Source organism: Aquarana catesbeiana, linkage group LG10, assembly GCF_042186555.1.
Source record: "Aquarana catesbeiana isolate 2022-GZ linkage group LG10, ASM4218655v1, whole genome shotgun sequence".
Classification (NCBI taxonomy): Eukaryota; Metazoa; Chordata; class Amphibia; order Anura; family Ranidae; genus Aquarana; species Aquarana catesbeiana.
The window spans coordinates 225982452-226054540 of record NC_133333.1 but is presented as its reverse complement, the minus strand read 5'-3'; positions in this window follow the sequence as shown (position 1 = coordinate 226054540).

Below are 72089 nucleotides of genomic sequence, written 5' to 3'. Positions count from 1 at the left end.
CACTTTAAATGTTTTAAATGTTACGACAGTATTTTTTTTAACTGATATTTGAACATTTTGTACAGTATTTGCTATCCCTCTTTGACTTATGGAAGAAGAAAAAAGAGAAGAGTCAGGTCTTACTTCTTTTTTTTTTGTTGCAATTTTGCCTCATTTGCGCACAGCAACAATAGAAAACCCATTTATACCCTGTTCACAGCAGGGAATGCTCTGTCCCTTGTAGCATGTCGTCCATTGCTGAAAGCAAGTCACTGATTTGTGTGTATAGATTGCAGCTTAAGCTTTTGATCTCTGTAAACAACATAAAGCAATGAGTGTGACAGACCGTCCAGCACCCACCTTGCCTGCCTCCGTCAGTATACAGCTTCCTCCATTCTGGAAACAGGAACCAGGTATTATAGCTGGATATTACACCCAAGATCTAGACCAGGGGTCTCAAACTGCCGGCCCTCCAGCTGTTGCGAAACTACAAGTCCCATCATGCCTCTGCCTGTGGGAGTCATGCTTGTAACTGTTAGCCTTGCAATGCCTCATGGGACTTGTAGTTTCGCAACAGCTGGAGGGCCACCAGTTTGAGACCCCTGAGCTAGACACTAGCTTAGGTGCAAACTCTCATTATTGTAAATTCCCACAAAATTTATAGCACGCAAGATCAGGTAGAGCCTAATAACATTACCCTAACAATGCAAACTGTAAATAGGAATATAAATAACATAACTAAGGAATAGCCAACATAAACATCAATCTAATTAAACTACTAGTCACGTACACAAGCCTAGGTGACTCAGTGCCCACCCAGACAATGCTTTGATTAATCAAAGATCCCACCCCAGCTCAGACTGTCCGGCACCAGTCTACAACAATCTGTGAGGCAAAGCCCATACAATGTTCCAGCAGTCTGAAAAAGTGGAATGAATTTATCTTCATAGATTTCTCGAGGGATATTTTTGATAATATTTCTGTCCCAAGTGAAGCTTCTCCAACCCAGACTGCAGGAGGGCCACCATATTTCCTCTGACCATTAACCTGTACAAGATTATTATCACACCTTTCCGTCCACTGCAGAAGGGAAACATTATTGTCCTTATTCAGAGAATAAATCCAAGCCTCGCTCTTGGCGTTCACCATGTTGTTGTCCATCATTAGAGAATGATCTGCTCTCTTCATGAGATCAGAGGCTGAACTGTGCATTTTACCATGCTCTGACCAGAAGAAGCAGACAAAATCCTCAGTCTCCTCCATGGGCATAATCAGTGGGTAGGAGGCTTGCCCCTAGCCCCCTCCAAAAGCTTCTGTCCCAGTTTGGTCTGTCACAAGAGGTAACTGGAAAACTTGTGAAAAATTAAAAAAAAATGTTCATCATATTATTTGGACCTGACCATAATAAATAAATGACATACAAAGTCACTATACATTCCCTTTAATATACTGTTGACTTCTTATTTCCCAGGAACTCTGGCAGTGCCGCAGACATTACAAATCTAATGGTGTCACGTCCCTCCTGTAGACTCTCTGTGTTAAACAGTATAGACATTGCCGGGAATCCAGCTGTAAAAGAGGGGTTCTTCCTTTTAGCATTGTAGGGGGGGGGGAGTCACACATTTATATGTATAAATCTCCCCACCCAAAACATCCAGACATGTAAGAAGCCAACCATTGTCTCAACTCACCAATACCACCCAAAAATGACTTTTTTCAGTTTCAAACTGGCTTAAGCAAAAGCTAATAATAAAAAAATTGGAATATCCTACAGATAATAACATATCCTTACTCACACACTGTAAAACAACATTACTGCTGCCTGATATATAGGGCTGCCTGAAAGCCAGACACAGAACATATTTGGCTAATGAGCAATAATATTCAGTTCTTCAGCATTCTGCCGATGTGAATCATCCGACCTTTGCGTTATATAACTGGACATCGTGCCAAGGCAGCTCCTCTGAATATACCTTTATTTCTCCCTCTCTCAGCTATTAGCGATGCACATCTGGGATCATACATGGAAAAGCAGGTGTAAGGGTCCAGCAAATATTTGAAGAGTGGTTTTTAATACATGGGCAAACATCCAGATCCTCAAAGCCAGACCCTCCAAAATGACCTACTCCATAAGGTAGGTCACCCCCTGCCCCTGAACTTATCTTTACCTTTCTGATCAAAATCATCTGACATCTAAAAAGGTAAAGAGAAGTTCAGGACTCTGGAGATGAATGTTTTGTTCCTAAGGACTTTTTCTTATAGTATACCTATATAGAAGAGTATCGAATGCAATGTATTTTTTATGGTGGCATACTGCTTGACCTCTGGGGGAAGAACTACAATACAATTGGCACATGGCCTCCAGTGACAAGGTGCTCTTTGATTGGCTTACACAGTTGTCATTTTGATGGTAGGAGCACATCACTTGTCACACTGGGGGGTTATTTACTAAAGCAGGAGAGTGTAAAATCTGGTGCAACTCTGCATAGAAACAATCAGCTCCAGGGTTTATTGTCAAAGCGTAATTGAACAAGCTGAAGTTAGAAACTGATTGGCTAGTTAGTACAGCTGCACCAGATTCTGAGTGTACCAGTTTTAGTAAATCTCTCCAATTTCTCATTACTAGTTATGGTGCAGCCTCGGATAAGAATAGGCTTGTAGGCGGGAGGGAGATCGGATGGAAGGTACCCAGTAGGGACGGATAACAGACACAGTGGTCCAAAGTTGCAAGAAATGTATTGTCAAGAAGGTTCCAACAAACAGTAACAGGGTCTATGCAGAGACTTAGAACTGGAGGCAGCACTTACAGATGAAGATGAAGATACAGTACTTGGGGAGAGCGAACAACAACTGCCTACATACATTCCCCAAAGAAGAAGGTACGGACGATGTATGGGAAGGGGTCGGTTGTTTTTGAGAGTGTTAAGTGTGAAAGAGAAGAGTGTTGGAGTGGTGTTGGGTGCAGGAATTTAGGGGACAGAGATTGGGTATCTTAGGTCTATTGGAGAGATTATTGAGTTAGGGGCAAGGTGCCATATATTGCACCAGTATCTATTAGAATAGATCCACTACAAGGGATTTAACCTTTCCTCAGAGATTTTAGAGGCTTTACGAAAAGAAGTATCACTTTTTGTCTACAGTATTCCATTTCTAATGAGACAAAGTACATATAATATTTTGTCTCATCTTCCTAGATGACATGTAAGGCTAGCTGCAATGTTGGACAGGGTGCCCCATCCCCTTGGTGCATGGCCACCCGAATATGAAGCTAGCAAAGAGAAAGCTGCTTCACTAGCAATTGCATATCTACGGCTAATACGTCTCGCCTCCCTATGAATTCTTCTTGCCGGTGCTTGGCTTGGGTGAGGGTTGGGAGCCAAAGACAGGCATACCTCCTAACTGTCCCTGATTTTGAGGGACTGTCCCCGATCTGGAACAATGTCCCTCTGTCCCTCTTCCCCCTCATTTGTCCCCCATTTTGGTCTGATCTATATAGTTCTATATAAAATGCACTTTTTATCTTTAAAAAACTATTCCCCAGTGCTAAACCTTTCATTCAATTTCTAAATTGCAACATTTGTATATTTCAAAAGCCAATATAAAGAATTAGTAGTGGTAAAAAAGCACTTGGAGGTTTAACAAATTTTTTTTTTGTATATTTCACCTTTAAAGGGGAGTGGCAGGGGGTGGATCCTATACCTACATACTTTTGTGAATAGGTGTCCCTCATTCCCATCTCAAAATGTTTGGAGGTATGGACAGGTGCTTGCTAACAAAGTCTTCTTTCTAGCTGCGGTGTCAGCAGATAACAGTGCAACTAGCATTACAGAGCACCTAGGAAGATGGAACAAAGTACTACATGTACTTTCTCACATAGGGTTTTTTACTAAAGCTGGAGAGTGCAAAATCAGTCTTACTTCTGCATAGAAACCAATCAGCTTCCAGGTTTTATTGCCAAAGCTTAATTGAACAAGCTGAAGTTAGAAGCTGGTTGGTTTCTCTGCAGAAGTAAGATTGATTTGATTTTGCACCCTCCAACTTTAGTAAATAAACCCCATAGGGAGCTGAATACTGTAAAAAAAGTGTATCTAAAGCCAAAACTTTTCCTGATCTTTTCAGAGTGAGGGAATTCTTCCCTTAGAAAGTGGTCACTAGAACACGTGTCCCTATTGGAAGACTTTTCCTCTATTCTTGTTCCAATGACAGCCTACACTTTTGGATTTAACTATCACCTTCAGCCAATAGAGAGGGCAATTCTCCCTATCAACACAGACAGAGACAGGGGTTCTTTGTTACCCCGAATCCTTGGTGGTATTTGTTATTGACTTTGCTATTTAAATAAGGATTCTGCAATTTGACCTCTTTAAAATCGTCGGTGTTGGCTTCTTTATCGAATGGTTGTTGAAGGTGAATGAATTAGAAATGTATCATCGCATAGTGGTCATGCGGATACAGGATAGATTGTGTGTGCCACGTCTAATATAAAGTAGTTTGGGAAAACATGAAAGTGTGGGCAGGCACCAAGACTTTATAGGCACAATAAGAATACTTATATCATTAAAAATATTATTTTTATTTCAAAAATATTGTACTAAAAACGGGGGAAGACAAAAATTGGATAAAAACTGAGTGTGATATACATGGTTTACAGAATATGCACTCCATACACAATAAGTAGGTTAGTATAGAAAGACAACGGAACTACAGGATCAGTAAGAGACAAATACAACTTATTGATCTATATAGTTACAGTACATATCGTTGAGTCAAACGCTATGTGATGGTGGTAGTCAAATTCTGTATAAACTCATAAGCTCGACATGTTACGCGCCTTAGCGCTTCTTCAGGAGCATGCAATACGAAAACTGTAATGAATAATATACTATTATCAGAATTTCCAAAATATTTTTGTATATGTATAATATAAACATTTCTATGTGAGTCAAAAGATAATATATGGAGGCTGTTTGGGAACACTAGGGGAACATCAGTTCTGCAAAACCTCAGGCGGAGAAAGGGCAATGTGGGGACGAATGTAACATAGTACAGGTCTATAGTATGAAATAAGGAGGGTAGATAAATGTAATATAACCTAATACTAGGTAAGGTGAAAGGGGGAAGGGGGAGGGGAAAAGGAGAAGAGGGAAAAGGGGGGGGAAAAAAAAAAAAAAGAGGGAAAGGGGGAGGGTGAAGGGAAAGGGGGGTAATAAGGGAGGGAGAGTGACAGTGGAAAGGAAGGGAAAGGAAAGCAGAAGGGGGGGAGGGGGGGGGAAAGGGGGGAGGGGGGGGGGAGGAGGAGGGGAGGAGGGGAGGGAAAGCGGGGAAAAGGGGAAAAAGAGGGGAACGGAGAGAGAGGGGGGGAGGGGGGGGAAAGAGGAAACAGGGGAGGGGAGAGGAAGAAAAAACAAGGAGGGGGGGAGGTATTTTAATTTATATAATATTAATATTAACAGATGAACTGTGAAAAGTATATATAGTAAATAATATATGTATATATATATCTAGTAAACAATATATATATATGATTCCCAGTGCACCATAGTGGAAATCACATATCTATTAGAGGATAACTTATTGGGGTAGAATAACACTTACCCTAGTCAATGTAGAGACTATAATTTAAGAAAGGGGGAAGGTGGAAAACAAAACCTCAGCCGTCTCCTTAGTAGATAAAGGTAATTCCCAGCATTTTATTGGGTAGAGCAGGGGAAGAAAGGTTGTCGGTCAAAGACTGACTTATAGGTTTCATCAAGGTGTATGAACATAATAGTTCCTTAGGATGCTGTGCGGTTCAGCCCCCAGTCTTGCTGAGTCTGTTAGGTAGGTAAAAAAGTGATCATATGAGATAAAGTCTGAGTGGGATAAAATCAGAGGGGGAGGCTACAGGTATACACTTACCTAATTGTAGAACATGTAGATGCAGCAGTTGGTGGTGGAGCGTTAAACCGCCATCTCACCACGGTTAGTGATTTGTGCAGAGAGTATAGTGAGAGACGCCATGACGGCGTCTCTTGTACACCCGCCCCGCCTGTAGTCACCAATCGGCGTAGCCGACGTGACGTCATTCAGGCCGGCCGCTGGCGCGTACTGCGCATGTCCCAGTTCCCGGCGCAGATCAGATAAACTGACAGAGCGTCGGGGAGAGAGACGGCAGTCGCGTCCAGGTATCCAGGCAACCAGAGGGGGCCGGGCCTGCCGCGCCGACTCCTCATCCCCCAGTGGACAAAACATCCAACAGCGCAAGGAGGGGAAGGGGGAAGAGAGAGGCGGTGACGTCCCAAACATCCCAGCCACTTAGGGATGCAGGGAGGTCCAACGCCAAAGCCCCTCCCCTCCAAGACGGCCGATGGGTGTCCGTCCACAGGGAGGAAAGGGGGAGAGAAGGACAGCGCAAGCACGCCCGCGCCATCATGGCAGTCACGGAATACCAGATGCGCCAACATCTACAGACTGAAAACAGTGCAGATGTGGCGCTGGGCGGCCGCACATTGCCCCTGATGGCCCCACCTGAGTAATGCAGAAGGGGGATAGGCCCATGATGATAAAACAGCCTCCATAGTGTATCTGTAAAAAATAGAAATATACAAATGAGCAAATACTATAAAAGAAGGGGTTTATATTCACATAGGTATGGATGTAGAAATCGGCATCAAAGGATGATAACAACAATTGAGTTAGAGGGAAAAGAGAGCGAAAGGTTGAGGGCAAAAACAAAGTATACAGTATATAACAGTACATTATATTTTAATTTGGTTCTTTTGGACAGTGTATAATTTGGTGTGTAGTAACCTGATATGTATACAGGGGCATATAGGGAATTCTAGGTTAGCCAGAGCCAGTAAGTCGGGCTCTAAGGTAGTCTAATTTCGATAAATAGATGGAGACAATTTAGTATACATATATCTTTTCTATATATTGAATTGAGTATACTAGAATTTAGAGAAATGGTTTGTATGACTGGGCCTCATTAATCCCAGGGGGGAGGGTAGCCCCCAGGCGCTCGATCCATAGTGTTTCTTGTTGGCATACTTTTTTGTCCCACTCTCCACCCCTGGGATCCGGTGGAATGACTGTTAATGCAATGAATGAAACAAGGGAGGTATTAAATATGTGATAGAGGTCAAGGTGCCTGCTGACTGCCGTTATCATTTTACCTTCCCCAGAATAATAGATGTGGTCCCTAATTCTACAGCGTAGATGTCTAATAGTCTTCCCTACATAGAATGCGCCGCATTGGCACATCATTAAGTATACCACACCTTTTGTGTCACAGTCTGCATGAAACTTGGGTATAAATTTTTCTCCATTTGGTAGTGTGAAGGAATTTCCTTCTTTGATCCATGGGCAAAAGGAACATTTGCCACATTGAGTCATTCCTAATTTAGAATGTTTAATTTTGGGTGTAGCAGAAAAGTGACTTGAAGTTAGTTGGTCGCCTAGAGACCTAGTTCGTTTGAATGTGATTTGCGGGAAGGGGCTGATATATTTGTTTAAAATAGGGTCCTCCTGAAGGATCGGCCAATGTTTATTCAATATGTCCCTAAGTTTGTGGTGTTGTTGGGAGAATTTAGTGATAAATCTCACTGGAGCACTGGTCAAAACATTTTTCTGTTTAAAAAGTAAAGAATTCCTTGACTGGCGGATGGCTTTGTTGTATGCACTGCGTAGTATGGTTTTCTTATAGCCTCTTAGTAATAATCTCTGGCGGAGTGCTAGGGCTTGAGCTTTGAATTCCTCCAGATGTGTACAGTTGCGACGTAATCTGAGATATTGCGCATAAGGAATACTCTTAATAAGCGATCTAGGGTGAGCACTGCCCGCATGTAGTAGGGTGTTTCCTGCCGTTTCTTTTCTGAACAGTGTGGTTGCTAAACAATTATCTTGATCTTTGAAAATAGTTAGATCTAGGAAAGTTATTTGGTTTACGTGAGTTGAAATAGTAAACTTAAGATTCATTAAATTGTAATTAATTGTCTGGATGAAATCATCCAGCAGCTTACGGTTCCTGTCCATACTAGGAAAATATCGTCTATATACCTCCGCCATATGAGAATCTGGTCGGTGTATACAGTCAAGTCCTCATGTGAGAAGATGTCACGTTCCCACCCCCCCAGGTACAGATTGGCGTAGGCCGGCGCACAGCAAGTGCCCATGGCCACGCCCTGTACCAGGAGGAAGTGGGAATCTTTAAAGCAAAAGTAGTTGCGGGTCAATACAAATTGGAGTAGTTCGAGTATAAATTCACAAAATTCCCAACTATAGTGGTCTTGTTCCCTTAGAAAGGTGCGTACCATCCCGATGCCCTGCTCGTGCGGGATGCTAGAGTACAAAGACTCAACATCCAGTGTCACGAGGAGGGCATCGGGAGGGACAGGCAAACCCTCTATTTGTTTTAGCAGATCCAGTGTGTCACGTGTATAAGACGGAAGGCTTAATACATGTGGCATTAATATAGAATCTATAAAACGGCTAGCATGTTCAGACAGAGAGCCAATACCGGAGACGATTGGTCGGCCAGGGGGTAATGTAGGATGCTTATGTATTTTTGGTAGGGCATAAAAAGTAGCCTCTTTGGGATTCCTGACATTGAGGTAATTGTAGATATCTTGGTCAATTAAGCCCTTTTGAAAGGCTTTGCCAATGGTCTCCAGGTATTCTTGCTTAAATGCTAGAATCTGTGTCTCAGGTAGAAGGCGATAGCAGTGTTTGTCCGCTAGAATTTTAGTAACCATAGTTTCATAGTATGTTTTGGTCATCAGGACAATGTTCCCTCCTTTGTCCGCAGGTTTAATTTCTAGATCTGATTGATTTTTTAGAGCTAGGATGGCTTGTCTTTGTGAGTAGGAAAGATTTCCTGGGGTTATTGGCATAGTAATCTCTTTTATATCTTTAATGGTTCCAATAAGGAAGGCCCAGATATGTGCATTTGTAGTTAATTCTGGGAATCGCTGTGATTTAGGTTTAAATTTTTTGATATTGGATGTATATACAGTCGGTGCTTTTGTCTCTTGTGTGGAATTGGAGGGTTCGTTTTCCTCCAATAAGAGTATAAGGTCTCGGAGAGCTCGAAAATCTTCCATGGAGAAATGTTTCACTTGTTCTGATATCGCCTTATCTTGTTTAGACTGTATTACATCTTTGTCGAAGAGAAATTTGTATGTTAGATTACGTGAAAAAAGATAGACATCTTTAATTGTCTCATATTTGTCAATATTCGTTGAGGGGCAGAAGCTTAGTCCAAGCTTAAGGACCTCAAGTATCTCCCTATCAAAATGATAGGGTGTTAGGTTAATGACTTCCAAGCCTGGGGTCACGTCGGCATTGTCATGTTCGTGGGTATTTGAAAATTTGACTGTGTCTGTGGAATTTGGATATGTGCATCTAGTGTGCTCTGTCTAGTGTTAGGTGCTCGTTGTGTCAACGGTAGAGGGGTACTGGGGGGGTTTATGCCCATATCCGTAGGGCCTAAAGTGCTAGATTGTGTCGAGTTAGGTGTTTGTGGTTGATTGTTCAATATCTGTATTGCTTGTAAGGCAGTAGCTCCTAAGTATTTAAGTTGTGCTGGTGGTTTCCCATTAGATTGTGATGTGTGTCCTTTGGTTTGTGAATGTGTTGGGAATCTCGTGTCTACTTTTGGGGGGCGTTTAGAAGAAGGTGTGTAAGGGTCCCCGCCATAATCTCTTTTTTGTGCTGTAGTATTGTTTCGGGAATAATGTTGGTTATGTCTCGGGACAGAAGATGTTGATCTGAATGAGGAATCTGATTCAGTATCCTCATCGGTGGTCGCATAGTTGTTAGTTTTCGTAACCCGATGATGGTTTCTAGAACCCTTGCATAGCATGGTATTCTGCCAATGATATGCGAAGCCTTCAGAGAAGGCTAATCGATCTTTTGATAGTTTATTTTGTTTTTTATAGATGATGTCTTTAGTGATCTTCGTTATGTAATCTTTCGTTTCTTGGACTCGTTTGGAAAAGAGGGTGTGTTCCCTAATGGTTTCATTCGATGTTTGTAATAGAAGGATCTCCTGATCTAATGTATTTAGTTCTGTCTGGTAGTGAAGTATCAGCAGTTTCATTAGTTCCATACTGCATTGTGTCAGTATGTTTTCCCATTTGAGTCTAAAATCTGCAGATGTTACTTGAAAAGAGGGGTAAAGTTGGATCCTGAGGCCTAAAGGGTTAATAGTTTCCCGTACATATTTCTGGAGGAATTCAATATGCCAGTGCAAATTGGCTTTCTTTTTAAGAACGCGTTTGAGTTTAGCCATATATTGGTTTATACCGATTTCTTGTTCAGTGTCTGTGTTACAATTCGTTTGGATCTCTGTCATATAGCCCAGCCATCCAGTCCCAATAAATTCCATAATAGATACAAATATACATACAATTGATACTAAATTATTGTTAGACGTATAGAAAGAGGAAAGAAACAGAACGTAAAGAGATGCTAAATAGGGGGGGAAAGGGCGGAGGGTAACTCAGGAGTTGTGACCTTAAATAGGTTAGCCGTAAATTAGGTAGTCATTAGGCGGGTTTATAGAAAAAAAAGGGGTACAATAGCCACTAAAAAATGCCCGGGTGCTTCCACCCATATTAAATTGAATGAATTAGAAATGTATCATCGCATAGTGGTCATGCGGATACAGGATAGATTGTGTGTGCCACGTCTAATATAAAGTAGTTTGGGAAAACATGAAAGTGTGGGCAGGCACCAAGACTTTATAGGCACAATAAGAATACTTATATCATTAAAAATATTATTTTTATTTCAAAAATATTGTACTAAAAACGGGGGAAGACAAAAATTGGATAAAAACTGAGTGTGATATACATGGTTTACAGAATATGCACTCCATACACAATAAGTAGGTTAGTATAGAAAGACAACGGAACTACAGGATCAGTAAGAGACAAATACAACTTATTGATCTATATAGTTACAGTACATATCGTTGAGTCAAACGCTATGTGATGGTGGTAGTCAAATTCTGTATAAACTCATAAGCTCGACATGTTACGCGCCTTAGCGCTTCTTCAGGAGCATGCAATACGAAAACCTAGTCAATGTAGAGACTATAATTTAAGAAAAGGGGAAGGTGGAAAACAAAACCTCAGCCGTCTCCTTAGTAGATAAAGGTAATTCCCAGCATTTTATTGGGTAGAGCAGGGGAAGAAAGGTTGTCGGTCAAAGACTGACTTATAGGTTTCATCAAGGTGTATGAACATAATAGTTCCTTAGGATGCTGTGCGGTTCAGCCCCCAGTCTTGCTGAGTCTAATTGTAGAACATGTAGATGCAGCAGTTGGTGGTGGAGCGTTAAACCGCCATCTCACCACGGTTAGTGATTTGTGCAGATGGGCCTTCCTTATTGGAACCATTAAAGATATAAAAGAGATTACTATGCCAATAACCCCAGGAAATCTTTCCTACTCACAAAGACAAGCCATCCTAGCTCTAAAAAATCAATCAGATCTAGAAATTAAACCTGCGGACAAAGGAGGGAACATTGTCCTGATGACCAAAACATACTATGAAACTATGGTTACTAAAATTCTAGCGGACAAACACTGCTATCGCCTTCTACCTGAGACACAGATTCTAGCATTTAAGCAAGAATACCTGGAGACCATTGGCAAAGCCTTTCAAAAGGGCTTAATTGACCAAGATATCTACAATTACCTCAATGTCAGGAATCCCAAAGAGGCTACTTTTTACGCCCTACCAAAAATACATAAGCATCCTACATTATCCCCTGGCCGACCAATCGTCTCCGGTATTGGCTCTCTGTCTGAACATGCTAGCCGTTTTATAGATTCTATATTAATGCCACATGTATTAAGCCTTCCGTCTTATACACGTGACACACTGGATCTGCTAAAACAAATAGAGGGTTTGCCTGTCCCTCCCGATGCCCTCCTCGTGACACTGGATGTTGAGTCTTTGTACTCTAGCATCCCGCACGAGCAGGGCATCGGGATGGTACGCACCTTTCTAAGGGAACAAGACCACTATAGTTGGGAATTTTGTGAATTTATACTCGAACTACTCCAATTTGTATTGACCCGCAACTACTTTTGCTTTAAAGATTCCCACTTCCTCCAGGTACAGGGCGTGGCCATGGGCACTTGCTGTGCGCCGGCCTACGCCAATCTGTACCTGGGGGGGTGGGAACGTGACATCTTCTCACATGAGGACTTGACTGTATACACCGACCAGATTCTCATATGGCGGAGGTATATAGACGATATTTTCCTAGTATGGACAGGAACCCATAAGCTGCTGGATGATTTCATCCAGACAATTAATTACAATTTGATGAATCTTAAGTTTACTATTTCAACTCACGTAAACCAAATAACTTTCCTAGATCTAACTATTTTCAAAGATCAAGATAATTGTTTAGCAACCACACTGTTCAGAAAAGAAAGAAAACACCCTACTACATGCGGGCAGTGCTCACCCTAGATCGCTTATTAAGAGTATTCCTTATGCGCAATATCTCAGATTACGTCGCAACTGTACACGTCTGGAGGAATTCAAAGCTCAAGCCCTAGCACTCCGCCAGAGATTATTACTAAGAGGCTATAAGAAAACCATACTACGCAGTGCATACAACAAAGCCATCCGCCAGTCAAGGAATTCTTTACTTTTTAAACAGAAAAATGTTTTGACCAGTGCTCCAGTGAGATTTATCACTAAATTCTCCCAACAACACCACAAACTTAGGGACATATTGAATAAACATTGGCCGATCCTTCAGGAGGACCCTATTTTAAACAAATATATCAGCCCCTTCCCGCAAATCACATTCAAACGAACTAGGTCTCTAGGCGACCAACTAACTTCAAGTCACTTTTCTGCTACACCCAAAATTAAACATTCTAAATTAGGAATGACTCAATGTGGCAAATGTTCCTTTTGCCCATGGATCAAAGAAGGAAATTCCTTCACACTACCAAATGGAGAAAAATTTATACCCAAGTTTCATGCAGACTGTGACACAAAAGGTGTGGTATACTTAATGATGTGCCAATGCGGCGCATTCTATGTAGGGAAGACTATTAGACATCTACGCTGTAGAATTAGGGACCACATCTATTATTCTGGGGAAGGTAAAATGATAACGGCAGTCAGCAGGCACCTTGACCTCTATCACATATTTAATACCTCCCTTGTTTCATTCATTGCATTAACAGTCATTCCACCGGATCCCAGGGGTGGAGAGTGGGACAAAAAAGTATGCCAACAAGAAACACTATGGATCGAGCGCCTGGGGGCTACCCTCCCCCCTGGGATTAATGAGGCCCAGTCATACAAACCATTTCTCTAAATTCTAGTATACTCAATTCAATATATAGAAAAGATATATGTATACTAAATTGTCTCCATCTATTTATCGAAATTAGACTACCTTAGAGCCCGACTTACTGGCTCTGGCTAACCTAGAATTCCCTATATGCCCCTGTATACATATCAGGTTACTACACACCAACTTATACACTGTCCAAAAGAACCAAATTAAAATATAATGTACTGTTATATACTGTATACTTTGTTTTTGCCCTCAACCTTTCGCTCTCTTTTCCCTCTAACTCAATTGTTGTTATCATCCTTTGATGCCGATTTCTACATCCATACCTATGTGAATATAAACCCCTTCTTTTATAGTATTTGCTCATTTGTATATTTCTATTTTTTACAGATACACTATGGAGGCTGTTTTATCATCATGGGCCTATCCCCCTTCTGCATTACTCAGGTGGGGCCATCAGGGGCAATGTGCGGCCGCCCAGCGCCACATCTGCACTGTTTTCAGTCTGTAGATGTTGGCGCATCTGGTATTCCGTGACTGCCATGATGGCGCGGGCGTGCTTGCGCTGTCCTTCTCTCCCCCTTTCCTCCCTGTGGACGGACACCCATCGGCCGTCTTGGAGGGGAGGGGCTTTGGCGTTGGACCTCCCTGCATCCCTAAGTGGCTGGGATGTTTGGGACGTCACCGCCTCTCTCTTCCCCCTTCCCCTCCTTGCGCTGTTGGATGTTTTGTCCACTGGGGGATGAGGAGTCGGCGCGGCAGGCCCGGCCCCCTCTGGTTGCCTGGATACCTGGACGCGACTGCCGTCTCTCTCCCCGACGCTCTGTCAGTTTATCTGATCTGCGCCGGGAACTGGGACATGCGCAGTACGCGCCAGCGGCCGGCCTGAATGACGTCACGTCGGCTACGCCGATTGGTGACTACAGGCGGGGCGGGTGTACAAGAGACGCCGTCATGGCGTCTCTCACTATACTCTCTGCACAAATCACTAACCGTGGTGAGATGGCGGTTTAACGCTCCACCACCAACTGCTGCATCTACATGTTCTACAATTAGGTAAGTGTATACCTGTAGCCTCCCCCTCTGATTTTATCCCACTCAGACTTTATCTCATATGATCACTTTTTTACCTACCTAACAGACTCAGCAAGACTGGGGGCTGAACCGCACAGCATCCTAAGGAACTATTATGTTCATACACCTTGATGAAACCTATAAGTCAGTCTTTGACCGACAACCTTTCTTCCCCTGCTCTACCCAATAAAATGCTGGGAATTACCTTTATCTACTAAGGAGACGGCTGAGGTTTTGTTTTCCACCTTCCCCCTTTCTTAAATTATAGTCTCTACATTGACTAGGGTAAGTGTTATTCTACCCCAATAAGTTATCCTCTAATAGATATGTGATTTCCACTATGGTGCACTGGGAATCATATATATATATTGTTTACTAGATATATATATACATATATTATTTACTATATATACTTTTCACAGTTCATCTGTTAATATTAATATTATATAAATTAAAATACCTCCCCCCCTCCCCCCTTTCCCCCCCCTCCCCCCCCTCCTTGTTTTTTCTTCCTCTCCCCTCCCCTGTTTCCTCTTCCCCCCCCCCTCCCCCCCTCTCTCTCCGTTCCCCTCTTTTTCCCCTTTTCCCCGCTTTCCCTCCCCTCCTCCCCTCCTCCTTCCCCCCCCTCCCCCCTTTCCCAACCCCTCCCCCCCTTCTGCTTTCCTTTCCCTTCCTTTCCACTGTCACTCTCCCTCCCTTATTACCCCCCTTTCCCTTCACCCTCCCCCTTTCCCTCTTTTTTTTTTTTTTCCCCCCCTTTTCCCTCTTCTCCTTTTCCCCTCCCCCTTCCCCCTTTCACCTTACCTAGTATTAGGTTATATTACATTTATCTACCCTCCTTATTTCATACTATAGACCTGTACTATGTTACATTCGTCCCCACATTGCCCTTTCTCCGCCTGAGGTTTTGCAGAACTGATGTTCCCCTAGTGTTCCCAAACAGCCTCCATATATTATCTTTTGACTCACATAGAAATGTTTATATTATACATATACAAAAATATTTTGGAAATTCTGATAATAGTATATTATTCATTACAGTTTTCGTATTGCATGCTCCTGAAGAAGCGCTAAGGCGCGTAACATGTCGAGCTTATGAGTTTATACAGAATTTGACTACCACCATCACATAGCGTTTGACTCAACGATACGTACTGTAACTATATAGATCAATAAGTTGTATTTGTCTCTTACTGATCCTGTAGTTCCGTTGTCTTTCTATACTAACCTACTTATTGTGTATGGAGTGCATATGCTGTAAACCATGTATATCACACTCAGTTTTTATCCAATTTTTGTCTTCCCCCGTTTTTAGTACAATATTTTTGAAATAAAAATAATATTTTTAATGATATAAGTATTCTTATTGTGCCTATAAAGTCTTGGTGCCTGCCCACACTTTCATGTTTTCCCAAACTGGTTGTTGAAGGTGTCACCATGGGCCATGCACTCCTGACTAAACAAGGAAACATATTGGTCTGGCGCTGGATGGATTTAAAACAAAAGCAATAAAAACCTGATAGGGGTTTAATCATTCACCAATCTTTAAAAAAAATTAAAGTGTTACTAAACCCACAACAGTAAAATCAGTGTGTATATCCAGTAAAGCATGCTTGTTATACTCAATGTGGAACCTAAGGGGTTAATCCTCTGCATTCTGTATAAAGGCTGTGTGATCCTGTCTTCTCAGATCCTCCTCTTCATTAACTGACTCCAACCCATCTCCTGATAGAATAGAGCATTAGCAGTCAGGCTGCACATGCTCAGTTTGGTGTGTATCGCTATTGTTTTTTTTTTTTTCTTCGGATAGCGCATGTGATCAGCACAGGGCCAATCAGCACTGTCCAGACAAAGGTTCAGGGGAGAATGATAACTCTTCCTACAAGCTTAAGCAGACACTGATACAAGTCACAAGACTGCTATATACTGCTGATGAGAAAAGGTATTTAGAAGTTTATATTTACTAAAATAATTGCATTTCCATGTTCTCTGTTCTGTGGGAGACCAGATATAGTGAATGCAGGGTCCTGGGTTTAGTAACACATTAAAAAAAAAAAAAAAAAAGTTTTGGCTCTCGATACATTTTAACCGCTCACAGTAAATGTACTGTAAGCTGCAAGCACCATGACCTACTGGTATGTCACAGTGATCATGCGCACGGGCGCATGCAGCGATACAAATCTGTGGCCGCAATGTCCATTGAACACAGAGGATTATGGTGATTGGTACCCAGTTGCTGTGAGCGGCCGGGTATCATGTGATCGCTATGATTGGTCATAGCGATCACATGATTAGAATGTCAACAAAACAGTCACGAATAGCTTCCATTCATGACTGCTTTTCTTAGTATTGTGATGCTGTGATTGACCCACAGCTATCACATGGTACTTGGGCCAATCACAGATCACGGTAGTAATCAAGCTGTCATGAATTAAAAAATGTTTAAAATTGAATTAAAAATTATTTATTAATTTTTTTTACATACTGTCACCAGTCAATATTCCTGATCACCCCCACACTAGTCATATGATGGTGCTGTACTGCACTGGTGACAGTATGTAAAAAAAATAATAATTGTGAAAAAACGAATTTTATTTAACTTCATTTTTCAAAAAATTCCAACTTCAAAAAACTCACAATGCCTCTTACTAAATAACTCAGACTGTCTACTGTCCTGGCATTTTAGGGCCTCAAGAAATGAGATGAGGCCATCAGCACATCTTGACTGATAAATGTTCAAATATATATTAATTTGTAAACTCTATAACTTTCACACAAACTAAATAATATACATTGTTTTGCGTTATTTTTGCCAAAAATATGTAACAGAATTCATTTTGGCCTAAATTTGTAGAAGAAAGATTATTTGTTTCCATCATTTTATAACAGAAACTAAGAAAAACGTGGGGTTTTTTTTCAAAATTTTTTGGCATTAGCAATAAAAAAACCCAATGGTGATTAAATGCCACCAAAAGAAAGCTCTATTTGTGTGAAAAAATAAATAAAAGTGGCATTTGCGTACAGTGTTGTATGACCGCGCAATTGCCAGTTAAATTAGCACAGTGCTGAATAGCAAAAAATGCCCTGGTCATGAAGGGGGTAGAACCTTCCGGAGGTCAAGTGGCTAAAGAAGCTTTATGTCAGATGGAGAAAGTTGGCAAAGCAAAGAATAACCCTTCCAGAAGCTTTCTGAAAAAAAGTACTCAAGCCCAGAGACCACGAAGCCTTCGAACTTTACAAAGTATATTAAAACACCAATGAAAGTTAATTGAAGGGACTTTGTGCCTTTAGAATCCTAGCAATGTTTCTTGAAAAGCATTAGCAATCCATTGAATGCATGAATTTTACTCTTTGCCAGGGGTCTCCTTTTTATACACAGGCAAATATCCAAAACTCAAGAAAACAAAAAAAAATACAAAACCCCTTCCTGGCTGTTGGCACTTTCTAAACCATGGTGCGAGAGAAGAAGAAGGCGGAATTTCTCATCTTACTTTGAGCTGAATAGGGATTTACAGCAGATATTTGTCAATTTAAAGAGTAAGTTCATTAGCATCGTGAAGTTAATATCAAATAAAGTGACCACATGGTTCCAGAAGGTAATCTTAGTTCCAATCGGTTTTATGTCTCCTTCTCCCGGTGATTTTCTCACGGGGAATATAACGGCAGTGCAGCTGAGAAAAAGATGGTATTGTTGGTGGTGTGCCATGGCAACTCCGGCAGGGGCATAATCTGAGACTGACATAATGCAAACACCATGAATTATGGGTCTTATAAAGTGTTCTCTGTCTGTTCAGTCTCTATGACACTCCCTGGTGGATGGATTTAGATGTATGCATGGATTTGCAGGTATAAGGGAAATCCTCACTGGATGACTTTAAAGAGACCCTGTCTCCAGACTTTTCATTTCGACAAAAATCTTTGAATATGTTTATACAGTAAGTAGTGTAGTGGTTTTGCACAGATCCTCCTCTTCTCTTGTCCCCCACCTGTGCTCCTGGTCCCTCCCTCCTGTCAAGTGCTCCTGCAGCAAGCAGCTTGCTATGAGGGCACCCGAGCCGAGCCGCAGCTCTGTGTGTCCATTCAGACACAGAGCCGCAGTTTTTCCCTGCCCCCTCTCTATCCTCATTGGCTAACTGACTTTGATTGACAACAGCAGGAGCCAACGATGCTGCTGCTGTGTCTTAGCCAATAAGGAGGGAGAGTCCCGGACGGCCAAGGAACTCGTGCACATCGCTGGATCGAGATGGGGCTTGAGTAAGTATTATGGGGGCTGCACACTGAAGGTTTTTAATCTTAACGCATAGAATGCATTAAGATAGAAAAAATATAAAATATAGAAAAAAGTGCAGCGCCGGTCAAATGTTCTAAAAGTCAATATAAATCTGCCAAAGAAAGATGGCAAATTAATAGAGATGATATTCCATTACCAGCAGAGGTGGAAAGAAACAGAATGCACTTGTCACCTCTATTCATCCGTGTCTCTGTGATCTAGATTTTTAGATAGGGGATATAAATTGGTAGATCTGGATAAGATCATAATAGAGGTTAATGAGCAGGATAGGACCAAACTATTAGAAGTTAGACCTAAAATCGAGAGGGATATGAATCAGTTTGGGTTTTCCTATATCACGTCATTCCAACCAATTTCGGCATATTAATCACATTTTTACTTGACATTGGAAGGTCCTTAAAAATGATAGCATTTTAGGTCCTATACTAACAGATAATCCTCAGGTTGTTTTTTGAGGAGTACAACCTCTGAGATTGCATCTAGCTCCTAACGTCATGGATAACCCCAAAAAGTTAATTCCCTGACTGAAAGGAGGGTATGCAATTTTCTCTCTACTATTACCTCGAGAACTTATGATATTAAAAAATTAATTACCTGCTCATCATCCAATGTTGTATATCTTTTACAGTGCCCATGCGGCTTACAATATGTGGGCCGGACTATTAGGACTATGCAAGATAGGGTTAATGAACACTTGGGCAATATAAGATGTGGGTACTCCAAACATCGTGTGTCTAAGCACTACGCACTTCATCATGAAAAAAACTCTAAGGGGACACTCATTTTGGGCATTGACAAATTTTCTCCACATTGGAGAAGGAGTAATGTCCGGTGGGAGATCTCTAGATTAGAGACCCACTGAATCTACGATCTCAGGAGTTTCTCACCACATGGCATAAATATTGAGTGGGACGTTAACTGTTTTTTAAATAATGGATAGTTTTACCTGTTCTAAGGTTCTTGTATATGATTTATTTCCTGTCTATTCTCCTTTACGAGTACTTATGTTTTTAATTGCTGGTCTAGTATTATATTTAATTGTTATGTGCTGTATTTGTTGTATCCACTAAATAGCGCTTTCATTATGCGTGACAACAAATATAATTTTAATTTACTCGGAGGGTTGAGTTAATAGCTCCTTTTTATGAATTTGAATAAGATTCATTAGTTCTTTATGTTTTCCTTCTTCTTATTAATATATTTATAATCTTTTTTGCAAGCTAATATTCTATCTCCTCTTTTTGGAGTTCCTGGCAAGGCTTATGTGACTCGCGATATTAGATTTCCGGGTGCGTAGAACGCATAGTGCAGCACATTGTAGTGAGAAAACTGTTCTGGCCAATCATTTCCAGCCCGTTGTAGATAAGTAGCGTGCTTACATCCGCCCGCCACGCCTCTGAAGATGTCACGTGATGATGAAACATGTAAGGCGCAACAGGACGACGTAGGCACGCCTTTCTACCGCGGTTTCACTTATATACTGATACGCTTAGTTTTATCTTCATAAATGTGAGTGCATTTAAGTTTTATTAAAGTCGTTTTAAAAAAAAACGTATTACACTATTGCGTTACTCTTTAAAGAGGAAGTAAACTCTCCCACTCTGATGCTTCTTTTCATTTAGTCCATTATAATAAGTATCAAACTATAGCCACTGTAATCCAGCCCAAATCGCATATTACTTACTGTTTAAATAAACTTTAAAAAACTTGTTTCCAGGGGTAAGGCAGCGCCATCTTAAGTATTGTTTTCTGAGTCCACAGTAGAGTGTATTTCCGCCTTTACATTGAGCACTTCCTGTACTGTTAACCAAGCCTCCTTCTCAATCCAACATTTCTATGGCAACCCTGCTTCCCTGCTCATAGCTGACTTGTTTTATTTCATAGTATTTACTTGTGCCGATTATCTAGTGTTTGCCGATGTCAGTTTTATCAGCTTCAGCTGATAAGACTGCAGTAATGCTGTCTGATGCCTTTTTTTCCACTCCATGTGATGGTCACATGGGGAGTAGTAGGAAACTCTGAGTGATTATGCAGTCTCGTGGGATTTCAGTGTTGTGCCTTAGGAAGTCCTGATAATAGACAGACAAGCACACAGAGTGTGCCGTAATTCAGGGGAGATATGGGCATGCTCAGTGACGTCATTCTAAAGAACAAAAAGGATTACAGCAATACTAAGCAAGTAAGGAGATATCTACAAGCAGTGTTCATTAGGGTTTTTTTATGCTGATTTACATGGGACAAAGTTGTGGGGGAGAGTTTACAACCACTTTAATCCTTTTGAGGGAAAGATTGGTTTGGGCACCCTTCCACCTCTGTTGTTCCGAGCTCCTTGTTCCAGGATTGGGCAGTCTGGGTTTCCAAATGACTTGGATAAGTATTTGCAGTAGGAGTCTGATGGACGATTCAGCCTTTCCATACATGCGAGGTTGACGCTTTATAATTTAAGAGTCAATGTTTTCTGGTGAGCAGGCTTGCCCCTTTATACACAGAGGTTACGAGTGCATTCCATTCCATTCCACCTCTGCTGGTGATGGGATATCATCTCTATTTATTTACCATCTTTTGTTTGCAGATTTATATTGACTTTTAGGACATTTGACCATTGCTGCACTTTATTCTGTATTTTACATTTTGTATGTGGGTACCATCAAGCTCATTGGTGCTGGCTGCCAGTCGTACGAACATTTATATTTTCCTAAACCAAGCGCAAATATTTTTTGTTTCATTAAAGCGGAGTTCCACACAAAAATGGAACTTCCGCTTTTCGGGAACCCTCCCCCCCTCCGGTGTCACATTTGGCACCTTTCAGGGGGGAGGGGGGTGCAGATACCTGTCTAAGACAGGTATTTGCATCCACTTCCGGCATAGACTCCCACGGGAGTCTATGCCTCTTCCTGCCCCTCCGCGCTGTCTCCTGGGAAACACACAGCTCCCAGGAGATAGCGGGGACCAGTTACGATGCGCAGCGCGACTCGCGCATGCGCAGTAGGGAACCGGGAAGTGAAGCTGCAACGCTTCACTTCCTGATTCCCTCACCTAGGATGGCGGCGGCAGCTGACGAGAATCAAGCAGGTTATCGGCGTCGGCTGCCAACATCGCTGGACCCTGGGACAGGTAAGTGGCCATTTGATAAAAGTCAGCAGCTGCAGTATTTGTAGCTGCTGGCTTTTAATATTTTTTTTTTAGGTGGATTTAGGTGGACTCCCTCTTTAAGATAAAAAAAACCTTCTGCCTTTAGAATCCTTTTAAAGGAATTTTTGTTTGCTAAATGAGCTGCCAAAAGCAAAGTTTACATGCGCTTGCTTCCTTCTTGTACTGTCCCCCTGGCTGTGCTGCCAGACTCCAGGCATGTGGGTGCCCCTGGTGCCTGCTGGGTTCTAAGTAGTCTTACTAGAGTATCCACCATGTGAATGCTCCTGTCTATAACTACAACCTAACATGCATTTGTTCCCAAGAGGGACCCCAAACCGAGGCCATGCTTACTCGGGAGCCGTTGTCAATCACCACTGTAGCGGAGTGCTAAGGTTTTGGCTCTGTGTCTCTCTCTCCAGTGTAGCACGGTTTGCAATGATGGCAGGAAAATTACTCTGGGGTTGATTTACTAAAACTGAAGAGTGCAAACTCGGGTGCAGCTCTGCATGGTAGCCAATCAGCTTCTAAGATCAGCTTGTTTAATTAAGGTTTGACAAAAAAAAGAAAGCTGATTGGTTTCTATGTAGAGCTGCACCGGACTTTTCATTTTCCAATTTTAGTAAATCAACCCCTCTGTGTCAGCAACCAGCCCAGAGAGCACAAAACAGGTGGGATTGACAGAAGGGACTCTTGTACCAGCGCCTATGGCGATGATAGGGCCTGGGTTAATTGCCACACTTGGAGAATTTGTGGCAACCTGCCAGAAGAGTAGTCCTGTGTACACTGGGCTCATTTACCAAAAATTGAGGACTATTTTGGGGGAACCAGCCAGTACCTAACAGTGAGGAAGGCTTTGAAGAGTGTCTGGAACAGGCCATGCAAGACCTTGATGAATGGGACATTCCTGAGGCACAGAAAAAACAGAGGATAACCAAGAGCTTAACCCCTTGGAGCCGGCTCCTGACAGCCTTTTAAGAAGTTTAGAATGCTGGGGGCGGGGCTTATGGTCATGTGACCACAATGATTGGTGGTCACATGATTGGAAAGCTCCTGATCACAAACAGTAATCGGGAGCTTTCCATTAGCCTTTGGTAACTGTGCTGGGGGCGTGCAGGGTGCATGCTCTCAGCACAGCTCTATTTGCACCATTGTACACAAATATGCAGCCACTCAGCACCAAGGCCCACCCTTCAGGAGGTCACATATTTGCATGCGCTCCGCGCCAAGAGGTTAGGAGGACCCGTCTTGGAGACTATTCTGAATTTGAAACTAGAACCAAAGAGTTAACTACTGTATACAGTTGAAATGCATGTCTGACAAGCACAAGTGGCTGCATTTGATGGGCACAAGTGGCTGCATATGATGGACACAAGTGGCTGCATATGATGGGCACAGTGGCTGCGTTTGATGGGCACAATGGCTGCATATGATGAGGGGCACAAGTGGCTGCCTATGATGGGCACAAGTGGCTGCCTATGATGGGCACAAGTGGCTGCAATTGATAGGCACAGTTGCTCCATTTGATGGGCACAATGGCTGCATTTGATGGGCACAGTGAGGCTGCAATTGATGGGGGGGGGGTTCAGTATTTTTCAGTTTGTTTGCGCCCCCCCCCCTCAATAAATTTTGAGCACCAGTCACCACTGGCTATTTTTCATACTTATAAAAACATGGCCTCCGCCACCTTCCTACTGCTGTCGTCCAGCTTCTTACAAAATTTAACATCAAATAACCATCACAGATGTCATTATACTATATTTATTTATATACGCTCACACCTTGTCTTATATTCAAGACATAGATGGGTGTACTAAGATGTCCACTACCACTTTCTTCTGACTACAGTGTTCAGATTAGGCAGCCTGCTAGCGGGTGGACGCATGCACAGGTGACTGAACCTCACTTCCGCTACCTAATCTGACAGGTCGCCGATTCTGATGGAACAACTTAGCTAAAGACAGATGGATTTGCGGAAGTAAATGCTACATGAATCATCTGCCCTTACCCATGGCTAGAAAAGCTAGCAGTGTGTTTTCTCAACTAAAATAAAACATGGCGATATGGAGGGATGGTTGAGTTTGCTCTGAATATTAAAAATGAATAAAAGTTATGTTTTCAGTTTGTGGTGCTCAGATATAGTCAAGCTATATAGCAGATATAGTCCTGTATAATAATATAGTTGAGTGGTTGTAAAGGTTCAGGGTTTTTTACCTTAATTGATTCAATGCACGGAGTTAAAAAACCTGTGTGCAGCAGCCCCATCAAAACTTACCTGAGCCCCATTTCGTTTCAGCAAGGTACTCAACAACTCTCCCTGGTCTCTCCCTCCTCATTGGCTGAGACAGCAGCAGTAGCTACTGTCAATCACAGCCAGTGAGCCAATGAGGAGAGAGTGGGGCGGGGCCAAGCCATGCTTTGTGTGAATAGATACACTGAGCAGTGGCTCGGGAGCAAGACTGCTCGGGTGCCCCCATAGCAAGCTGCTTGCTATGGGGGCATTAAGTAGGAGCATGCTGTATCCTGGTCTAGGCTGACAAGGCCCAGGCCTAGGGCAGCACGGAAAAAGTCCCCACCGGCTTGCACTACACTGTCAGTGTAGCGTCAGTCTTATGGGGCAGACTGGGCTGAGAGGCAAATTAGTCTAGCGCCCCCATAAAGCGCCCGCACTGCTTCCGGTGTGCGGGTGGCCGGCATTCCACAACTGTTGGGGGGGGGCACCGCTTCTAATTTTGACTGTCCTATCATCCTGGACCACAAGCCTTCCTCACTGTGCCATATGTTTTCTGCTGCACCATTGGCATGGTTATATCTTCTTAGTCCTCTCCATAAAATTATCAGAAATTTGTGCTTAAAGTAGAACTATAGCCAACACTTTTTTTTTTCATTTTGGATAGAGTAAGGGAGGGTTATAGCCCCTGTCAGTTTATTTTTTACCATCCCTGTCCCATTGCAGAGATTTCCCTTCACTTCCTGCCCCATAGCCAAACAGGAAGTGAGAGGAAATCTATGCAAATTAAGGGAATCCATTGCCCCCCCCCCAGGTCCTCAGAACTAGTGTCCCCACTCAGAAATTTCAGGGCGGGTCTTAAACTGAAAGGGGTGTGGCCTTGACAGGAAAGGGTGGGTCATATTTAAATTAGAGGGTGCATGAGTTTAGTCAGGCCTAGGGCAGCACAAAACCTAAATACACTACTGGGTAGGAGGACTGGGCCTGGAGCACCAGCGGGGGACTGGAGAAGAGGAAGATCGGGGCTGCTCTGTGCAAAACCACTGCACAGCGCAGGTAAGTATAACATGTTTGTTATTTTAAAAAAAAATCTTAAATGTCATCTGTTCAGTGTGAAAAAAACACAAGATTGTCAAGAATTACAAATTCTTTAGTAGTTATATCACTAAACGTATTTATTTAGGTATTTTCCTGGAGTTTTGCGTTAATCATTTACGACAAGCTAAAAATCTCCATTCCCCAATCTTCACAGTGGCATCAAAAGTAGCTAAAAATCAAGATATAGATTAACTTGATACAAGAGGAAAGTGAAGCCATACTGACTGAAGATGTTCTCATTAAAATAACATTTAACGACTTGGACATCTGTAAGCATTTATGTGGCACTCTACTTGTAGCTCTTTCCTCCTTTCCTTCTATCATTACAAGAATCAGTGATTGCACATTGAATCTTGTATCAGGAATGTTACGTTTAATCAAGAAGACGTTGGGCCACGCAGGAGATCTTCACGGGAGAGAGAGAAAACACTGGCATTCTTCTACCGTCTACTGTTTTTCATGGAAAGATTACTACTGGGTGGAGGCTCCGGCTTGTTCTTCCAAAGACTATTTCAACAGAAATAAAAACGGAAAACAATTCAAAGGCAGAAGGAAAAAAATGTAAGTATGTCTTCTGTTTTCTAACAGTACTATTGTGTTCTCTACTGTCATAAGTCATCCTACTTGTTGGGTGTCCAGGCGGTTGAGCAGGTTCTGTGTTGTGCTAACCTAACCTCATTATGACCTCATCGGAGGACAGAACTGCATGTGGCTTTCCGCTGGTTGTGGCCTCACATAATGCACATGCAAAGCTCATGAATCCCGTTTTCCTCTAATTGGTTCCAAACAAAGGTCTTAAAAAATTTGGAGAAGGGAGCTTGCTGTGGTTTCCCATATTTTTCCCTTAAATAAACAAAACAACTTGCATCTCATTGGATGTTATTTAGCATTATACGAGCTGAGTCAAGCGTCTTTAGCTTCTAAGCAGTACTTAGTACTAAGCACTGATACATTTTAAGAGCTATAAAATAGTAAGTTTAATTCAAACCGCTGCAATTACACCGATTACTGTTATGCCCTTTGTGAAACCTGCATCTTTTTACATTTCTCTCAGTGCTAATAAAATCTCTGGATCTAAAAGTAGAACTCCAGGGAGAAAATCAAACTTGGTGATAGATTTGTAACGTGAAAAGTTAATAAAGGAAACTTGTCATTAGATGCACATGAAGGCCACCATTGATGATCTCCTCCTGCACATACTTGTTGCCTGAGACTGTGGCTTTAATGTTGAGCCACAGATCCCAAAAATGTATGTAGACCATGAGTTCTGATCTCACAGGTAGCAAGTTTATTCCAGGTCAGTGACGCAGAAACCAGCCACAGAGGGCCAAATCATTAATATTGGGAGATCTGTTGTGGCAGTCTCAGGATTTCTTGAAAGGCAGGCCAGTGGTCTTAATAATCAATGCTATGGTAAAAAAGGGTGCATAATTAAAGTCTTTTGAAACCTTTTTATCCAAGGGTTGAAACCCTTAGTTTTTTTACTCTGTGTTCCCTCTTGGGAGATTCCCTCTATTCGTCCTGGTGACCATTGCCACAAGGACAGAAAGTAAGGCAAGTACAAAGTTTTAAGGATCAATATTCAGGGAATAATGTTAATTAGCCCTCTTGATGTCAAATGTCAACCCTCCTCAATCCTTTAGCAAGGACCCCATGATCAAGTGTAAACAATGCAACCAGCCGCCAGCCAGAACCATGAGCCTTTAGACAATACTGTATCAAGCCAGAGCCTCTCCCATCCTTTGGATTTCCCAACCCTTACCTGTACGGGCTGCTCACTCCTACTTTGTCTACCTTCAGACAATCCCTAAAGACTCATCTCCTAAGGCAAGAGTATACCGCCTCTACCTAGCAATTGAGTTTTACTATCCTGGACAACTCATTCCCACACAGTTACTACCTTTGCATCACTTACTGTTCCCTTTAGTTTGTAAGCTCTCATGAGCAGGACTCTCATAATCCTTGGATTGTATTGTAACTTTACTGTCTCTTTTTTTTGTAAAGCTCTGTGCTAATTGTTGGCACTATATAAATCCTATATATTACAACCAGGGGCGTAACTACAGGGGTTGCAATTGCCTGGGAGGCTCCCCTGTACACCTAAATAGGAGGGGTGGTATATAGAGGAAACAATGCCCTCTAGCTCCCTCCTGCAGCCCCTGAAAGCCTGCTTCTCCTCTTCCTCCTGCAAGCATTCAGTGGCTGCAGGAGGAAGATGGAATGCATTGTTTCCTCTATATACCACCCCTCCGATCCTGCTACCTCCAGACTCCTGTGTTCTCCCCTGCCCCCCTCACCCCGCAGCACTACCGACTTCCTTCCTCCCCTCTCCCGCTGGCTGCTGTGGGGGGATCTGCCAGTATGGAGAGCAGGGAAGGGGTCAGTAAAAATGTCATTTACCAGCCCCTTCCTTTTCCTGAATGGACACAGTGAGTGATTGGTATCGCTCCTGTGCCCATTTATGACTAAAGCATGATGAACTGTGTTTACTATGCTTCAGTTTGTGAAAGAATGGAAAGCTCTTTACAGAGCTATTCCTGTTCATTCATCCTGTGCAGCTGAGGATGCAGAGATGGAGGGCTTTGTCCTAAATCTCTTTTCTCTGTCTCAAAGGTGAAACTTTAGAGGTCTGTTTAGACCCCTGATATTTTCACAAAGCCCCCCAATGGGGCTCCTAAAAAAAATTGTAAATAACTAAATCAATAAATAAAATAAAATGGTAAAAAATAATAAAAAATAAAATAGCAAAAATAAAAAACTACTGAGACCAGCGGCAGAACTACCAGGGTCACAAAAATCACACTTGCGACCGGGACCGCGGGAGTCCCCAAGATGGCAGGAAGGGGGCCCACTGCAGAACATGTGAAAGGGTCCCGCTGCAGGACCATAATAAAGGGCCCCGCAATGGGAGTAAAGGACCCTGGGATCAGTGGAAAGGGCTCCGGAGGGAAGGGATCCCAGCTGGGGTTCAGGGAAGCTCTTCAAGGTTTTGGGTGCCCTGAAGGTTCTTGTTACGTGATCTCTGAATACAACGTGATAACAATATATAAGTTAAATATTGGTTGATATTGACATTCCTTATGTTCAAATCTGTATACCATTAATAACATTGGGACTAGCCTGATAACATGATACACTTTCTCCTGTTATATGTAGAGGCAATGCATTATGCATATGTCACTGCAGCCAAAGGGTAGTACTTGGCTAGTAAAGAGTTGAGTTTCTTGTCGCCATGACCAAGTACATTCGTGAAGTGCCATCCAGCATTTTAAATTCTCAAAGAAAATACCTCCTTGAAGACAAGTGACATACCTCCTCTGCACTGACTCTGACAGGCAAAGAGGTGGTTTTGGCCCTTTATACATTTCCATATATTGAAGGAGACTATCTGTAATAGCATTGCAGGCTGTAAGACCAAACACTTTCAAACATCTGCTCCATTCTCCCTCTCCTTGCCTTGAATGGAAAAAGTGCAATTTTTCTGGAAGGAGGCATTTCAGGATTCCTTTCAGGTCATTCTGTAGTGGCAAAGAAATACCAGTGGCAGACAATGCCATGTTATTAACCACTTCAGCCCCGGAAGGATTTACCCCCTTCCTGACCAGAGCATTTTTTGCGATACGGCGTTGTTTTAACTGAAAATTGCACGGTCGTGTGATGTTGCACCCAAACAAAATTGATGTCCTTTTTTACCCACAAATAGAGCTTTCTTTTAATGGTATTTGATCACCTCTGCATTTTATAGTTTTTGCGCTATAAACAAAAAGAGGCTTGAATGGAGGAGAAGATTCGGATGCCGCACACCGGATGTAGTCAAAAAATTTTCACTTTATTGAAAAAATGGGATCATCAAAATAACAAGACTGTCATGCAGAAAGTACAGATAAGCTGACGCGTTTCGCACTCAGGACTGAGTGCTTACTCATAGCTATGAGTAAGCACTCAGTCCTGAGTGCGAAACGCGTCAGCTTATCTGTACTTTCTGCATGACAGTCTTGTTATTTTGATGATCCCATTTTTTCAATAAAGTGAAAATTTTTTGACTACATCCGGTGTGCGGCATCCGAATCTTCTCCTCCATTCAAGCCTGCTTTGCCTAGCATTCAGCCAGCACCTGGAGCTCTTCTGCTCTGAAACTTCTACTTACACCTGGGTCAGTGTCAGCCTGAGCGGTGGAAACACTTTCCTTGCTTGTCTGCATCTAAGGATAAACAAAAAGAGAGCAACAATTTTGAAAAAAGCAATATTTTTTACTTTTTGCTATAATAAATATCCCCAAAAAATATATAAAAAATACACATTTCTTTCTCAGTTTAGGCCGATATGTATTCTTCTACATATTTTTGGAAAAAAAAAAATCACAATAAGCGTCTATTGATTGGTTTGCGCAAAAATTATAGCGTCTACAAAATAGAGGATAGATTTATGGCATTTTTATTATTATTATTTTTTTTTTTATTAGTAATGGCGGCGATCTGCAATTTTATGCGACATTATGGTGGACACTTTTGACACTATTTTGGGACCATTGTCATTTATACAGCTATCAGTGCTATAAAAATGCACTGATTACTGTGTAAATGACACCGGCAGGGAAGGGGTTAAACGCTAGGGGGCGATCAAGGGGTTAAGTGTGTCCTAGGGCGTGATTCTATCTGTGGGGGGAATTGCCTCACTAGAACATGACAGAGATCACTGCCCCTGATGACAGGGAGCAGTAGATCTCTGTCATGTTGCTAGGCAGAACGGGAAAATGCCTTGTTTACATAGGTGTATCCCCGTTCTGCCACTCAGTGACACGATCGCCGACCCCTGGCAGACATCTAGTCCGCATGACCTGCGGGCATGGCCACGGCGTACGCGGCGGGCGCGTGCGTGCCCACAATGCCGCGATTTAAAGGGGACGTACCTGTACTCTCATTTGCCCAGCAATGCCATTGTGGCGATGTACATCGTCGTGCGTTGGTCGGCATGTGGTTAAAAACCCAACTCTGGTAAACTTGAATATTCTCCCTTGCAGTGGGGATGCACAGACAGTGCAAGGATTAACTGCTCATTGAGGTCTAGGGGGCATAGAAAAGAAGATTTACTTACTCGATTCTCTGCTCCTCCATGCTGCAATAGCATGACCAGTGTAAATCAGATGTCCCCACCTTCTTTGATGTCTGCCTGACCATTCATACTCACCCTACCCCTTTATTACTTAAATTAATGAGACCACAAATGAACTGGAGTACAAATGGCCATAGCAGCCTTTTATTAACAAAAAACAACTCATTTAACCACCTCCCGTCCACGCTATAGGCGAAAGATGGCTACAGCATGGACCTATTTTGCCAGGAGGGCACCCATAGACGTTCTCCCGTGCTCGAGCGGCCTGCATGCCCCCTGCAGGGCGAACGCGGCGCGCCCTGTGTTTAGTGGGTCTATGAGATCCCAAACCCTTACCATGTGATCAGCTGTCAGCCAATGACAACTGATCACGTAGGGCTGGTATTGACTTGGGGGGGGGGACCCATGCCAATTTTTTCCCTGTTTTTTATTCATATTGCTGGGAGCCGGCAATTCATTACAGCCACAAGGAATTTTAAATTACATTTTTTCCTTTAGAAATGTAATTTTGCTGCGGCATAGTAAAACACTTTAGACAGATGCACCACTTTACAGGCAGACTAAGGGGACCCCCAGGCACGATATTTACAGGAATATTTCATTTATATTGTTTAATTTTAAGCATTATTAAAATCACTGCTCCTGAAAAAAACGGCTGTTTTAAAAACTTTTTTTGCATTGATACATGTTCCCTGGGGCAGTACCCAGGTCCCCATACACTTTTCATGGCAATAACTTTCATATAAGCCTTTAAAATGAACACTTTTGATTTTTCACGTTTGTGTCCCATAGACTCTAACGGTGTTCGCATGTTCACACAAGTTTTTTTGTCTGTTCGCATGTTCTGGTGCGAACCAAACCGGGCTGGTGTTTGGCTCATCCCTAGTTATGTGTAATAAAAAAGAATGACACAAGGAAAAGGTATTGAACACATGAAGAAAGGATGGTGCAAAAAGGCACAGAAAGCCAAGAAACCAGCTGTAAATCTATCAGTAGTTAGAAAGCAATCCTGTCCCATGTCAGTGCAAATTAATATCAGCTGGTTTCAGTCTCAACTGATGGCCTATAAAAAAGGTGTCTCATTACCAAGGTGTCACACAAGAATTATCTCATGATGGGCAAAAGCAAAGAGCTTTCTCAAGACCTTCGCAAACTTATTGTTGCAAAACATACTGATGGCATTGGTTGCAAAAGGATTTCTAAACTTCTGAATGTTCCAGTGAGCACTGTTGGGGTCATAAACCGGATATGGAAAGAAATTTGACCACGACCAGGTGCTCCTCACAAGATTTCTGACAGAGTAGCAATAAGAATTATCAGAAGAGTTGTCCAAGTGCCAAGGACCACTTGTGGAGAACCAGAAAGAGTTAGCTGGAATTAGCAGTACAATTGTTTTAAAGAAAACAATAAGTAATCCAATAAACCACCATGGCCTGTATGCACGCTCACTACACAAGACTCTGTTGCTGAAGAAAAAGCATGTTGAAGCTGGAAACATCATGGTGTAGGGCTGTTTTTCAGCATATGGTACTGGCAAACTTCATACAATTGAAGGAAGATGAATGGAAAAATTTACCAAGACATTCTTGATAAAAATCTGCTGCCATCTTCCAGGATGAAACGAGGGTGGACATTTCAGCCATTCAATGATCCAAAACACAAAGCCAAGGAAACTCTCAACTGATTTCAAAGAAAGAAAATAAAGCTGCTAGAATGGCGCAGCCAATCACCTGACTTGAATCCAACAGAAAATCTGTGGAAAGAAGTAAAGATCAGATTCCATAGAAGAGGCTCACAGAACCTTCAAATTTTGTTTGTGTGGAAAAATGGGCCAAAATCACACCTGAGCAATGCATGCAACTAGTTTCTCCATACAGGAGGCATCTTGAAGATGTCATTACCAACAAAGGATTTTGTACAAAGTATTAAATACATTTCAGTTAGCGGGTTCAATACTTTTTTCCTGTGTCATTCCATTTTAATACACATAACTTCATTTCAGAACTTATTTTTATTTATTTTTCTTTGTATGTATGGATTGCATGGGTTATTACCGACATGTGGCGAAAAGTTCATGTCAATAGCACCTTTAGAAAAATATTTACCTAGAAAAATGGTGATGCGTTCAATACTTATCCTACCCGCTGTATATATACAAGGGCCACTGGTGTTGCGACAGTGCAAGTCCCTACCACTGTGTAAATGGTTGTCAAAGGACACAGGGTTTGCACATTTGCAAAGTGCGAGACTCCAGAGCATTGCTAATGAGCTGAGAAAACAGTTTTTACAGGTTTCTTTAGATTTTGGTGTGCCTGGATTAGGCTCCGTAGTTTGGAAAGTTCTTTAGGAGGGAATAAATCTCCAACCCAGTGTTAAGGTCTTGTTAAAAACCAGCAGAGTGTGTGTTCAGGTGCACACAGCCCTTATAATGAAGGCTTGGGCCTAGTTCAGGGCTCCAGTCAGAGAGAGTTCCCATTTGAAGACAGGTGTGTGTTTCTGCCAGTTGACAGAGGTGATCTACCCATGGAGAGTTTTCATGTCCATTAGGCTGAGAGAGTCTGGGAGAACCAGGGGAAATACAGGCGCATACTTATTCATCATGCCATACCTTCAGGGAGAAGTGGGTTTGATCCCACATTTATTATGTGCTAGGATAATGACCCCAAACATACAGCCAATGCCATTATGAACTATCTTCAACTTAAAGAAGAACAAGGAGTCCTGGAAGAGATGGTTTGGCCATCGCCAGAGCCCTGATCTAAACATTGTGGGTTTAGATAAAGAGACAGAAGGATTTTAGGCAGCCTACATCAACAAAAGATCTGTGGTTAGCATAGCTCCCAACTGTCCCTGATTTCGAGGGACTGTCCCTGATTTGATGCAATGTCCCTCTGTCCCTCATTCCTCCTCATATGTCCCTCATTTTGGTCTGATCTATATAGTTGTATATAAAATTCACTTTTTATCTATCAAAAAAGTGTTTTCCAACGCTAAACCTTTCATCTGATTTCTAAATTGCTGCATTTGTAAATTCCAAAAGCCAATATAAAGTAATAGTAGTGGTAAGAAAAGCGCTTGTGGGTTAAACCAATGTTGTTGTTTTTTTTTGTACAATTCTCCTTTAAGGGGGCGTGGCAAGGGGTGTGTCCTATGCCTGCATACTTTTGCTGATAGGTGTCCCTCATTCCCATCTAAAAAAGTTGGGAGGTATGGGTTAGTACTCCAAGATGTTTGGAACAACCTACCTGTTGAGTTCCTTCAAAAACTGTGTGCAAGTGTACCTAGAAGATTTGATGCTGGTTTGAAGGCAAAGTGTGGTCACACCAAATATTGATTTGATCTGGATTCTCTTTTGCTAATTTACTTTTTTTTACTCATTTTGTTAATTGATAAACATAAACTATTAGCACTATTTCTGAAAGCATTCCTAATTTACATCTTCACAATTACCTAAAACCTTTGCACGGTACTGTATACAGTATATAAATTCTGTAGAAAACTCACCATTCCACAATGTTTTCTCCAAACCTCTCTTCCGTCTTATCATAGCATCCGAGACCTCTTTACAATATAACAGAAACACCAGGAGTGCTTTCCACAGCCTATTGAAAATGAACCACAACTCACGCTGAGCTGACAGCTTGGAAACTTTGGTTTGTCTTGATATAAAAAGCAAAATTAAAATTGTCAATGTTTTCTCCTGCGCAAAAAATATTAGCTCTCTTTCTGTGTTTTTCCTGGTCTCACGTTCTCCGTTTTCTTCCATGTTTTTCTTACGTGTCCCCAGTGTAATCCAGCTGGGCAGGCCGCAAACACAGCTCAGGACGTCTGGATTTAGCTGGTGGAAATAAGGTGTAAACACTTTCTGCTAAAAGACAAAAACAACACAAATTTTTCAACTTCGGCAAGCCAAGTACGACGTTCGGTACAGCAATTATTATCAGTAAGCTGCAGAGTTGTAACCGGATGGGATGTGCACATAAGGGAGATTACCAACCATGCAAGTGGACGTGGACCTAACATCAAATTAATATATTTTATATTAGTGGGTCAGTATAACACTTTCAAGCTATTTATTACCTCTCGGACACCACATTACTCCCTCTGACAATTTTGTCCTCTACTTTTCTCTTGAGAATCTCTTCCCTTGCGCCATCTTTGTTATAAAGGTATCATCCAAAATCTTTTTTCCTGGATTGAAATGCTATCTCAGAAGTTAAAGCCGGCGACCAATATTTTTTTTTAGGTCATTGAGACACTTTGCTAATCCCAAAATAATACTCACAGTTTGGGTGTAATAATTCTGCCTCTGTCTGTTTTCATACTGAAGAATAACTTAAAAAATGTGATGCTGACTGTTTCCATCTTGCTAGTGGGCATGTGAAGCCTACAAGCATTGATTTCCGGGATGCGGTGAATGCCGTTCATTCACAGCTTGTTCACACGCATGATCATTGTTTCCGCACTGAATCTTGGGAGGCCTGACACTAAGCTCCCAGGAGACAGTGCGGCGCCAGGGAAAGGCAATAAACACGCCTACTCCCATGGGAGGAGAGACAGAAAGTGCCACAATAAAGTACAATATAAAGGTAATTACAGCGAAAAAAAAAAAAAAAACGTGCGGCATTTGAACATCTATGCAATTAACTGAAGGGGGTAAGATTAAGTTAAGATTAAGTTAAAAATTTGAGTGGAACACCGCTTTAAATAATTGTGTAAATCCTGATGTCTGACTAGTTCTTGGCTGTGTTCATGAACGTCTAATAGAGCTCATTCACACTAGTGGTTGAGGGGCAACCAAGCCTTGTTTTTAACGCCACCCAACGGTTCCCCTTTTAGCTGCAGAGGCAGCAGCCTGAGGGAGTGTAATACCCCCGCAGCAATGTTTTGATTCACAGCTATTATAAATTATACCGCTTGTTGCTTTTGGCAGGCTTGGCATCCACCGAGTGCGACCCATTCATGTGAATGGGGCTGCTCTGCAAGCTCAGCACTTTCTGGGGTTCAATGGGTTAAAGCAGGTGGTAATTAGGAAATATTGCCTCCTCCCCACCTGTCAAATGCTCCCTAAAGAGTTATCCGAACATAGAATGCTCTTCTGAGTTCAAAGCACGTGTGAACGAGCCCTAACACAGTGACAAAGTTAGAAATTTGCAGTCTGGTCACAGAATCAGGGAGGGGAGACTGAGGAAATGCTTTCACCAGCCTACAGTAGACTAAAGATCTAATTTCAGTCATTTCAGCCTAAGTAAAGCCATTCAATTGAACTGAATAACTGCTTTTAATTGATGAAAGGTAAAGTTGTTGTTTTTTTCTAAACTATACTGTTGTATATTGTAACACGTTAGGAATTAAGTCCATCTGAAGTTAAAGGTCAGCCCTACACAAAACTAGTTTTAGTTTTGGGTGAGTTTGGGGTGTACCACCATAATTTGGCTCATATAAAGGTCATAGAAGTTAAGTCAAAACTGGGACCTCTTGAAGTCTTATTTCATTGCTGGCAACAATCAACTGCTGACCAATAACCAGTTTGCCAACCTACCAGATTGAAACTTACTGATATGACATCCAAATTTTACTGGTACAGCCACGTTTTTATTGGCATTTCCAAAAGTTACAAAATTACAGTTTTAAGTGAAAATTTCAGTATTTAGGCTACAAAACAAGTACAATATGCAATTAGCAATGTGATTTAAGGTAGGTATTAAGGCAAAAAACATATTCTTCTTATTTTATTTTCGATATAGTAAGTATTTATCGGCATATAACACGAACAGGCGTATAACACTCACATTAATTTTAAGAGTGAAGTTTCAAGAAAAAAACAAAAATTGTATGTAGCGCTTACCCCCGAAGGAGCGGCTGATTAATTATTTTATCCGTAATTCATGTTTACCACCCAGTCCATCGCAGCCCATAAAATCAAAAACAGTCCATATTGTATTTTTCTCTTGCTTTATTAAGTAACATGAACTGGGATAGGAGAAGGGTTTCTTTTGAGATGCTCTTTTGTTGCTTTGTAATCTTTTCTGTTTCTTTCATGCAAAGACTAGGGATGAGCTGAACACCCCCCGGTTCGGTTCGCACCAGAACCTGCGAACGGACCGAAGTTCGCACGAACGTTAGAACCCCATTGACGTCTATGGGACTCGAACGTTCGAAATCAAAAGTGCTCATTTTAAAGGCTAATTTGCATGGTATTGTCCTAAAAAGGGTTTGGGGACCCGGGTCCTACCCCAGGGGACATGTATCAATGCAAAAAAAACTTTTAAAAACGGCCGTTTTTTCGGGAGCAGTGATTTTAATGATGCTTAAAGTAAAAAAAAAAAAAGTGAAATATTCCTTTAAATATCGTACCTGAGGGGTGTCTATAGTATGCCTGTAAAGTGACGCGTGTTTCCCGTGTTTAGAACAGTCCCTGCACCAAATGTCATTTTTAAAGGAAAAAATCTCATTTAAAACTGCTTGCGGGTTTAATGTAATGTCGGGTCCTGGCAATATGGATGAAAATCAGTGAGACAAACGGCATGGGTACCCCCCAGTCCATTACCAGGCCCTTTGGGTCTTGTATGGATATTAAGGGGAACCCCGCACCCAAATTAAAATAAGGAAAGGTGTGGGGCCACCAGGCCCTATATACTCTGAACAGCAGTATACAGGCTGTAGGTTTGTTGTTAAGTAGAATCTCTTTGTAATTTTGAACGGGTACATTTTTAACGTGTTTAGCTCCAGCCAAAAAATCTTTTTTAAGCTTTTTGGAAAACATAGGGAAGGGTTATCACCCCTGTGACATTTGTTTTGCTGTCTTTCCTCCTCTTCAGAAGATTTCACCTCACTTTTTGTCCCAATGGATTGGAAAGCATCAGTGGAAAGGAGAAATGTTTTTCCCATATTAACTCTTACAGGAGAGAATTTCCCTTCCTAGGGGTAGATTTCACTTCCTGTTGTCTCCTTCCGTTTGCAAGTAGGAGTCGTTTGTAAGTTAGTTGTTTGAAAGTAGGGTCCTGCCCTATATACTCAGCAGAAATTTGGGCCTTAGGTATTGCTGTGGCCACAACACTGTAAGCCCTCACAGGGCTCTGCTGTGAAATATTAGATCAAGAATTGTAATTACATGCCCCTGTTGAACAGGAGCTGAAAAATTAGGCCTTAGGCACTGGTGCTGGTGCCACAACACTGCAACCCCTCACAGACACTCTAGTTGGAATGCAGGAACGAGCCCTGCTGCAAAGTATTGCATCAAAAATTGTAATTACACGCCCCTGTTAAACAAGGGCTGAAAAATTGGGCCTTAGGCACTGGTGCTGGTGCCACAACACTGCAACCCCTCACAGACACTCTAGTTGGAATGCAGGAACGAGCCCTGCTGCAAGGTATTACATCAAAAATCGTAATTACACGCCCCTGTTAAACAGGGGCTGAAAAATTGTGCCTTAGGCACTGGTGGTGGCACCCAGAACCAAAAATGTTCTTACAAGCTATCAGCGTGATGATTGAGGAGGAAGAGGATAATTACTCAGGGATAGTCACTCAGCATCAGCATAGGCAGTCTTTGAAGGGATCTGAGATTTCAAAAAAAATTATTCGGTTACATCAGCATCAGGTGCTTGGTAGCTGGTGGTGATCCAAGACTCATTCATTTTTATGAAGGTCAGTTGATCGACCGAGTCAGTGGACAGACGCACCCTGTGATCGGTTACCACGCCTCCAACAGCACTGAATGTGCGTTCCGAAAGAACGCTGGATGCAGGACAGGCCAGTAGCTCAATTGCATACTGTGCAAGCTCTGGCCAGTGATCCATCCTCAAGACCCAGTAACCCAGAGGATTTTCGGTGGGAAAGGTGTCCAAGTCTGATCTTGCCCCTAGGTATTCCTGCACCATGTAAAACAGACGCTGACGATGGTTGCTGGAACCGATCATACCTTGGGGCTGCGGACCAAAAAATTGTCTGAACGCATCGGTCAGACGGCCACCTTCTCCACCGCTCCTTCTTTGACTGACCGAAGCCCCAGCAACATGTTGTCCAGAAACAGGAGTTTGTAACCTCCCAGTCTCTGGGAACGCGTTGCACAGACCTTTCTGCAAGGCCTCCCGAAGATGTTTCATCCTCTGCTCCCTCTGCGATGGCAAGATAAGGTCCGCAACCTTACCCTTGTAACGTGGATCAAGGAGGGTTGCCAGCCAGTATTGGTCCTTCTCCTTGATACCACGAATACGAGGATCCTTACGCAGGCTTTGCAGGATCAGGGAGGCCATGCAGTGTAGGTTTGCTGAGGCATTCGGTCCGGAGTCCTCTGGGTCACTAAGGACGACATGGTCCGCAGCCACCTCCTCCCAGCCACGTACAAGTCCATGTGTTTCTTGGGACTGATCCCTTAAAGACTGCTGCTGATGCTGAGTGCCAGGCTCCACCTCCATACTGACACAATCTTCCTCCTCCTCCTCCTCCTCTTCCTCCTCGTCCTCTTCCTGTGTGATCGGCGGGCACGCAGGAACACTGTCTGGATAAAGGGGGCCTTGAGAGCTAAGGAAGTCCTCCTCTTCCTGCCTCTGTTCTGCCTCAAGTGCCCTGTCCATTATTCCACGCAGCGTGTGCTCCAACAGGTGGACAAGGGGGACAGTGTCACTGATGCATGCACTGTCACTGCTCACCATCCTCGTGGCCTCCTCAAATGGTGACAGGACAGTGCATGCATCCCTGATCATGGCCCACTGGCGTGGGGAAAAAAAACCAAGCTCCCCTGACCCTGTCCTGGTGCCATAGTCGCACAGGTACTCATTGATGGCCCTCTGCTGCGTGTGCAGCCGCTGCAGCATGGCCAACGTTGAGTTCCACCTGGTGGGCATGTCACAGATTAGGCGGTTCTTGGGCAGGTTAAACTCCTTTTGGAGGTCCGTCAGCCGAGCACTGGCATTATATGACCAGCGGAAATGCACACAGACTTTCCTGGCCTGCCTCAGGACATCCTGTAAGCCCGGGTACCTGCCCAAGAACCGCTGCACCACCAAGTTAAGGACGTGAGCCAAACAGGGCACATGGGTCATTTGTCCCTGTCGGAGGGCAGAGAGGAGGTTGGTGCCATTGTCGCAAACCACCATTCCTGCCTTAAGTTGGCGTGGCGTCAACCACCTCTGAACCTGCCCCTGCAGAGCTGACAGAACCTCTGCCCCATTGTGGCTCCTGTCCCCCAAGCACACCAGCTCAAGCACCGTATGGCATCTTTTGGCCTGCGTACTTGCGTAGCCCCTTGAACGACTACGGAGCACCGCTGGTTCCGAGGAAGAGGCCATGGAGGAAGAAGAAGAGGAGGGGGTGGAGGAGAGAGGTGTGTCACAATCATTAGCATTTTGGAGGCGTGGTGGCGGAACAACCTCCAACACTACTGCATCTTGTCCTGCATCCTTCCCAGCTGCCAGCAGAGTCACCCAATGCGCCGTGAAACTTAGGTAACGTCCCTGTCCATGCCTGCTGGACCATGAGTCAGTGGTAATATGCACCTTACCGCTGACCGCCCTGTCCAGCGAGGCATGGACATTGCCTTCCACATGCTGGTAGAGAGCCGGAATAGCCTTCCGTGAGAAAAAATGGCGTTTGGGTACCTGCCACTGAGGAACCGCACATTCCACAAACTCACGGAAGGGGGCAGAGTCTACCAACTGAAAAGGCAGCAGTTGAAGTGCTAGCAATTTTGCCAAGCTAGCATTCAACCGTTGGGCATGTGGATGGCTGGGAGCAAACTTCTTTCGGCGGTGCAGCAGCTGGGGCAGGGAAATTTGCCTGGTACAATCTGACGTCGGTGTACCAAAATCAGATTGCCCACAAGTACGTGGCTGTGACACACCTAATTCTACACCTTCATTCCTCTCAGTGCAGGTCTCAGAGAGGACTGAAGGTCTAGTGGGGTTGGAAATCTCAGCTGATGAGGAGCAAGCAGAGGTCCTCTTTGTTCTTTGGTGTGGGTCTTTTAGATACGCTTGCCAACGAACTGCATGGCAGGTCAACATATGTCTGGTCAAGCATGTGGTACCCAAGCGGGAGATGTTTTGGCCACGCGAGATACGCTTGAGACATATGTTGCAAATAGCAGCGGTGCGATCTGATGCACTCGTCTCAAAAAAGGCCCACACCAAAGAACTTTTTGAATAACGCGCAGAGACTGCAGCGCCCTGCACATGTGGAGCTTTGGGGTGTGATGCAGTCAATGTGCTGCCCTTAGGCTGGCCCCTGGAGGGCATCCTGTCTCGTTGGTGATGTACCGCCTCCTCCTCCTCCTCCTCCTCCTCCTCCTCCTCTCTCCTATCAGGCACCCACGTTGAGTCAGTGACCTCATCATCCCCTCTCTCCTCATCACTGGAGCAAACCTGGCAGTATGCTGCAGCAGGGGGAGCATGACTGCCAGATTGCTGTCCTTCTTGGGCACCCCCTCTGTCCGTGCTCGTGTTACTGCCTTCATCGAGCTCAGTATCATCATCAGAGCCTTCCAAACGCTGGGCATCCTCCTGGAGCATGTACCCAACACTGTGGTCAAACAGTTCGAGGGACTCCTCAGGAGGACATGGTGGGGCTAGGGAAGGAGTCACTGATGACATTGAGCCAAGGGAAGAGGCCGCTGCTTTGCCAGACAAAGTACCCTGGGCATGGGTGAGAGAGGATGAGGAGGATGAGGACGGCTTGGTCATCCACTCGACCAAGTCTTCCGCATGTTGCGGCTCAACATGGTCAGCTGCCGAAAAAAAGGCCAAGCGTGTCCCATGGCCACGTGCTGATGAGGATGCACCGTCTCCACGACCAGCACTAGACACAGAGCCTGCTTGCCCTCTCTTATTGGCTTGTGACTATATGCCTCTCCTTCTTGGCCTTCCAGACATACTAATGGCCTGTAGCTGCACTAAGCTGGGATATATATATATATATATATATATATATATATATATATGTACTGATACTGCAGCTAGCAAAATCAACTGCCTGCCTATAGTATGAGAACACCACCAACCTTCTACAGGTAGCTTTAGCTGAACACTGTGAGGTGGACGCACCCCACTAACTTGTAGGTTTAGCTGAACACTGTGAGCAGGGCGCACCCCACTAACTTGTAGGTTTAGCAGAACACTGTGAGCAGGACGCACTTCACTAACTGTAAATAGTCTAGCTGCCTGACTGTGGTACTAATAGGATCAAAAGAACACCAGCAATTTTCTTTAAAATACTGTAACAAGACAAGCCTGCCTGTCAGTAAGAAGATAACAGGAACGGATCTAGCTGAACACTGTGAGCAGGACGCACCCCACTAGCTTGTAGGTTTAGCTGAACACTGTGAGGTGGACGCACCCCACTAACTTGTAGGTTTAGCTGAACACTGTGAGCAGGACGCACCCCACTAACTTGTAGGTTTAGCAGAACACTGTGAGCAGGACGCACTGCACTAACTGTAAATAGTCTAGCTGCCTGACTGTGGTACTAATAGGATCAAAAGAACACCAGCAATTTTCTTCAGGTAGCTGTATTTACTGTAACAAGACAAGCCTGCCTGTCAGTAAGAAGATAACAGGAACGGATCTAGCTGAACACTGTGAGCAGGACGCACCCCACTAGCTTGTAGGTTTAGCTGAACACTGTGAGGTGGACGCACTCCACTAACTTGTAGGTTTAGCTGAACACTGTGAGCAGGACGCACCCCACTAACTTGTAGGTTTAGCAGAACACTGTGAGCAGGACGCACTGCACTAACTGTAAATAGTCTAGCTGCCTGACTGTGGTACTAATAGGATCAAAAGAACACCAGCAATTTTCTTCAGGTAGCTGTATTTACTGTAACAAGACAAGCCTGCCTGTCAGTAAGAAGATAACAGAAACGGATCTAGCTGAACACTGTGAGCAGGACGCACCCCACTAGCTTGTAGGTTTAGCTGAACACTGTGAGGTGGACGCACCCCACTAACTTGTAGGTTTAGCTGAACACTGTGAGCAGGACGCACCCCACTAACTTGTAGGTTTAGCAGAACACTGTGAGCAGGACGCACTGCACTAACTGTAAATAGTCTAGCTGCCTGACTGTGGTACTAATAGGATCAAAAGAACACCAGCAATTTTCTTCAGGTAGCTGTATTTACTGTAACAAGACAAGCCTGCCTGTCAGTAAGAAGATAACAGAAACGGATCTAGCTGAACACTGTGAGCAGGACGCACCCCACTAGCTTGTAGGTTTAGCTGAACACTGTGAGGTGGACGCACCCCACTAACTTGTAGGTTTAGCTGAACACTGTGAGCAGGACGCACCCCACTAACTTGTAGGTTTAGCAGAACACTGTGAGCAGGACGCACTGCACTAACTGTAAATAGTCTAGCTGCCTGACTGTGGTACTAATAGGATCAAAAGAACACCAGTAATTTTCTTTAAAATACTGTAACAAGACAAGCCTGCCTGTCAGTAAGAAGATAACAGGAACGGATCTAGCTGAACACTGTGAGCAGGACGCACTGCACTAAATGTAAATAGTCTAGCTGCCTGACTGTGGTACTAATAGGATCAAAAGAACACCAGTAATTTTCTTCAAAATACTGTAACAAGACAAGCCTGCCTGTCAGTAGGAATATAACAGGAACGGATCTAGCTGAACACTGTGAGCAGGACGCACTGCACTAAATGTAAATAGTCTAGAAGATAACAGGAACGGATCTAGCTAAACTGAATACAGTGTATATATATATATATATATATATATATATATATATATATATGCAACACCTGGGATGCATATATATACACAATACACTTTAAGTGCAGCTAACTGACTGACTGTCCTGCCTAATCTAGCTAACTCAAATGAAATGACACTGTCTCTCTCTCTCTAAGCACACCGGAACACACTGCACAGGGCCGCCGTGCAGGCGGCCTTATATAGTGTGGGGCGTGTACTAAATCCCCTAAACCATAATTGGCCAAAGCCTCCTTGGCTTTGGCCAATTATGGCTCTCTGTTAAGGCGGCGCTGTGATTGGCCAAGCATGCGGGTCATAGTGCATGCTTGGCCAATCATCAGCAAGCAATGCACTGCAATGCCGCAGTGAATTATGGGCCGTGACGCGCCACACGAATTTGGTGCGAACGGCCCATATCGTTCGCAATTCGGCGAACGATCGAACAGCCGATGTTCGAGTCGAACATGGGTTCAACTCGAACACGAAGCTCATCCCTAGCAAAGACCTAGCATCACTGCGGATCATATAAAATAACTCTATGTGATTTCTTCATCAGGGAAGATGGAAGTAGATTTGATAGAGAATAATAGATAAAGAGTCACTCTGAATAACTTCTTCATCTGCAGAACTTTTCAAGAACAGTCTGTATCTCTATATGTGTGCTTGCAGCTTTACCACTACCTTTTTACCACTGCTTCCCATCTGCATGGTACTTCCAAGTTGAGCTAAAGAAAAGTCACTCTGAATAACTCCTCCCGCTTGACTGATTGGAATCCCGGGGTATTGTTGAACCCAAAGTCACAGGCCATCACCGCCCATCTCACTGACTTGCGTACTAACATCCCTCAGCCTCTGGCAGTACCTTTCCCTTGGGCTTTCACTCACGTGATCAATAGTCCATGTGCCACTCATAAACGATCTATCGCCGTTTCCTTCCGCTTAGTTGCTACTTCTTCTGCAATGATTCTTTGTTCCCTTTCCGCTTTCCGGCTCGCTCCCTTCCCCGCAGGGGCGTCGAACGACACCAGCGACTACATGCTGTACGGTGTCATCTACTCCTCTACGGGTGCCGGTTCCCCACCCTCCTCGCAAGGGGGGGCTCCGTTGGCTCCCCGGAGGGGGAACCAGGCTGGGCTTCTCTACTCCAAACTCGAACTCCTGACTCACCATGTGACCCGGCTTTTATATGAGAGTCCCGGGGCATTGTCAAACAAATTAATGATTGGCCAGGACTCACACGCAAACTACCTGTCACTCAAATCCCAAACAAACAAAACAGGCCTGTTATAATGATACAAGCCTGCCTAAATTTACCTGAAATTGTAAGCTAACAAAAAGGTCACCTACATAAAAGTAGGTGCCCGCTACATTTAAAAAAGGATTTTTGAAGCAAAATAAGGGTCAGTGCCCATCTGTAGCCTCACCATTGCCATCAATGCAGCCTGATCAATGCCCATCTGCAGCCTCATAAGTGCCATCAATGCAGCCTCATCAGTCCACATCAATGCAGCCTCACAAGTGCCATCAATGCAGCAGCCTCACCATTGCCATCAATGCACCCTGATCGATGCCCATCTGCAGCCTAGAGGGGACAGGGAGGGGGGCGGGACGAGCGCTGAGATATTACATACAGTGAGAATCTCCTATGATAGACAGAACAGTGGTCCAATGGCGGCCCAGGAGACGGGACTTCCTATTATAGAGGCCGCCAAGTAAACGGGAGATTCTCACTGTATGTAATCTGATGGCGCTCGTCCCGCCCCCCTCCCTGTCCCCTCCGAGGCAGCTAAAATTGAAGTATCGGCATGTAACACGCACAAGCTATTTGCACCCGATTTTCAGGGTGAAAAAGTTGCCAATAAATACAGTAAGTAGCTCAGGGACAGGACTAAGGAGGGCAAGAAATTAGAATGGGCGGCGCGGACACATGAAATTCATTCTCACAGTGACACTGACAGCAGTATGCAGCAGCACAGATCACCGAAATGACACTCCCCCTCCTGAGTCACAGTGACAGTCTCTAACCACACCAGGTGGTCCTTTCAGTCCACTCCAGTCCAAACAGGACTGACAGCCCCGCTCCTGGCTTGCTTGTTTCCATCCTGCAGACCCACACTTAAGGCTCTGGCCACTCCGCTAGGCTTCCTTGAACCACGACTCTGCCAGACCCACCCCCACCAGCGCTGCTGGAACACACTGTAGCAGGCACTTGGATGGTCTCGGCCAGCTCTGGACTGTGCGTCATAGCCATATTTTGTACTGGCTGCCAGTAAAAATACTGACAGTTGTCATCACTGCCAATAACTCTCCTGGTCTAGCAGTCAACTTTTTTCTTTTTTTTTTTAAATCTTTATTTAAGGAATGCAGAATTTACAGTTAGACAAGGAATACTACATGACAGTTAATTGTTTCTGTTAATAGTTATTCACAAGCAATTCAAGTGTACATTGGCGTGATAGCAGAAAAGGTTCCATTCCAATGTGCTAATGAAGCAGGAAGTCGTAAGTTGACAATTCTGGCGTATCTTACCCAGCAGTACTGAAGAGAGAACCCTCTGTCCAAAGTTACAAACATAATTTAAACATAAATCCAATGAGGGTGTATCAGCAATGCAATTAGATTAACTAGTAGACAAGTGACTCCCCAAGGGGAAATACGAGCTTATCCCTATTGGCCAAATATTTCGTTGCTATCTTATGGTGAATTAATTCTAAGCGTTGTATTCTATATAAAATATGGTTCTCAATCCTACGAACATAGGAGTGGTACCAAAATGGGGTACAGCAATCCGGGGTTTTTTGCAGTCAACTTTCTTACATAGCGTTATACAGGAAAAGCCTATTTTGAATCTATTCAAGATTCCGGCCTTCACTAAAGCCCTGATGAAGGGGAGGTTTGTTTGTTTTTTTCTGGCCCCTGAAACACTTCGGATATCTTTTAGTACAAACCAATATATCAATTTGGACTCTTACAAAATGTGGTCTGGTGCTCCTTCTTTTAGAACATGTATTTTGTTCTGTTTAGTGTTTTCACCAAGTGTCTTTTTAACCTAATATTCTCATTTGTATATTCCATAAATTACCCTCTCCGATAACAACTGGGAGGCCTTATTGTGATTCTGAAACATGAGAGTGTGCTCATAGTATATCAAAGATTCTAAAGCGGACCTTCAGTCATTTTTTCAACTTTCCATCTAATCAGGGCTTTTTTTCTCAAACAATAGGTGGTGGAACTTAACCACGGCCCCACAAAACCCCTCCCCCTACACACACTCTCCAAATCCCATCAAATAGTGGGTGTGTTCAGTCAAATTTCACGAAAACAGTAGGAGGGTCTTAAAGGGGCATTAAATATCAGGATTGCATTACATACAGAGTGCAGAGCTGTCACTTGTAAACACAGAAACAAGACTTCTGTGTTTACAAGTGATTGTGGTGAGCAGGCACCAAAGGGTCTGAGCCAGAGGTGGTGGAACTGAGTTCCCCCTGAAAAAAAGCCCTGCATCTAATAAATCTTCTGCCCTTCTTGTTTTACTTTGGATAATAAAACATTTTCTTTTCTGTACCTTATACAGCTCACTTCCAGTTTCTTGTCTGATCATTAGCCTAGGCTTATGACATAATGCACAGCTCTCTCTCATTCTCCTGAGAGTTTGCCAGTAAGGGAGGGGGAATGAGTCATAGGAGGGCCAATGAGAGCTGCAGGGCTGGAGGTGTGCCTCTGTATGTCTGTGTAAATCCAGGAAGTGAACAGGCAGCAGCTTCAGCTGCCCACAGTTAAAATGGATGCAGCCAGACTTAGTGGAGGGAGATTTCTGCAGCATATTTGGCAAATACAGAATCACAGTATATATAAAATAATATGCAAAGTGGTTGGAGGGAAGCTTCAGAATGGCAAAGATGTTTTTATTACAAATTATGTGAGCAGACTGCAGTTCCTCTTTAAAGATCATTGTCTGTGACTGGCTGAAAGTTACTTAACCGCTTGCCAACCAGCTGCCGCAGTTTTACTGCGGCAGAATGGCGCAGTTGGGCAAAACAACGTTACCTTACGTCGCTTCGCCTTTTGGCCACCAGGGGCGCGCCCGCAGCGTGTGCCCAACCCCAATGCGAGTGCCCGGTGGGCGCGATGACCACCGGGCTCCCGCAATCTCTCGTGACGGAGCGAGAACCCGGATCTGTGTGTGTAAACACACAGATTCCGGTTCTTTCAGGCGAGAGGAGACAGATTGTGTGTTCATACTATGTATGAACACCAATCTCTCTCTCCTGCTAGACAGTCCCATCCCCCCACAGTTAGAAACAAACATAGGGAACATAGTTGACCCCTTGATTGCCCCCTAGTGTTACCCCCTTCCCTGCCAGTGTGATTTATACAGTAATCAGTGCATTTTTTTAGCACTGTTCGCTGTATAATTGTCAATGGTTTCAAAAATGTATCAAACGTGTCCGATGTGTCCGCCATAATGTCACAATCCTGATAAAAATCGCAGATCACAGCCATTACTAGTAAAAATAATAATAAAAATGCCATAAATCTATCCCCTATTTTGTAGACGCTTTTGCGCAAACCAATCAATATACGCTTATTGCGATTTTTTTTTTTACCAAAAATATGTAGAAGAATATATATCGGCCTAAAATTAGAAAAAAATGTGATTTTTTGATTAAAATTTGTTGATATTATTTATAGCAAAAAGTAAAAGATATTGTGTTTACACATACACATATACATGTAATAAGGCTGCCACTGTAGTCCAAGGTAAGTACCCCAAAAAAGTAACAAAAAGAATTTATACTCAGCGCTGCCTCTATGAACCACTAATATACATATACACGCATCAAATATGTGTCATATAACAACATGTATAATAAAGTGCTTAGTGTCAATATAGTGCAAATAAAGTGCAATCAATAAAGTTCAACAGATGTGCAAAGTAAAGTGCACTCAAAAAAGTTCATCAAATGTGGGGTACGGGGTTGGTGACACGTTGATATAATCTTGGTGACTTCCTGTGCTCCCCTCCTGGGTCCCCACTCACCAGATAAAAGTGAATGTGTTATATATCAAGATGGTGCCTCCCGTCCAACGAATAGGTTGGTTGATCGAGCCTCAGAGAATGGGATCTCCTCTCCTCCACCACATGATGTAAGTCCTACACACTCACTCACTCACTTCATGGATGTTTAAAAGAGTGTAATAGAGCAGGGTTTTTTAAACATCCATGACGTGAGTGAGTGTGTAGGACTTACATCATGTGGTGGAGGAGAGGAGATCCCATTTTCTGAGGCTCGATCAACCAACCTATTCGTTGGACGGGAGGCACCATCTTGATATATAACACAGACGCATTTGTCACTTTTATCTGGTGAGTGGGGACCCAGAAGGGGAGCACAGGAAGTCACCAAGATTATATCAACGTGTCACTAACCCCGTACCCCACATTTGATGAACTTTTTTGATTGCACTTTACTTTGCACATCTGTTGAACTTTATTGATTACACTTTATTTGCACTATATTGACACTAAGCACTTTATTACACATGTTGTTATATGACACATATTTGATGCGTGTATATGTATATTAGTGGTTCATAGAGGCAGCGCTGAGTATAAATTCTTTTTGTTACAAAAGAACAATTGTCAGTTGAAGTGACGCAGTGCCGAATCGCAAAAAATTGTCTGGTCATTGAGCCGCCAAATCTTCTGGGGCTGAAGCCGTTAATTAGCTTAGTGTCCTTCAAATTGATTTGAAAACATTAGCAGGTATGGACATGCGATTTTCAGAATGCCTTAAACATATGATGAAAACACTATGGCTATTTGGCAGTTACCTGCTCTGCTATGTTTATAATAAAGACAGACAATTGGCCTATAAGTGACTGGGATGGATTCCACTCTTTATTATCACTCAGCTATCTTCCAAACACTTAACCTCTGTGGGTCATGTTTATCAGACCCTAATTAGTGTGCAGACCAAGAATGTTATAATATACCTCCTATCTCAGATTACATAGTCCTCTAAAGAAGGATGCTGCTGGGCATTATTGGCCTCCAAACATAACCACAATGCAATCTCAGAAGACCAACAGTCCATTCTACAAAAAATTTAAATAAATAAAAAAATAAAATAAAATAACTGGGGATATATTTAAAGTAGAAGTTCACCCTAACACTAAGATATCTAAATCTACAGGCATCCACAATCTTAAGGCCCATACACACAATCTGAATTTTTGACAACAAACATGCAAATTAGCTGTTTTAAGGCAACATCCGACCCTGTGTACGCTCCATCAGACAAACTTTTTCGGTTTTCATCGGACAAATGTTGGACAAACTTGGCGGCAACAAAAGTCCGACATCACCAAGTATGATCGTGTGTACACAAAACCATCAGACTTTAGTACAAAGTACCAACACGCATGCTCAGAACCAATGCAAAAGATCAGACAACAATACAGAAGTTGACCAAAGGGTAGTGCCGGAGAATAGAGCGTCCTCTTTTGAAGTGTCGTCAGTACGTTGAAACGTCATTACGTTTGTGTTTGTTGCCTAAAAAGTCCTGCCGTGTGTATGCTTAATAAGTTCACGGCCAAAGCCCTTTGTACAGAAATCCACGGGAAAGTTTGTATAAAGTCTGATCGTGTGTATGAGGCTTAAAGTTGAGTTCCACCCACTTTTACAACTCTTCAGCATCCCTCACTAAACTGTGCACTATAAAAGAATTGGATATTTTTAAATTTTTTTTCTCAGCACCTACTGTATATCTGCTGTATTAATTTTTCACTTCCTCCTCCCTGGCCGCGGCCCATCGCATCATTTCCTGTTTGCAATGCCTCCTGGGAAGGGGAGGCAACTTCCTCTGACACTGCCGTTGCTATGGAAACCTGACCTGAAACCTATTACACTGCTTGTGCTGCACTGAGCATGTGCGAGATCTGCAAGGATGAGATCCAGGAAGAATTACAGTCTGGCTTCAGATGCCCACACGTAAGATGGCCACGGCCTGCTGTAATTTTTTTAAAATAACAAACAACTGCTATAAACTAACAAAACAGACCTTAGTTTAGAGACTAACTTTACTAGAATACATTAAGCTTGTGTATTATAGTGGTATTTTTATTTAAAAAGTATAATTTCGGCCGGAGGTTGGTGCATAGGAAGCGGCCGACAATGGAAGCCCCATAGTAACTCTATGGGTGACGTCACTTCCCTAGCATTTCACAGCCGTTGCCGGCTGTGTCCTGCACAGAGCTTCCGCCCCTGGAGACTGGACCGGAGCAGCTTCAAAAAAGGTATGTATAGTGATTCCTTCTTTACAGGGCTAGATAGGTTAAGTACGGTACACACTATAAGAAAATCAGGCAAACGATTGTCCAATTTTCCACATTGTTTCACAGCAAATCGGAACTGACGAAAGAAAATTTGTACAAAAATTCTTGTACAACAAAAGCTTTTTTTTGTTGTTTATTGTTTCTGATCATGCGCAGTCTTTCCATTTCGATTTTGCTTGTACAAAAGCCGTTCGAAAACGATAAACATTAAATGAAAATTGTTCGTTCTGTTCCCGTACAAGAAAATTATTGGAGTTTATGCCTTCGGGAATTTTCGTACAAATAGTCGGAATCGGCTGTCAAAAGTTGTGTACACACTATACGTAAATCGTACGGAAGTTCCTCCGACAAAAATGTTCGCCCAATTTTCTTCTAGTGTGTTTGAGCCTTTAGTCTTAGATTGTGCATGCCTGTAGATTTACAGATGTTAGTTTTAAGGTGAACTACCACATTAAAATTGAACCCTAGAAATTACTTGCATTGCAAACTTACATTGGTCCAGTTGGCACCCTGTAAGTATGCATTTAGTGTAGCTGGTGCTATTACCAGTGGCGGCCCGTCCATAGAGGGCGCACAGGCGCTGCCTCCCCTATCCATGCATCTGGCGCCCTGATCTACATATCAGTGGTTCAGGACCATGGAGTCTAATGCGGCGGTGTGTTTTTTTTAAGTACTTGATTAGAGCCAGAGGCTCTAACAGGCTTCAAAAAAGGGTGAACTCGGAGCGCAGAGCATTGCGCTCCAAGCCCACCCAGTTGTGTGACCATAGTGAATGAATTTTCACTATTATCACACTAAAGTTCTTCCCAGCCAATCAGGAGGCAGGTCTGTGAGACCTGTTTCCCAATTGGCCAAAGCATCAGGCGATCCTATTGGATGCCTAGTGCTTTGGTGGAAGACACGTGGTGGAGGAAGCTGGAGGAGTGGGTACCGGAGCCGCCGCGGCTACTGCCCGCACTCCAGGAGAGGACACTGCAGCCCCACCACACGAGCAGGCAAGTAAATAAATTCGACTTGCTTTTAAAAATTGTATTTTTTATTACAAATATTCCCTCATAAAAAGCTCATGAAAGTTTCCTGCCAATATGCATTTTCAGTTATCGACAATGCTGATCCAGAAGCATATAATGCTCTTGCAAGAGCTTGAGCAATGTTCTCTTGATGTTCAGGTGTCAGTTTATCTATAAATTATAAGATTGTGTATTTTTGGGAGGCAGTGGTTTGCAACACTTCCTTAACTGAAGATGTTGGTGGTGTAGAAACACTTTGTGATGATCCAGAAGCAGCAGGTAGAGTGCTTATTTAATGAGAACTCTGGAGGGAAAAGCTCCTCGCACTTTAATTCTGGTCCTCATCATTTAATTCCTTAAAGTATTACCTCTGGCGTGCCAGGATGTTTTTTGTCATCCTTGTAGCATTTGGAAAAGAATAGTTTTTCTCATAATATTTTCAAATTGTAGCTTTTCTCTCAGCAAAAATTGCACCGTGGAAATGTTTCCAAACTTTAGATGTTGTTCTCACTATTTTACTGAGAGGAGGAAAAGAAAAACAAAGTTACTGACCAGACTATAGGTAAACATTATGCTGTGTTGGTAGAGAACACTAATAGAGCTGAGTAAACTGTTGGCGCTATATAAATCTCGTATAATAATAGAGCTATAAAGATAAACTAATTTGTCAGACAAATTTACCCTCTTACCTGTCACTTAAGGACTGAGAGGACAGAAACTATCATTTACTGTATCCCAACAATCACCCAACTGTGGGAGGTGCAAGATGGAGCCCACAAGCAAACTAAACTGGAGCCTTTCCCCTGAAGTGCCCCCTAGTGACAGAAAATCATATGTATCTTGTTTGAGAACTGCATTGAGAAGTGTAGTGTTACTTGAACTGTATTCCAGGATTTGCTTGTGTTCCGCTGAGAAAACTTGCAATAATGTAAGACTTTACATAAAGTCTCAGAAATCTTTCATTAAGGTCTTCATGTTATAAAATTAGAATAATATGTCATAGATATATCATTTATCATTGTAAAGAAAAACATATTTCACACTCCTTTTTTTTTAATTTTTCTGGAAAAAATTGCTTTGAAAAAACAGAATTTGTTTTTCCCTCAATTTTTCAGATTTTATTCCAGGCCTTCCCATCTCTAGGTATGAGACATTCATACTTACATTGTGGCAAGCAATGTAAGTATGCAATGCAAAAAATTTGTGGAGTTCAGTTTTAAAGACCCAGAATGGTCAGATTGCAATGCAATGCTGGGTGGGGCTGGCTTGTGCTTGATTGCCTTAAAAAATTGACACAGTAGCTGCAGGGTACTCCCAAAAACCAGAAACAAAAATAACTTGCTTCTTAGGTCATCTTTATTTTTCTCAACCTTTTTAACACCAAGCAACCCTTGAAATAACTTTCCCCTGTCAAGGAACAGCTCACGGTACATCCGTGTGATAGCCACTGGGAAGAATGCTCCTTAAATCTGTGGTCTATGGGAAGTATCCCCTCTTTAAAGATAACTTATAATATCATTGTTCCCAGTGGTTACTTAATGAAGATGCAGACATTGCTCATTGCTCAGGGAACCCCAAGCAACCTCTGGAGGAACCCTAGTTGAGAAAAGCTACCTTAGGCTGGACTGGACTGGCCACCTCTCACTAGTGACTATTTCCCTTTGTCCTATGCTCCCCCTTATACCCCAATCAACTAGATTTATTAGGATCACAGTAACAATGTCAGATATCATAATTACACAAGACACCCAAGAGGCACACAAGAGACTGGAGACAGCAGATAGGGTATAATAGATATAATGTAATGCGACCTGACACGACCTAAATGTAGCAGCGGCAAGCCTCCATCCCTAATATATGTTCAACAATCGAAAAGAGAGGGAAATGGGACTTTAAATGAGGCATGTCACTGATTGAATACTTGGTTCATATTTTAGATTAAATTGTTTATTAAGTACAAATCACATCATAAACAGTGTCAATCTGGGATACAGGACACAATTTACTATGATACACTTGTTTGGATATACAGTTATTATACAGAATAAAATACAACATGGTTAGCAATTCAAATGCATAAAAACACTCACCCATTCATAAAATCAAAAAACCTAAGCAATTGCTCATGATGAGCCAAACTTGTCTGGGCATCAGTTGGATATATACTCGACGCACGTTTCATGGCTCATGCCAATCATCAGGAGTAAAAATGCTCTGAAATTAAATCAGTGGTATCTATAAATATGGGATACCCTTTAAACGGAGAACCATCTCTCAAAGAAAGGTCTATAACTTACAATACGGCCCAAAGATGATGCCCAACCTATGTCCAGGGGATGCAGAGGACAGGAATATCGATCTCCCCCGGGGCTGAGGTGAGGAATCGCATCCAGATCAGGGACAGCAGCTGGGTGGAGACCAGGTGACCATGTCATGACCAAATGTGTTTGACACTGCTCTGCAAGGATATGAAAATAAAACCTTATGAAGTGACTATGCTAATAGTGGAACAAATCTATACTTGTAGGTGTCATATCCTTGCGCAGTGGAGGGACTTTTTTAAAATTTTCGGGGCGCATGTACATCATGCTGCCCCACTATTCAATTAGTCCTGGCCAGCGGAGTGATACTATGATTCCCTGCTCGGCTCTTGCCTCCTGTTCTCAGGCGCTGTGATGTGAGGTGGCATGCTGCTGACAGGTAACAAGTAACGTGGCTGCATGTGCCAAGCTCCGCACAGATTGGCTGTGGAGACTGTCAGTGTGCAGTTGTGTCCTGGCTGCTGGGGCAAAGTTGTAGGAGCTTTGTAGTGATCCTGCCGCTGGCAGTTCATTTTGACTGGCACAAAGGCAGTGCAGCAACATGTGTTATAGCACATAGCAATGCATGGTGATGCACTACCATGCACTGCACTGGACAGAAAACATACCTCCCAACATTTTGAGATGGGAATGAGAGACACCTACTAGCAAACGTATGTAGGTATAGGACACACCTCCTGCCACACCCCCTTAAAGGAGATTTAATTAAAAAAAAGTTAATTAAATCCACAAGGGCTTTTTTTACCACTACTATTCCTTTTCCTTTCTATTGGCTTTTAAAATGTAGAAATGCAGCAATTTAGAGTTTGGATGAAAGGTTTAGCGCTGGGAAAAAATTTTTGAAGGATAAAAAGTACATTTTATATACAATATATAGATCAGACCAAAATGAGGGACAAATGAGGAGGAAAGAGGGACAGAGGGACGTTGCTCCAAATCAGGGACAGTCCCTCGAAATCAGGGACAGTTGGGAGAATGTAGAAAATGGTGAAATATTGCACATTAAAACATGTGTAACAGAACACACATTATACGAAAAAAACGAGGTTGTGTATTTCTGCTTAAAAAGGCCACATCCCTAATATGGATAGAGAAAGAAATCTCCCGTCATAAAAATTGGGACTTTTCAAGCTCAAAGAATGTACAAAGGTCAAACATAAATAGTATTAAATATACTGTATTTATTAGTATCAAAAAAATATTTAAAAGGAAATAGCAGTGTAAATTGTACATACAAAAACCATGAAAAATATGTGGTCTGTGGCCACAAGGCAAAAAAAACACTAAGCCCTGTACACACGGTCGGATTTTCCAACGGAAAAAGTGCGACTGGATTGTGTTGTCGGAAATTCCGATCGTGTGTGGGCTCCATCGGACTTTTTCCGTCGGAATTTCCGACACACAAAGTTTGAGAGCAGGATATAAAATTTTCCGACAACAAAATCTGATCGTTTAAATTCCGATCGTGTGTACACAAATCTGACGCACAAAGTGCCACGCATGCTCAGAATAAATTAAGAGACGAAAGCTATTGGCTACTGCCCCGTTTATAGTCCTGACGTACGTGTTTTACGTCACAGCGTTCAGAACGATCGGGTTTTCCGATAACTTTGTGTGACCGTGTGTATGCAAGACAAGTTTGAGCCAACATCCTTTGGAAAAAATCCATGAATTTTGTTGTCGGAATGTCCGATCAATGTCTGATCGTGTGTACAGGGCATTAATTTGAGTACAAGAGTTGTATATAAACCAATCGGCATCGCGTCCTTAAAGCTCCTTCTTCAGGGAGGGTTTTAACAGTTGTAGTACATATGGTAATGCCCTGATGAAAATTGTCAACACACAGCCAGCAATGGGATAAAAATAGTAGAAGCGGTAGAAGTCAGTCAATGAAAAAGGTGGTATTTGAAACAGAGGAAAAAGACAGAAAGGCCTCCCCAGCCTTCAGGGTTTTATCAAAGGGGGTGCACTGGGATCACCTATTAAAGATAAAGAAACCCTCAGCCTAAGGGATAGCCTTTGGGTCTTTTAAAGAGATCTTTATGAAACATCAATCCTATATGACCTTGCTCAAAGCAAATTCAAAATGGACTAGAAGAGCCTGAGCAATGTGCAGCATGATTGCAGGGTAGTCATGTACCGGTGTTTCTCCGGATCCAACTGCTAAGATGATCCACACAGCTTGTCACTCTCTGCTCATCTGAGACCAGACTACGCACAGAACACACATTAACACTACACACCTGAACTGCTTTGGAGACCAGAGGACAGATATGGGGTCTATAAGACCCCAGATCTCTCCATAAAGAGGACATGTAATGGCCCATGAGAAGCAAAATGATACCCCAGCTCCACTGCCAATATGATGATCTATGAACTGTGATCCGAGGCTCTAGCCAGGACGTTCAGGCCCCAAAATGCAGTACTTGAATCAGAAAAGGGCTGGCGACTCGGAATGTAATGGCCAATGCAAAAAAGAAGGAAACAAAATAATTTAAAGATACAGTGTACATTTTTTATAATAAAATAAAATTTAAAAGAAAATTAAACTGCCCCCACTCCTTCTTGCCTATGCGCAATTGCGAATGCACATGTTAGATCCAGAGGTAAATAGAAAACACCGCGCTAACCAGTAAAATGAATGAAAGCTGCTGCATACAGTTTGACAAAAACAACAAAATAGGCATATGGAAAAATGCAGCGCATGTACAAATGAATATAGGTCTTTAAAATGGTGAAACAGTCAAGAAATAACTAATTGACCACAGGTGCCTTGAAACACAAACGTCCATAGATGGATGTAAATGTCCAACCACACAGGAGGTATAAGTACTCCAAGGGGTGGTGATGGTCTGATGGTTGTCAGAAAACACCTGGCATCATACAGCGACTTCCCAACCGAGAAACCGGGTCCCAATGGGTCATTCAGAGAAAGTGCAAAAAAGCCTCTTACCAGATCCTGTGGATTCCCATGTCAGCGACAGGGAATCGCATGCGCAGTTTGTCACAAATGACGTGGAATGGGAGCTCAGGAATCGCCAATCTCTTGGATTGTGGTCTGTATGGATCTCGGCCGGCAACCGGATGGGTCCTCACAACGAACCGTCCTCACACCGAACCGTCCCAGCGTGCATCAGAAGTTTCACAAACGGTCCCCCGAAAGGAGCAGTTGGAGGGACTGGATCTCATGCGGTAAATGTGGAAACAAAAAGAATGTGCCTCCACATGGTGCAGATAAAAAAGGGTGTTTTTATTGACAAAAACGACCATACACAAATAAAAGCGTGATCACGGTGGATAAAAACAAATGGGCAACAAAGAGAGTGGTGTATGTACCCGACGTGTTTCGACCTAGGGGTCTTCAACAGTTGCCCCTGTTTCTCGGTTGGGAAGTCGCTGTATGATGCCAGGTGTTTTATGACAACCATCAGACCATCACCACCCCTTGGAGTACTTATACCTCCTGTGCGGTTGGACATTTACATCCATCTATGGACGTTTGTGTTTCAAGGCACCTGTGGTCAATTAGTTATTTCTTGACTGTTTCACCATTTTAAAGACCTATATTCATTTGTACATGCGCTGCATTTTTCCATATGCACATGTTAGATCCACACGCATATGTAAACGGCGAAAAAAACCTGCATTTTGTTTCAAGGCGGGGTCGGGGGAGAGGGGGGGTTGAGGGGGGGGGTGGAAGGGGGCCCCATCAGATAGACTGTATGGAGCCCCATGATTTCTAACAGCGGCCTTGCATGTACACATGAGCAGGCTTTAAATTTTAACCCCTCCCACTGTTTGCCACATCTGCACTTTATGGTGGCACACAGCACGTACCACCTAAGTGCTCTCTGAAAGCTGAAATTACTCCAGGAAAAAACTTTATATGATGCTGACTCCGCTTTCCCTTTAATCTACTTGTATCGTATTTTTTGCACATTGATGGGCTTTGTGATGCCATCACAGATCCATTATTCAGAGACATTCCTCTTTCTAGAATTGTGCCACACACCATTGAATGCTCTGGTATGTCTGGTCAGCACAGTCAATGTGCTCAGACTGTGGCTCCATAGCAGCTCATTTAGAAGACGCTCTTGTTTATAGCTCATTTCATACCTCCATAAACAGGGTGTCACTTCTGTGAAGCTGCTCGGGGAGCTTATCAGCAGGAAAATAAATCATGAATATTCCTGTCAGCACCATAGATAATGCTGTTGACATTAATTGTGACCTGATAGCCTTCAGTTTTTCCATACTTCAGGTATCCTGTAGGAACAATGAATTGACTTTTCGATATTTTGAGAGACCTGTTGGTAGAACACCAGACCTAAAGTATGAAGAATAGAGCTTTAAACTCCAAATTTAGAGGCAACTCTCTGACAGACACAGTTCCTTTGGGGGTCCCCAAGGGAGTCTAAAGAATGTTAAAAGGATGCAAGTGCCATAGAGCTAATCTTGAGGGGGTTCTCCCATGGGTGGAGACCAGGCTGAAGCCACTTTTACATAGTTGCAATAGGCAGTGTGCCTTGACAGTGTTCGGGAGGGTGCCATTTTGTTGTAGTCCTATGATCGAGCTTGAAGAGCTTGCATTCAGCCCAACCAGCACCTGAAAGCAGTATTAGCCAGCTGAAGGAACATTCAGGGCATTTTGAGTGGTACTGTTTTAGCTTTACTGTTGGAGAATACAATAAAACTTTCTTGCAGATGACAGGAGGTCAAAATGGAAAGTCAACATGTTTCTGGGGTTCATTACTCTCTCTTCATTAGAACTTAGATGCTGGCAGTAAATAGGGAGAATACTGGACAACAAATTGCAATATAAATGAAGAATGTTGGTATTAGTTTGGAATCCTGGCTAGGGCTGACCTTCTGTCGATCAAAGTATTTACTAAATACGGTACACATTATTTCTGTGGTGCTAAAACAGTGTAAACTTTCCTAAAATTGATCCCAACAGGCCAGTGGGGTGAGAATACTTCGACAGGTTTGTAACACATATCCTGCTTGTATTATACAACCAATGAGATCTAAAGGTGCCCTACATGTAGTGGTGAATACCAAGGTATCAAGAGCAGAGATACAAGCCTGTCTAATGACTCAATAGGATGGGACCTCTAGTAACACTTTTTTTTATATACAAATTTTTTGTTCTGGTAACAGTAAAAAAAAAAGTACAGTGTAGACATATACATTAGGCTTTATCCAAGAATTGTCATAAAGAATAGGTCAGTCTAAGCAGGCATAAAAAAGCTGCATATGTCATACAAAAACTTAATACAATCAGACAAGACATTACATAAACCTCGTGTACAGTACAAGCACCTTGTGGTGGTACCAACATTAAGAGTAGGAAAACAAGTAATGCCGCGTACACACGAGCGGACTTTCCGGCATACTTGGTCCGGCGTACTGGAGTCCGTCGGACAATTCGATCGCGTGTGGGCTCCAGCGGACTTTGTTTTCTCAAAAGTTTGACGGACTTAGATTTGAAACATGTTTTAAAACTGTCTGACGGACTCGAGTCCGGTCGAAAAGCCCGGTCGTCTGTATGCTAGTTCGACGGACAAAAAGCCACGCTAGACTAGCTATTGGCTACTGGCTATGAACTTCCTTGTTTTAGTCCGGTCGTACGTCATCACGTACGAATCCGTCGGACTTTGGCTGATTGTGTGTAGGCAAATCTGTTCATTCGGAAAGTCCGTCGTAAAGTCCGTCGAAAAGTACGCCGGACAAAGTCTGCCGTAAGGTCTGCTCGTGTGTACGCGGCATAAGACAAAACAACGAAAACGAAAGCAAAAGCATCTCTTTAAAATCTAAAAAAAAAGGTTTCAGTAATAGTAATATACCAAATCATGAACCAAGTCTAAGAACGAGTGTCTAACTGTCTATTAGAAGACTGTATGTCCCATTTATCATTGTGCATAGGACATAGGGATTGATTTACTACAGGCAAACAAACTTGCAGTTGCAACCCCCTTCTAACACACCCCCTCAGTAGTAGAAACTCCTCCCTTCTCCCCAGTACAGACCCCCTAATTAAAGAACCCCCAAAATTCCACAGTACAGGCCCCCTCAGTACAGAACCCCCCACCTTCCGCAGTACAGGCCCCTCAGCACAGACCCCCCCCCCAGTACAGGCCTCTTAGTACTGACACCCCCCCCCACACACCAATTTATTGCCCCTAGTACAGACCCCTAAGGGCTCATTCACATCAGCATTTGACAGGAGATGAGGGGGTGTTGTATTGTCTGCTCCCCGTCTGGTTTAACCCCTTGCTTGCCGCACTAGCACACTGAAACCACTTGCATTGCACGCGGTTGCAGAGTGCTTGCAGAATGGCCTCATTCACTTGTGCTGGAGCTGGAGAGAGTGCAGAGAAGTGTAGCAAAATTAATAAGGTGGCTGGAGGACCTCAAATATGAGGAGCGACTACAAGCGCTAAATTTACTCTCCCTGGAGAAGAGACGCTTGAGAGGGGATATGATAACTATATGGTCATCCCTGTGTAGATAGGAAACTATTCAGTCTCAGGGAGTGTAAGAGGACACAAGGCCACACAATGAGATTGGAAGAGAAACGGTTTAACCTTAAGCTGCATAGGGGGGTTTTCACTGTCAGGGTGGTAAGGATGTGGAACTCTCTTCCACAATCTGTGGTGTCATCAGGAAGTATTTATAGTTTCAAAAGACTCTTGGACATGCATCTTATAGAACACAATATGCAGGGATATGGGAAATAATTATCTACAGGAACACACTCCAACACAGGTTGAACTGGATGGACTATTGTCTTCAACCTTACCAACTATGTAACTATGTAACTTGAGCAACAGGAGGTATAATTACGGCTATGGCATGTGTACATACCAGGCCATTGCCTTTGAAGTTAAAGGGGGTACTGGTTGGGGAATTGGTAAAGGCATGGCTAAACTGCGGGGTTTTACTGACGCAATTCCTCCTAATGACACCAATGATTGGGTACAATTCCTCCCAATGACACCAACAATGAGGCACAATGGTACCAATGACAGAAAACAATTCCTCCCAAAGACACTAATGATGGGGCATAATTTCTCCCAATGACACCAAAATGAGGCTCAGTGACACCAATAATGGGACAGAATTCCTCCCATTGCCTCAGACTCCACAGTACAGACCTCTCGGCACAGTCCCCCCAGCACAACCCCCCATCTCCCTCAGTACAGACCCCTCAGTAATTGAAACACCACCCCTTTGCCCTTGTACAGACCTCCCATTACTTTATCCAAAATGAAAAAAAAATGTATAACAATTGTATAGATTTTAGGCTTTAGTATACCAGATTGCTGTACCTAAACTCATAGTGCTCCAGTTGAAAATGTGAACATGGAGCCAACATAATCCACTGATTCAACTCTTACGAGCCATACAAATGGATTCCATAGTGTAAAAAACTTTCAAGCATAAAAAAAAGTATGTTTGTAGCAGAAAAACACATTTTTTTTTGTTTTTTTGTTTTCTTGTTCAAATATTTTATTGGTACAGAAAATAAAAGAGTAACATTTAAACACAATTTTTTTCTTTTTTACACATCAATCTACTATTTGTATTATCACGTTTATCCATTTCAGCGCTTGGTTTTATATTTATTATGTAAACACAGTAATGCCCCGTACACACGATCGGAGTTTCCAATAACAAACCCGTGGATTTTTTTCCAAAGGATGTTGGCTCAAACTTGTCTTGCATACAAACGGTCACACAAATGTTGTCGGAAATTCCAAGCGTAAGAATGCGGTGTTGTACAAGACGTGCGACATGCCGAGAAAAAGGAAGGTCAATAGCCAGTGCGGCTCCTTCTGCTTGATTCCGAGCACGTGTGAGCTTTTGTGCGACTGACTTGTGTACACACGGTCAGACTTTCCGACAACAAGTGAAGTTGTCGGAAAATTTGAGAACCTGCTCTCAAACATTTGTGGCCGGAAATTCTGACCACAAATGTTCTATGGAGCGTACACACGATCGGACTGCCCGTCAACAAGCTCGCATCGAACATTTCCCGTCGGAAAGTCCGACCGTGTGTACGAGGCATAACTCTTACAGAATAACTCGAAAGGGGAAGGGTGAAAAACCATGTGCACATTAGCGCAGAAATACACATTTTTAAAAGCCAATTAATGTTACAGAAATCGATACAACCAAAAACGTAAATGTATTTTATTGGAATTTTATGTGATAGACCAACACAAAGTGGCACATAATTGTGAAGTGGAAGGAAAATGATAAATGGTCTTCAAATTTTTTTACAAATATATATGTGAAAAGTGTGGCGTGCATTTGTATTCAGCCCCCTTTACTCTGATACCCCTAACTAACATCTAGTGGAACCAATTACCTTCAGAAGTCACCTAATTAGTAAATAGAGTCCACCTGTGTGTAATTTAATTCCAGTATAAATACAGCTGTTCTGTGAAGCCCTCAGAGGTTTTTTTTTAAGAACCTTAGTAAACAAACCGCATCATGAAGGCCAAGGAACACACCAGACAGGTCAGGGATAAAGTTGTGGAGAAGTTTAAAGCAGGGTTAGGTTATAAAAAAATATCCCAAGCTTTGAACATCTCATGGAGCACTGTTCAATCCAACATCTGAAAATGGAAAGAGTATGGTACAACTGCAAACCTACCAAGACATGGCCGTCCACCTAAACCGACAGGCTGGGCAAGGAGAGCATTAATCAGAGAGGCAGCCAAGAGGCCCATGGTAACTCTGGAGGAGCTGCAGAGATCCACAGCTCAGGTGGGAGAATCTGTCCACAGGACAACTTGTGGTACACTCCACAAATCTGGCCTTTATGGAAGAGTGGCAAGAAGAAAGCCATTGTTGAAAGAAAGCCATAAGATGTCCACTTTGCAGTTTGCGAGGAGCCATGTGGGGGACACAGAAAACATGTGGAAGAAGGTGCTCTGGTCAGATGAGACCAAAATTTAACTTTTTTGGGCTAAACGCAAAACGCTACGTGTGGCAGAAAACTAACACTGCACATCACCCTGAACACACCATCCCCACCGTGAAACATGGTGGTGGCAGCATCATGTTGTGGGGATGCTTTTCTTCAGCAGGGACAGGGAAGTTGGTCAGAGTGCTGGCCATCAGCAACAATAGATTCCCCAGCAACATTAGATTCCCCCAGCAACAATAGAACCCCCCCTGCAACAATAGATCCTAAGCAAAAAATACACCCCGGAAACAATAGATCCACCCCAGCAACAATATATCCCCCCTGCAACAATAGACCCAGAGGTACATAATTCCCCCCCCCGTAACAACAGATCCAATCCAGCAACAATAGACCTCTGCCAGGATCAATAGGCCCTCCCACAACAATAGATTCTCCTAGTAACATAAGACCCCCAGCAACAATAGATCTTCCCACCCCCCTCCCATAGCAATAGATCCCCCAGCAGCCAGCATCCATAGACCCTCAAGCACACCTCAGCACCTCTTGCCATTACATACAGTATAATCAGTTCTAGAGGTGCCATAACTGTTTTCCTCCATGTTCCCGCTGGAAAAAAAGCCCTGATCAGAACCATCAACTCAGTAGCAGTTACTGCCTCTCCTACCTCATCACATTACACCCAGCACTAAAATTGTAGGTAAGATCATTAAATAAAAATCACTAAACATCAGTTGTGAAGGAAAACAAAGGGATTGGCCTAATCAATTCAAACCTGGTGATTGATGACTGACAATGTGATCTCTATAGCCAAGATCTCTCCATTGCATGATTCATCCAGCCGCTAAGTCTCACCGCGAGAGCCTCTCCCAACTGATCCTCAACCATGCCAAAATGTGCTAATAATTAGGAAATGATATATATCACATATTTTATAATCTGATCTACACAATCCAGGACTTGGCTTTGGGAGAGGGTTTTTCCTACTTAACGCAATGATTTATGATAAACAAATGAGGATTTTTATGATGGTTGTTTTAAAATTCGAAACAATTAACAGCCGCTTAGAAATGTCTGTTTATTAACATTATTGCTTGTGTACTCAGGACAGACATATGATCTCTTTTACAAAAGCATTTGGGCATTGTAAAAGTGGATCACGTGAAGATTTGTTTTTGTGGATTTTTTGTAATATACGTAGATGGGATAAACATCCTAAAAAAAATTACATAACATCAGAATGGGTCCGCCTGTTCATTAAATAGCATTAAGTCAAAGCATAAAAGTTGATGCAAACCCCCAATTAATGACATATATACGGCCGTGGTCAAAAGTATTGAGAATGACAGAAATATTAATTTTGACAAAGCCTGCTGCTTCAGTGTTTTTAAGATCTTTTTTTAGTCAGATGTTACTTTAGTATACTGAAGTATAATTACAAGCATTTCATAAGTGTCAAAGACTTTTATTGACATTTACATTAAGTTCAGGGCCGCTGATAAAAGGAGGACCATCAGCTCTCCCATACCGGGCCTGGATCTGCCATCTCAGCGGGGGGGGGGCCAGAGGTAGAGCGGTCGGGAACTCCCAAATTCTGTCCACCAAAAAGCCCATCCCCCGCTGTGCAGCTATTTAGAAAACAAACGTCTCCGGGTCCCCTGTGTTCAGTGGGACTTGGGGGACAGTAAGTGGACTATTTCTTCATTTTTGGGTTTAGGTGGATTAATCCGCTGCAGTGCTACAATGTAAAGTAGTGAGTGTACAGCTTGTATAACAGTTTAAATTTGCTGCCCCTTCAAAATAACTCAACACACAGCCATTAATGTCTAAACCGTTGGCAACAAAAGTGAGTACACCCCTGTCCAAATTGGGCCCAAAGTGTCAATATTTTGTGCGACCACCATTATTTTCCAGCACTGCCTTAACTCTCTTAGGCATGGAGTTCACCAGAGCTTCACAGGTTGCCACTGGAGTCCTCTTCCACTCTTCCATGACGACATCAAGGTGCTGGTGGATGTTAGAGACCTTGTGCTCCTCCACCTTCCATTAGAGGATGCCCCACAGATGCTTAATAGGGTTTAGGTCTGGAGACCTGTTTGGCCAGTCCATCACCTTTACCCTCGGCTTCTTTAGCAAGGCAGTGGTCGTCTTGGAGGTGTGTTTGGGGTCGTTATCATGTTGGAATACTGCCCTGCGGCCCAGTCTCTGAAGGGAGGGGATCATGCTCTGCTTCAGTATGTCACAGTACATGTTGGCATTCATGGTTCCCTCAATGAATTGTAGCTCCCCAGTGCCGGCAGCACTCATGCAGCCCTAGACCATGACACTCCCACCACCATGCTTGACTGTAGGCAAGACACACTTGTCTTTGTACCCCTCACCTGGTTGCCGCCACACAGGCTTGACACCATCTGAACCAAATAAGTTTATCTTGGTCTCATCAGATCATAGGACATGGTTCTAGTAGTCCATGTCCTTAGTCTGCTTGTCTTCAGGAAACTGTTTGCAGTTTCCTTCTGGGACGACAGCCATGTAGACAAATTCGATGCAGTGTGTGGTGTATAGTCTGAGCACTGACAGGCTGACCCCCCACCCCTTCAACCTTTGCAGCAATGCTGGCAGCACTCATACGTCTATTTCCCAAAAACAACCTCTGGATATGACGCTGAGCACCTGCACTCAACGTATTTGGTCGACCATGGCAAGGCCTATTCTGAGTGGAACCTGTCCTGTTAAACAGCTGTATGGTCTTGGCCACCGTGCTGCAGCTCAGTTTCAGGGTCTTGGCAATCTTCTTATAGCCTAGGCCAGTGATGGCAAACCTTGGCACCCCAGATGTTTTGGAACTGCATTTCCCATGATGCTCATGAACTCTGCAGTGTAGTTGAGCATCATGGGAAATGTAGTTCCAAAACATCTGGAGTGCCAAGGTTCGCCATCACTGGCCTAGGCCATCTTTATGTAGAGCAACAATTCTTTTTTCAGACCCCCAGAGAGTTGTTTACCATGAGGTGCCATGTTGAACTTCCAGTGACCAGTGTACAGTGATACCTCGGTTCACAAACGTACCGTATTTATCGGCGTATAACACGCACTTTTTTCCCCTTAAAATCAGGGGAAAATCGCGGGTGTGTGTTATGCGCCGATCCCCTGCGATCCCCCGCTGACTGTGAGCGGAGCGAGCGCCGGCCGCTGATATACATAGATAGCCGAGTGTACTCGGCTAGGTTCGGCTAGCTCCACTCACAGTCACGCCTAGTCCCGCCCTATGATGGACACAGGGACTGGGTGTGACTGTGAGCGGAGCTAGCCGAACCTAGCCGAGTACACTCGGCTATCTATGTATATGGGCGGCGCTCGGCTCCGCTCACGGTCACGCCCATCCCGGGCGGGACTACGACAGGAGCCGAAAGTGGGCGAGAGTGCCGCAAGACACCAGCTCTGTGTATCTTGGCGCCGGCGGCGCCATTATTAAACTGCAGTGACACTGACAAGTCACTGCAGTTTAACTGCAGCCTGGGCAAGGCTGCAAATGGTCACTGACAAAGCTGCAGATGGGCAATGACAAGGCTGCAAGGCTGCAAGGCTGCAAATGACACCAAGGCTGCAAATGACACCAAGGCTGCAAATGACACTGACAAGGCTGCAGATGGACGCTGTGCAAGGCTGCATTGATGGGCATTTAAATGTAAGTTTTTTCCTTTAAAACATTTTTTTCCTTAAAATTCCCTCCTAAACTTGGGGTGCGTGTTATACGCCGGCGCGTCTTATACACCAATAAATACGGTAATTTGTGAAATGACTCAGTCGCAAACCGAATTGGTCAATTTTCCCATAGGGTTCAATGTTGATCAGGTTAATCCGTTCTGAATTTTTTTTTTGTTTATATATAAAATTATGAAATGTATGCAAAAAAAAAAAAAAGGGATTTTAACAAGTTCAGCCCCGGAAGATTTTACCCCTTCCTGACCAGAGCACTTTTTGCGATACGGCACTGCATCGCTTTAACTGACAATTGCGCGGTCATGTGCCGTTGTACCCAAACAAAATTGACCTCCCTTTTTTCCCACAAATAGAGCTTTCTTTTGGTGGTATTTGATCACCTCCGCGGTTTTTATTTTTTGCACTATAAACAAAAAAAGAGCGACAATTTTGAAAAAAAGCAAAATTTTTTACTTTTTGCTATAATAAACATCCCCAAACAATATATAAAAAAACTAATTTCTTCCTCAGTTTAGGCCGATACGTATTCTTCTACATATTTTTGGTAAAAAAAAAAAAAAAAATCGCAATAAGCGTATATTGTTTGGTTTGCACAAAAGTTATAGCGTCTACAAAATAGGGAATAGATTTATGGCATTTTTAATATTAATTTTTTTTATTAGTAATGGCGTCGATCTGAGATTTTTATCGTGACTGCGACATTGCGGCGGACACATTGGACACTTTTGACACTATTTTGGGACCAGTGACATTTATACAGCGATCAGTGCTATAAAAATGCACTGATTACTGTGTAAATATCACTGGCAGGGAAGGGGTTAACACTAGGGGGCGATCAAGGGGTTAACTGTGTTCACTTACCGTGTTCTAACTGTAGGGGGGATGGGCTCACTAGAACATGACAGAGATCACTGGGAGCAGTAGATCCCTGCCATGTTGCTAGGCAGAACAGGGAAATGCCTTGTTTACATCTCCCCGTTCTGCCTCTCCGTGTCACGATCGCGGGTCACCGGCAGACATTGAGTCCGCGGGACCCACGGGCACGCTTACGCGCGGCGCGCGCTCACTAGCCCGCGATTTAAAGGGGACGTTCAGGTACGCCCATTTACGCAGCCGCGCCATTGTGCCAATGTACATCGCCGTGCGCTGGTCGGCAAGCGGTTAAACATATATTACATACAGTCTTTTACATTAAGCTGACCTCTTTCATGTGTTCATCTAAAAAAAAAAAACTATAGCTCCTCTTTAATCCTTGTTTGAAACAATCCCAACCCCCAATTTAAATGACTAATCTAGGGGCCAGAAAACAGCACTGTGCATTCAGGAAAAGATCGTTTGAGGGCATGATAAAGTTGTAGAATTCATATGAACTGTTTTTCCATGATTCCCAATCAAGTAAGCCCGTCCTCATGGTAGTCAGGGGGCAGAAAGCCCAAGGAAGATGGCCGTGGCTCGTGTTCGTGAAACGAAGCAAATTTTTGTAAACTCTTCTGTTCGTGAACTAAGTTGTTCGTGAACAGAAGCATTTGTGAACCGAGGTATCACTGTAGTTCCACTTTAATGACATTGGCTGCATGTTTGGGGTCCCTGTCTTGCTGCTAAATAAATTTAGGGACAATCACATGCCTCCCTGATGGTACGGCATGATAGATAAGTATCTACCTGTATTCTCAGCACAAATATAGTGAAAGTCCAGTAAATATGTTTATATATACTTTAATCATACCCTGAAGAAGGGAGAGTTTTGAGCCCACAAAACATGTTGGGTTCTTCTTGTGACCTCCTGTCATACGAAATAACAATTTACTGGACTTACACTATAGCTATAGTGCTCTCACTCTCTCCACATTTTCTTTCCCAATAGGAACCTAATGTGGAGGTCCCCCAACAGGGGCATACATTGCAAATAAAAACTTAAGAAAGATTTGATCCTTTCACAAATTGTCAAAAGCTCCAAAAAAAGCTTTAGATAGAGTCGGAATCTCCACTAGAAGTTGCCAGGTGACCCAATGTAACTAATTCAGGTAGAATATTCCTATTGCACACATTCCTGGAATGGCTTGAAACATGCTGTGTTGTAGCAACTACCAGCTTGTAGGGCAGGTGGGTGATACTCTCTCCAGGTTTACCTCCTAGTTGGGTCCCATGTGTGGGTCACATAAGAGACCTACCCCGAAGTGTATTCTTCTGGGCTATGCTAGGCACTTAGAGCAGGGTCACTGCCTTACACAAGTGTCTTACACATGGAGTACCTTTACTTGAACAGACGACTGAACTCTAGTAAACATGCTTGATGTTATTATACACCATCGCAGTCAAAGTTGCGTTTAGGAGGGACACACAGAGCCAATGCCATCTCCACTTGTCTAGTGTATCTCCACTACCTCACTCCCAGTAGCATTATGGGGTGTCACCATAAACCTAGCGTGGACTCCATGCATGCACTCACTTAACTCTTCCTCTTCCGTACCTGTGTACAGGCTGAGGACCTCTGCTGATCTGCTCCTATTGCTATGGGAGATGGACCACTCATGGAGACAGTGCCGACAACAACTCCTTCTGCAAGAGGCTATACCACCTGTCACATGTACACAGTTACGGTAGGCTACTCATGAAACCCTTGTTACCCTTGGTAACCACTTCGCATTTTATTAACTCTTGTACTGCTGCCTTCCTAGCCCAATGTGTTTAGTTGTCCCTCTGAGCTATGTGTGTCGGCTACATGCATTACACCCCTTTAGTAACTTCAGACCAAGCAAGGACAAAGTTTCAAAAGCTTTATTAGAATTAGCAGCATACATAATAAAGTGCAAAGTCTCTCCCTAACATCCCTCATCCCTAACTCAGCATTGATAGCTGCCCCAGCATACCTGCACAGGATAGAGTCCATTATGGCAGAGCTCCAGATCTGGTGTCTTCAGGCGATTGGTAGATCCCAGTTGTCCCATACTCTGTAGAAGGCACTTTATGCATAGGTGCTCCAGCTTCGGAAGTAGGCTGTATGGATGGACTCCGATAATGGCAACATGTTCTGTATTATCATCAACAACACATCTCTCTCTGGCCCGGACCCCTGTGCCTTTTTAGAAAGCACAGTGGGTTGGACCCAAGAAAGCCAGCCAAAAAAGACACAGGAAACGTAGTAACTCTAACCCTCCTGGCTGGGGCACTCAACCTGCTCAGAAGCTGGGAACTTCTGTCAAGTGTCAACACAAATCAGAGAAGGAGCTCTTCATCAGATGTTAAAGCGGGGGTCCATCTATCTATCGTTTTTTTTTTTTGGAGTTCATTCACAAACTTTTCTTCTCATGATTATCTGCTCACATGTTCTGTGTAATAAGTCCGCCTGTGTCCGATTTTGTTGTAAAGAATAACTTATAAAATTCACTGCAGGCGGTTTCCATCTTCATTGTGGGCATTTGAAGCCCACAAGCATGTATTTCCTGGATGCGGTGAATGCTGTGCTCCCAGCATTCACCAAGATGTTGTGATGACGCTGTTGCACAATGCATGCTGAATAGCCTGAGACTAGCTCGCAGGGGACTGCGGGAGGTCTGGGAGAGGCTAGAAACACGCCTACTCCCTAAACCAGGAAGTGCAAAGAAGATTAGAAAAAAAAAGGTAATTACGGCAATTTGAATTTTTTTACACAGCATGTCAGCATCTAGGCAAGGAAGAGAATACATAGAGATAATGTTCAAAATTTGGGTGGAACCCCGCTTTAAGTGGTCTGCTTGGATTTAAAACAGCGCAAATTACTGCTGTGATGTGATTACTTTAATATATTTTCGGACTTTATGCTGAAGATCCATGGTGTGCTGGTGATATATGCTTAGACTGATGTCACTAAGGTGGCAGGTTATCTGTTGGAGGGGGACCTCCTAAGCCAAGACTGATACTTTGGACCATGTGACCATGACACAGCAAATCACCATTAATGGGAAGCACTGCTTCATGCCAGACCCCAGTTTAAGACAAACTGCCCAGATTTACTTAGAATTTTGACCTTTGCAGTTTTTTTTTCGCTTTTCTGTTAAAACCTATAGAAGACCTCTAAGTCACATAGTCATGCAAAAGTAGATCAACATGATCATAACTGTTCTGTGAAATTTACTTTGGCAAAGTGCATGGAATAAATACAGCAATTAAAAGGAAGGTGAGTGGGGTGTGGTGGCAAATTATTGCTTAAGGCTGGGTTCACACTGAGGAACATACTGGCTCACAGCAGGGGGTCCGGTGCATCTCCTTTCACCACTTCAGGCCCGATTTCAGCCCAATTTTTTGGCTGAATTCAGACCTGAAACAGACCAGAAAATGCAGAGGACTCCTGTGCAATTCACTCCGGAGATGTGTTAAGCAGCTTTATAGAGCTGGTCACAATCTCCTGACATGCAAATTGGATGTGGGGAAACCTACATCCAATTTGCACTGGTGAGAACCCAGCCTGAATGATTATTTGCTTCAAAAACAGTTTAAATAGGCTCAACTCACTAAGCTACAGCACATGTGTTACTTGACATAACCTTTGTTATTTTCACCTCCCATTAGCTATTACTGCTAAAAATATAAATCATTACAAAAATGTAATTATCATTATAGTTTAACAGGTTAGCTGGACAGCTCTCATGATCTCTGACTTGTATACCATTTTGTGATGCCTGTCTTCGGTTGATGGCTAGGTGGCGCTGTAGACAAGTCTATAAAAGGCTTACATCCTACCCAGGTCACTACTCACAATTTCTGTTTTGTAACTATGAATAAAAGGAGAATATACTGTTTTTTTTATTTTGTTTTTTGTACAGTACAAAATTATTATCTATATATGTATGTTTGAGAGAGAAATGTTATTTTCTTAAAGAAAGATAGATCTGTTATAACTGGGCTACAACATTCTTTCATAAAAAAATATTTTCAACAATTTATGTACTTTGATTTTCTGGAAAAACACAAAATTCAAATATAAATATACATTGTTAATTTCAATTAGCAATTGATCTGAGAGTACATCTTTTCTGAGATAGAAGTAGAGGTCCCCCCATGACATCGTCCAGATTTTGAATGTGTTGTGGGCTCAGCAAGACTTTGCATATTAGGTCATTTAATCTAGTCCTGCACACTGGCACTTTTTGGCATGCATTTCTCTACACATATGTTGGATGTTCCCCTTTAACCACTTCCAGACCGCCCACCTTCATTATACGTCGTTATACGTCGGTCTTTTGACGTTGAATACGATTGTTATGGCAGAAGATAGCTGCCATAACCCCGGTATTTTTAAAAACAAACGGTCTCATAGGAAAACATGCACAGCTGAGGCTGTTAATCACCTGTTGTGTGCTGGTGGTAAGTGGGGTGGTCTCCCGGAATTTCCTGGTATTCCATACTCCTTGGGATTCCATAGACTGTCAGAAATTACGCATGCAACTTGAAGAGGGAGAAGAGAGCAGACAGAAATCACACTAGGTTGCTTTGGATCAAGGGAAGTACACACTATAGAAGGATATACTTTATTCATTTTTCATTTTAGAGGTTTACAAACCCATTAATACTTCTAATGCCATGTACACACGGGCGGACTTTTTGACTGGATTGGTCCGACAGACTTTCCGACAGACTTTTGACGGACTTCCGACGGACTTTTCAACGAATGGACTTGCCTACACACGATCACACCAAAGTCCGACGGATTTGTACGTGATGACGTACGACCGGACTAAAATAAGGAAGTTGATAGCCAGTAGCCAATACCTGCCCTAGCGTGGGTTTTCGTCCATCGGACTAGTATACAGACGAGTGGATTTTTCGACCGGACTCGAGTCCGTCGGACAAAT